At 44.9% G+C, this 70,396-nt stretch overlaps 5 protein-coding genes across 8 annotated transcripts in view; 3 read left to right on the forward strand and 2 right to left on the reverse strand.

Moving 5' to 3' along the window:
- Positions 1-21,205: 21,205 nt before the first annotated feature.
- Positions 21,206-29,216, forward strand: NRPB2 (DNA-directed RNA polymerase family protein). The gene is made up of 25 exons (XM_048675720.2): positions 21,206-21,672; positions 22,746-22,967; positions 23,050-23,340; positions 23,494-23,691; positions 23,907-23,971; positions 24,039-24,125; positions 24,233-24,353; positions 24,449-24,493; positions 24,575-24,712; positions 24,823-24,895; positions 24,985-25,061; positions 25,140-25,247; positions 25,373-25,489; positions 25,829-25,984; positions 26,090-26,191; positions 26,376-26,501; positions 26,578-26,655; positions 26,735-26,830; positions 26,938-27,053; positions 27,145-27,214; positions 27,293-27,346; positions 27,437-27,580; positions 27,675-27,974; positions 28,147-28,569; positions 28,809-29,216. Exons 1-25 carry the CDS (start codon positions 21,325-21,327, stop codon positions 28,917-28,919), a joined length of 3,666 nt encoding a protein of 1,221 aa, XP_048531677.2. The 5' UTR covers positions 21,206-21,324; the 3' UTR covers positions 28,920-29,216.
- Positions 29,217-33,192: 3,976 nt separating this feature from the next.
- Positions 33,193-40,378, forward strand: LOC125510513 (NagB/RpiA/CoA transferase-like superfamily protein). Its single transcript, XM_048675721.2, has 7 exons — positions 33,193-33,651; positions 35,092-35,232; positions 35,496-35,863; positions 36,941-37,685; positions 37,766-37,862; positions 37,946-38,000; positions 40,122-40,378. The coding sequence occupies exons 1-7, from the start codon at positions 33,279-33,281 to the stop codon at positions 40,182-40,184; spliced, it is 1,842 nt and encodes a 613-aa protein (XP_048531678.2). The 5' UTR covers positions 33,193-33,278; the 3' UTR covers positions 40,185-40,378.
- Positions 40,379-45,096: 4,718 nt separating this feature from the next.
- On the forward strand, positions 45,097-48,379 carry LOC125510514 (pyruvate dehydrogenase E1 component subunit beta-3, chloroplastic). Its single transcript, XM_048675723.2, has 4 exons — positions 45,097-45,374; positions 45,460-45,539; positions 45,631-45,677; positions 47,174-48,379. The coding sequence occupies exons 1-4, from the start codon at positions 45,293-45,295 to the stop codon at positions 48,144-48,146; spliced, it is 1,182 nt and encodes a 393-aa protein (XP_048531680.1). The 5' UTR covers positions 45,097-45,292; the 3' UTR covers positions 48,147-48,379.
- A 56-nt stretch (positions 48,380-48,435) lies between these two features.
- On the reverse strand, positions 48,436-52,062 carry LOC125510515 (expansin-B12-like). 4 transcript variants are annotated; one of them, XM_048675725.2, is made up of 5 exons: positions 51,768-52,062; positions 49,736-49,949; positions 49,519-49,631; positions 49,204-49,427; positions 48,436-49,107 (listed from the first exon to the last, which is right to left on the reverse strand). In XM_048675725.2, exons 2-5 carry the CDS (start codon positions 49,893-49,895, stop codon positions 48,663-48,665), a joined length of 942 nt encoding a protein of 313 aa, XP_048531682.2. In that variant the 5' UTR covers positions 49,896-49,949; positions 51,768-52,062; the 3' UTR covers positions 48,436-48,662. The 4 variants fall into 4 exon arrangements, with proteins under 4 accessions (XP_048531682.2, XP_048531681.2, XP_048531683.2 ...); XM_048675724.2 differs by having other exon boundaries at positions 49,736-49,905; positions 51,768-52,061; XM_048675726.2 differs by having other exon boundaries at positions 48,436-49,092; positions 49,736-49,905; positions 51,768-52,059.
- A 16,766-nt stretch (positions 52,063-68,828) lies between these two features.
- LOC125556641 (uncharacterized) overlaps positions 68,829-70,396 on the reverse strand; it is a 1,578-nt gene continuing 10 nt past the window's right edge. The window contains exons 1-2 of the mRNA XM_048719327.2: positions 69,704-70,396; positions 68,829-69,620 (exon numbers count right to left, since the gene is read on the reverse strand). The exon at positions 69,704-70,396 is cut by the window's right edge and continues 10 nt beyond it. Coding sequence (XP_048575284.1) covers positions 68,868-69,620; positions 69,704-70,333 — 1,383 coding nt within the window. The 5' untranslated portion in view covers positions 70,334-70,396 and the 3' untranslated portion in view covers positions 68,829-68,867. The remainder of the gene's footprint in view (positions 69,621-69,703) is intronic.

A 70,396-nucleotide genomic window follows, 5' to 3' on the forward strand; every position in this document is an offset into this window, starting at 1 on the left:
GCACCCCCCTTGGGCCTCCCCCTGCGCCTAGGGTTGAAAACCCTAGGGGTGGGGTGAAGGAAATATGCCCTAGAGGAAATAATAAAGTTATTATTTATTTCCTTATATCATGATAAATGTTTATTATTCATGCTAGAATTGTATTAACCGGAAACATAATACATGTGTGAATACATAGACAAACAGAGTGTCACTAGTATGCCTCTACTTGACTAGCTCGTTAATCAAAGATGGTTATGTTTCCTAACCATGAACAAGGAGTTGTTATTTGATTAACGGGATCACATCATTAGGTGAATGATCTGATTGACATGACCCATTCCATTAGCTTAGCACCCGATCGTTTAGTATGTTGCTATTGCTTTCTTCATGACTTATACATGTTCCTATGACTATGAGATTATGCAACTCCCGTTTGCCGGAGGAACACTTTGTGTGCTACCAAACGTCACAACGTAAATGGGTGATTATAAAGGTGCTCTACAGGTGTCTCCAAAGGTAGATGTTGGGTTGGCGTATTTCGAGATTAGGATTTGTCACTCCGATTGTCGGAGAGGTATCTCTAGGCCCTCTCGGTAATGCACATCACATAAGCCTTGCAAGCATTGCACTAATGAGTTAGTTGCGAGATGATGTATTATAGAACGAGTAAAGAGACTTGCCGGTAACGAGATTGAACTAGGTATTGGATACCGACGATCGAATCTCGGGCAAGTAACATACCGATGACAAAGGGAACAACGTATGTTGTTATGCGGTCTGACCATAAAGATCTTCGTAGAATATGTAGGAGCCAATATGGGCATCCAGGTCCCGCTATTGGTTATTGACCGGAGACGTGTCTCGGTCATGTCTACATTGTTCTCGAACCGTAGGGTCCGCACGCTTAAAGCTACGATGACAGTTATTATGAGTTTATGCATTTTGATGTACCGAAGTTAGTTCGGAGTCCCGGATGTGATCACGGACATGACGAGGAGTCTCGAAATGGTCGAGACATAAAGATTGATATATTGGGCAACTATATTCGGACACCGGAAGGGTTCCGGGGAAGTTTCGGATAAAACCGGAGCACCGGGGGGTTACCGGAACCCCCCGGGGGGTTAATGGGCCTCATGGGCCTAATGTGGAGAAGAGGAAGGGGCTGCCAGGGCAGGCCGCGCGCCCCCTCTCCCCCTAGTCCGAATTGGACAAGGAGGGAGGGGCGGCGCCCCCCCTTTCCTTCTCTCCCTCCACCTCTCCTAGTTGGACAAGGAACGGGAGGGGAGTCCTACTCCCGGTAGGAGTAGGACTCCTCCTGCGCGCCTCCTCTAGGCCGGCCGCACCCCCCCTTGGATCCTTTATATACGGAGGCAGGGGGCACCCTAGAACACACAAGTTGATCCTCGTGATCGTTCCTTAGCCGTGTGCAGTGCCCCCTCCACCATATTCCACCTCGGTCATATCGTTGCAGTGCTTAGGCGAAGCCCTGCGTCGGTAGAACATCATCATCGTCACCACGCCGTCGTGCTGACAAAACTCATCCCCGAAGCTTTGCTGGATCGGAGCCCGGGGAGCGTCATCGAGCTGTACGTGTGCTAAGAACTCGGAGGTGCCGGAGTAACGGTGCTTGGATCGGTCGGATCGTGAAGACGCACGACTACTTCCTCTACGTTGTGTCAACGCTTCTGTTGTCGATCTACAAGGGTACGTAGATCACACTCACCCCTCTCGTTGCTATGCATCACCATGATCTTGCGTGTGCGTAGGAAAAAATTTGAAATTACTACGAAACCCAACAGTGGCATCCGAGCCTAGGTTTTATGTGTTGATGTTATATGCACGAGTAGAACACAAGTGAGTTGTGGGCGATATAAGTCATACTGCTTACCAGCATGTCATACTTTGGTTCGGCGGTATTGTTGGACGAAGCGGCCCGGACCAACATTACGCGTACGCTTACGCGAGACCGGTTCTCCCGACGTGCTTTGCACAGAGGTGGCTTGCGGGTGACAGTTTCTCCAACTTTAGTTGAACCGAGTGTGGCTACGCCCGGTCCTTGCGAAGGTTAAAACAGCACCAACTTGACAAACTATCGTTGTGGTTTTGATGCGTAGGTAAGATTGGTTCTTGCTTAAGCCCGTAGCAGCCACGTAAAACTTGCAACAACAAAGTAGAGGACGTCTAACTTGTTTTTGCAGGGCATGTTGTGATGTGATATGGTCAAGACATGATGTTGAATTTTATTGTATGAGATGATCATGTTTTGTAACCGAGTTATCGGCAACTGGCAGGAGCCATATGGTTGTCGCTTTATTGTATGCAATGCAATTGCGCTGTAATGCTTTACTTTATCACTAAGCGGTAGCGATAGTCGTAGAAGCATAAGATTGGTGAGACGACAACGATGCTACAATGGAGATCAAGGTGTCGCACCGGTGACGATGGTGATCACGACGGTGCTTCGAAAATGGAGATCACAAGCACAAGATGATGATGGCCATATCATATCACTTATATTGATTGCATGTGATGTTTATCTTTTATGCATCTTATCTTGCTTTGTTTGACGGTAGCATTATAAGATGATCTCTCACTAAATTATCAAGAAGTGTTCTCCCTGAGTATGCACCATTGCGAAAGTTCTTCGTGCTGAGACACCACGTGATGATCGGGTGTGATAGGCTCTACGTTCAAATACAACGGGTGCAAAACAGTTGCACACGCGGAATACTTAGGTTATACTTGACGAGACAAGCATATACAGATATGGCCTCGGAACACGGAGACCGAAAGGTCGAGCGTGAATCATATAGTAGATATGATCAACACAATGATGTTCACCAATGAAACTGCTCCATCTCACGTGATGATCGGACATGGTTTAGTTAAGTTGGATCACGTAATCACTTAGAGTATTAGAGGGATGTCTATCTAAGTGGGAGTTCTTTTAGTAAATTAATTGAACCTAAATTTATCATGAAACTTAGTACCTGATAGTATCTTGCTTGTTTATGTTTGATTGTAGATAGATGGCTCATGCTGTTGTTCCGTTGAATTTTAATGCATTCCTTGAGAAAGCAAAGTTGAAAGATGATGGTAGCAATTACACGGACTGGGTCCGTAACTTGAGAATTATCCTCATTGCTGCACAGAAGAATTACGTTCTGGAAGCACCGCTGGGTGCCAGGCCTGCTGCTGGAGCAACACCAGATGTTATGAACGTCTGGCAGAGCAAAGCTGATGACTACTTGATAGTTCAGTGTGCCATGCTTTACGGCTTAGAATCGGGACTTCAACGACGTTTTGAACATCATGGAGCATATGAGATGTTCCAGGAGTTGAAGTTAATATTTCAAGCAAATGCCCGGATTGAGAGATATGAAGTCTCCAATTAGTTCTATAGCTGCAAGATGGAGGAGAACAGTTCTGTCAGTGAGCATATACTCAAAATGTCTGGGTATAATAATCACTTGATTCAATTGGGAGTTAATCTTCCAGATGATTGCGTCATTGACAGAATTCTCCAATCACTGCCACCAAGCTACAAGAGCTTCGTGATGAACTATAATATGCAAGGGATGAATAAGACTATTCCCGAGCTCTTCGCAATGCTAAAAGCTGCGGAGGTAGAAATCAAGAAGGAGCATCAAGTGTTGATGGTCAACAAGACCACTAGTTTCAAGAAAAAGGGCAAAGGGAAGAAGAAGGGAAACTTCAAAAAGAATGGCAAGCAAGTTGCTACTCAAGAGAAGAAACCCAAGTCTGGACCTAAGCCTGAAACTGAGTGCTTCTACTGCAAGCAGACTGGACACTGGAAGCGGAACTGCCCCAAGTATTTGGCGGATAAGAAGGACGGCAAGGTGAACAAAGGTATATGTGATATACATGTTATTGATGTGTACCTTACTAATGCTCGCAGTAGCACCTGGGTATTTGATACTGGTTCTGTTGCTAATATTTGCAACTCGAAACAGGGACTACGAATTAAGCGAAGATTGGCTAAGGACGAGGTGACGATGCGCGTGGGAAACGGTTCCAAAGTCGATGTGATCGTAGTCGGCATGCTACCTCTACATCTACCTTGGGGATTAGTATTAGACCTAAATAATTGTTATTTGGTGCCAGCGTTGAGCATGAACATTATATCTGGATCTTGTTTAATGCGAGACGGTTATTCATTTAAATCTGAGAATAATGGTTGTTCTATTTATATGAGTAATATCTTTTATGGTCATGCACCCTTGAAGAGTGGTCTATTCTTACTGAATCTCGATAGTAGTGATACACATATTCATAATGTTGAAACCAAAAGATGCAAAGTTGATAATGATGGTGCAACTTATTTATGGCACTGCCGTTTAGGTCATATCGGTGTAAAGCGCATGAAGAAACTCCATACTGATGGACTTTTGGAACCACTTGATTATGAATCACTTGGTACTTGCGAACCGTGCCTCATGGGCAAGATGACTAAAACACCGTTCTCCGGTACTATGGAGAGAGCAACAGATTTGTTGGAAATCATACATACAGATGTATGTGGTCCGATGAATATTGAAGCTCGTGGCGGATATCGTTATTTTCTCACCTTCACAGATGACTTAAGCAGATATGGGTATATCTACTTAATGAAACATAAGTCTGAAACGTTTGAAAAGTCCAAAGAATTTCAGAGTGAAGTTGAAAATCATCGTAACAAGAAAATAAAGTTTCTATGATCTGATCGTGGAGGAGAATATTTGAGTTACGAGTTTGGTGTACATTTGAAAAATTGTGGAATAGTTTCGCAACTCACGCCACCCGGAACACCACAGCGTAATGGTGTGTCCGAACGTCGTAATCTTACTTTACTAGATATGGTGCGATCTATGATGTCTCTTACTGATTTACCGCTATCATTTTGGGGACACGCTCTAGAGACAGCCGCATTCACGTTAAATAGGGCACCATCAAAATCCGTTGAGACGACGCCTTATGAACTATGGTTTGGCAAGAAACCAAAGTTGTCGTTTCTGAAAGTTTGGGGCTGCGATGCTTATGTGAAAAAGCTTCAACCTGATAAGCTCGAACCCAAATCGGAGAAATGTGTCTTCATAGGATATCCAAAGGAAACTATTGGATACACCTTCTATCACAGATCCGAAGGCAAGAATTTTGTTGCTAAATTCGGAAACTTTCTGGAGAAGGAGTTTCTCTCGAAAGAAGTGAGTGGGAGGAAAGTAGAACTTGACGAGGTAACTGTACCTGCTCCCTTATTGGAAAGTAGTGCATCACAGAAAACTGTTTCAGTGACACCTACACCAGTTAGTGAGGAAGCTAATGATGATGATCATGAAACTTCAGATCAAGATACTACTGAACCTCGTAGATCAACCAGAGTGAGATCCGCGCCAGAGTGGTACGGTAATCCTGTTCTGGAAGTCATGCTACTAGATCATGATGAACCTACGAACTATGAAGAAGCGATGGTGAGCCCAGATTCCGCAAAATGGCTTGAAGCCATGAAATCTGAGATGGGATCCATGTATGAGAACAAAGTATGGACTTTGGTTGACTTGCCCGATGATCGGCAAGCCATTGAGAATAAATGGATCTTCAAGAAGAAGACTGACGCTGACGGTAATATTACTGTCTATAAAGCTCGACTTGTTGCAAAAGGTTTTCGACAAGTTCAAGGGGTTGACTACGATGAGACCTTCTCACCCGTAGCGATGCTTAAGTCTGTCCGAATCATGTTAGCAATTGCCACATTTTATGATAATGAAATTTGGCAGATGGATGTCAAAACTGCATTCCTGAATGGATTTCTGGAAGAAGAGTTGTATATGATGCAACTGGAAGGTTTTGTCGATCCAAAGGGAGCTAACGAAGTGTGCAAGCTCCAGCGATCCATTTATGGACTGGTGCAAGCCTCTAGGGGTTGGAATAAACGCTTTGATAGTGTGATCAAAGCATTTGGTTTTATACAGACTTTTGGAGAAGCCTGTATTTACAAGAAAGTGAGTGGGAGCTCTGTAGCATTTCTGATATTAGATGTAGATGACATATTACTGATTGGAAATGATATAGAATTTCTGGATAGCATAAAGGGATACTTGAATAAGAGTTTTTCAATGAAAGACCTCGGTGTAGCTGCTTACATATTAGGAATAAAGATCTATAGAGATAGATCAAGACGCTTAATTGGACTTTCACAAAGCACATACCTTGACAAGATTTTGAAAACGTTCAAAATGGATCAAGCAAAGAAAGGGTTCTTGCCTGTGTTACAAGGTGTGAAGTTGAGTCAGACTCAATGCCCGACCACTGCAGAAGATAGAGAGAAAATGAAAGATGTTCCCTATGCTTCAGCCATAGGCTCTATCATGTATGCAATGCTGTGTACCAGACCTGATGTGTGCCTTGCTATAAGTTTAGCAGGGAGGTACCAAAGTAATCCAGGAGTGGATCACTGGACAGCGGTCAAGAACATCCTGAAGTACCTGAAAAGGACTAAGGATATGTTTCTCATATATGGAGGTGACAAAGAGCTCATCGTAAACGGTTACGTTGATGCAAGCTTTGACACTGATCCGGACGATTCTAAATCGTAAACCGGATACGTGTTCACATTAAACGGTGGAGCTGTCAGTTGGTGCAGTTCTAAACAAAGCGTTGTGGCGGGATCTACATGTGAAGCGGAGTACATAGCTGCTTCGGAAGCAGCAAATGAAGGAGTCTGGATGAAGGAGTTCATATCCGATCTAGGTGTCATACCTAGTGCATCGGGTCCAATGAAAATCTTTTGTGACAATACTGGTGCAATTGCCTTGGCAAAGGAATCCAGATTTCACAAGAGAACCAAGCACATCAAGAGACGCTTCAATTCCATCAGGGATCTAGTCCAGGTGGGAGACATAGAGATTTGCAAGATACATACGGATCTGAATGTAGCAGACCCATTGACTAAGCCTCTTCCACGAGCAAAACATGATCAGCACCAAGGCTCCATGGGTGTTAGAATCATTACTGTGTAATCTAGACTATTGACTCTAGTGCAAGTGGGAGACTGAAGGAAATATGCCCTAGAGGCAATAATAAAGTTATTATTTATTTCCTTATATCATGATAAATGTTTATTATTCATGCTAGAATTGTATTAACCGGAAACATAATACATGTGTGAATACATAGACAAACAGAGTGTCACTAGTATGCCTCTACTTGACTAGCTCGTTAATCAAAGATGGTTATGTTTCCTAACCATGAACAAGGAGTTGTTATTTGATTAACGGGATCACATCATTAGGTGAATGATCTGATTGACATGACCCATTCCATTAGCTTAGCACCCGATCGTTTAGTATGTTGCTATTGCTTTCTTCATGACTTATACATGTTCCTATGACTATGAGATTATGCAACTCCCGTTTGCCGGAGGAACACTTTGTGTGCTACCAAACGTCACAACGTAAATGGGTGATTATAAAGGTGCTCTACAGGTGTCTCCAAAGGTAGATGTTGGGTTGGCGTATTTCGATATTAGGATTTGTCACTCCGATTGTCGGAGAGGTATCTCTAGGCCCTCTCGGTAATGCACATCACATAAGCCTTGCAAGCATTGCAACTAATGAGTTAGTTGCGAGATGATGTATTACAGAACGAGTAAAGAGACTTGCCGGTAACGAGATTGAACTAGGTATTGGATACCGACGATCGAATCTCGGGCAAGTAACATACCGATGACAAAGGGAACAACGTATGTTGTTATGCGGTCTGACCGATAAAGATTTTCGTAGAATATGTAGGAGCCAATATGGGCATCCAGGTCCTGCTATTGGTTATTGACCGGAGACGTGTCTCAGTCATGTCTACATTGTTCTCGAACCGTAGGGTCCGCACGCTTAAAGCTACGATGACAGTTATTATGAGTTTATGCATTTTGATGTACCGAAGTTAGTTAGGAGTCCCGGATGTGATCACGGACATGACGAGGAGTCTCGAAATGGTCAAGACATAAAGATTGATATATTGGACGACTATATTCGGACACCGGAAGGGTTCCGGGGAAGTTTCGGATAAAACCGGAGCACCGGGGGGTTACCGGAACCCCCCGGGGGGTTAATGGGCCTCATGGGCCTAATGTGGAGAAGAGGAAGGGGCTGCCAGGGCAGGCCGCGCGCCCCCTCTCCCCCTAGTCCGAATTGGACAAGGAGGGAGGGGCGGCGCCCCCCCTTGCCTTCTCTTCCTCCACCTCTCCTAGTTGGACAAGGAACGGGAGGGGAGTCCTACTCCCGGTAGGAGTAGGACTCCTCCTGCGCGCCTCCTCTAGGCCGGCCGCACCCCCCCCCTTGGATCCTTTATATACGGAGGCAGGGGCACCCTAGAACACACAAGTTGATCCTCGTGATCGTTCCTTAGCCGTGTGCGGTGCCCCCCTCCACCATATTCCACCTCGGTCATACTGTTGCAGTGCTTAGGCGAAGCCCTACGTTGGTAGAACATCATCATTGTCACCACGCCGTCGTGCTGACAAAACTCATCCCCGAAGCTTTGCTGGATCAGAGCCCGGGGAGCGTCATCGAGCTGTACGTGCGCTAAGAACTCGGAGGTGCCGGAGTAACGGTGCTTGGATCGGTCGGATCGTGAAGACGTACGACTACTTCCTCTACGTTGTGTCAACGCTTCCGTTGTCGATCTACAAGGGTACGTAGATCACACTCTCCCCTCTCGTTGCTATGCATCACCATGATCTTGCGTGTGCGTAGGAAATTTTTTGAAATTACTACGAAACCCAACATGGGGGGCGCCCCACTTGGCTTGGGGGGCAAGCCACCCCCCTTGGCCGCCGCCCCCCTTGGAGATTGGATCTCCTAGGGCCGGCGCCCCCCAGGAGGCCTATATATAGTGGGGGGGAGGGAGGGCAGCCGCACCCTAGCCCCTGGCGCCTCCCTCTCCCTCCCGTAACACCTCTCCCTCTCGCTGAGCTTGGCGAAGCCCTGCCGAGATCCCCGCTGCATCCACCACCACACCGTCGTGCTGCCGGATCTCCATCAACCTCTCCTTCCCCCTTGCTGGATCAAGAAGGAGGAGACGCATCCCCAACCGTACGTGTGTTGAACGCGGAGGTGCCGTCCGTTCGACACTCGGTCATCGGTGATTTGGATCACGACGAGTACGACTCCATCAACCCCGTTCTCTTGAACGCTTCCGCTCGCGATCTACAAGGGTATGTAGATGCACTCCTGTCCCTCTCGTTGCTAGAATACTCCATAGATTGATCTTGGTGATGCATAGAAAATTTTAATTTCTGCTACAATCCCCAACAGTTTTTAACGATAAAAGTACTTCTCTTATGCAGGTTATCTACAGATGTACCATGACTTTTCAGTTATGGTCCTCTCTACAACGTGTGGAGAATCGAGACCTGTTTATGGAGGTGTATACACGATTGGAGGCTACGGCGAGGGATACTTTTACCCAACATGGGTGGCGGCATGATCTTATGATTGGCCCCCCTCCGCTTTAGGCGTTATACGGATACTGCATGTTTTCCTTGTATTTCGCCTTTTTATTATTTTTCATTTGAATGTGAGGATATTTTTTGGCTGTGTGCATCTTAGCTATGCAGAGGCCGGGTGTAATGCTTAAATTTTTTAAGTAATAAAGCGCCCCTTTTCGAAAAAATTAACTTAATACGCTAGGCATATCGCCAGCTACAACTTCTGTTACAAACTCCGAGAATTGGCCCAGCCAGGTTTCTAGGCAGCCATTCCCCATACACGCACCATGCGCAGCTCCCGTCAACTTAGTAGGCCCACAAGTCAGCCTCACACTATGGTGGGTCCCAGCTAGCAAGGGAGTATTCATTTTTTGTAATAAGGAGGCACTTCCTTGCGTGCGAAGATATAGCTGGTGGGTCCGAGCTGTCAGCGGGGGGAATATTTTTTTCGCGAAATACAGAGGCCCTTCCGGTGGGTCCCAGTTGTCAGGTGGAGAAATCATTATTTTGCGTGTAATAAGGAGGCATTTCTGAACTCTTTTAATCACGAAATTTCGAGTCACGTTAAAAATAATTTTTAAAAAATTATATCAAAATAAAATTCAAAAAAATTCTCTGCAAAAAGCAGACAAGAAGCAGAAGCTAGTTACTTGAGGTTCACGCTAGCGCAAGAAAGGACTCATAACCGCCGCCTCATGTACTGCATAGTTCCGCTATCACTCATAGTGATAGCTCTTCTCCCGTATACCATTGTTTAGATGGATGACGATGTAGTTGCAAGTATTCGAGACTTGTATCGCTATTTTCGAGATGATGACGAGAGACCACTTTGTGTTAGATGATGATTATGATGATGACATGATTTGATGAGACTATTTGTATGTATAGGCTATGATTACATTTGTATGTGTATAATATGCTAGAGATTATTGTATAAAGCCCTAAACAAAATTCAGCAGCACAAAATATGGAGCAGAAAAAAAATTCAGAAACTAATAACAATAGCGCGGGGTATGGCTTTAGCAACAGCGAGGTCTTATCAGTAGCACTCTTTGTACTAGGGCGCTACAGCTATTAGCAACAACGCGTGTTGGAGATGAACGCTACTGCTATCCCTAGATAGCAGTAGCGCGGGTCAAACCGCGCTACTGATAAGCGTTAGCTGTAGCGCCGTATCAGTAGTGTGGCCACCCGCGCTAGTGCTAAGCATTTGACCCGCGCTACTGCTAAGCTTTTCCCTAGTAGTGCATGGCCTCCATGGCGGCGGAGGGGCGGGAGCCCCTCCGAGATTGGATCTCCATCTCTGTTCTCTTCTGTTTCGCGTTCCCCAGATCTGGCCCTTCACCGTTTCTTAAATTCCCGAAGATCCGTAACTCCGATTGTGCTGAAATTTTTACATGATTTTTTCCCATAAATTATCTTTCTTGCACCAGAAGAATGGCCCCAACCGACGTTCGAGGAGGGCACAAGATACCTGGATGCGCCTGGAGGTGCCCGGCGCGCCCTGGTGGGTTGTGGTCACTGTGGGCCCCCGTTTGCATTGATTCCATCTCCCAAAAATCATAAATATTCCAAAATAATTCTCCGTAAATTTTTATCGTGTTTCGACTTTGTTTGATATGGATTTTCTGCGAAACAAAAAACATACAACAAACAAGAACTGGCACTGGGCACTGGATCAATAGGTTAGTCCAATAAATCATATAAAAAGTTGCCAAAATATGTGAAAGTTGTATAATATTGGCATCAAAAAATCGAAAATAATAGATACGATGGAGATGTATCACTCGCCGCGCCCTCGTCCCCAACCTCCATGGCTTCGGCGACTCCGACGTCCATCCGATCCCGCCGCCTACGTTGTCGTGCTCCTCGATCACCTCCGACTGCCCTTGACCGGTGACGAAGATGTTCGCGGCGCGCAGTGATGGGTTCTGGATCAAGCGATACCAATGGTGGCATGCCATCCCCTGTGTCTTCTGATTTCATTTGAGAATACCTTCTTCTTTTTGATAGGAGCATGCGCTCTTCTTGTTTTTCAGTTAAAGTGAATTGATTCTTATGAATGAGAGTTCACGCAACAAATCGAATCGAACTGTGCCGAGCAAAGAGTTTCGAGCAAATGGTTATTCGAGCGACTAGTTGAATGAGCCTTTCAACCTCGACGACATGGTGAACAATGTAGCACTGCAGCATGCCAGCACGGTTCTCACGTCAATGCGGCACATGACTCCAATTGATGCATGCTAGGACGTTGACAGTGGCCGCATCAAACTCGACATGGATGGCGGCAAACTACACCACCACATCCCACATAGCACCATCCCTCGACGACAGGGATGGTGGCAAACTACACATTAGCTACTTGTGTGACGTTGTCCACCACTGTCATGCGGATTTTCGTCACATATCTCAATTTTCTTGTAGTCATGATTCATGGGAATTGACATTTAATCCATAGTGAAGTACACACACTGTATTTGACACAATTGATCTCATGGTACTAAAAATTTATGCCTAGTATATGCCAAGGTATCCCACAAGGGCATGAGTAGCATTGTAAGTTTTGATCCACCACTTCCGTTGAGCAATCCCGGTGTGTTAAGAACAGTGATATAACTTTGTATTTGATGATTTATTGCTATGCTTTCCTTTGTCGTGGAATTATCATAAACACAAAAGGTAGGAGTCAAAGCTTGTGAAGAAATGGAGCACTTCCAATTTGTTGGCCGATGATGATGATGAGATTGACAACCACACAATGGGCTCACTGAGTGCATCCCCTAAAGGTAGGAACCGTTTTCGAAGGAAGATTGAAGACCAAGAGGATGGGAATGATGATGGTGTGAGGCAATGTAGCAGCCACCCATTATTAGTTTGTGCTGCTTTCACATGTTGGGATTGAAAATTGATAATTTTGTGTTGCAGGAAACAATAGCACACATTTCTGTGAGGAGTTCGAAGGAGAACAGAATAAATAGATGATGAAGACGGTGTCGACACTCTTGATGTATGCCCATTCTTTCTAGGATCTGATTTTTTTTGTACATAAAAAACACATAGTTATGGAATGGTCAAAAAAATACAACATTGCTTGTCCAAAATAAAGTTTTGATGTGTCTTATTTTAAGTCAACATGAAGTGTAGTTTTGTTATTTTGATTATGATGCTTGGATTGAGGAGATGGACAAACGGTGATAATCAGTGCAGGAAGAAGACTGATGTAATGGAAATGTTGACAATATCATCTTATGTACATGTGGATATGACCAATGTTAAACCACTAGGATTAGTCCCTCCTCCTCCGTTGCAACACACAGACAATTACCTAGTTAAGTTAATAAAAATAGAGTAATGCCTTAAGCAAGATGACATAATGTAGACAGAGTAAACCCCGAATAATCGCGAGTGGACATGCGGCCATGCGCGGTCGATATCCACACCACACTCTGCCGCGTGATTCGTGCAACTTGAATACCCGTCGGCCGTATAACGATTTCCGCCTCCCTGTATAGCATCTGGTATAACTGCGATTTGCATCCGACAGATGCAGTAGATGGCCCGCAAGTCAGGCATGCATTGAATGGAGGCGTGCCCACCAGACTGACAAGAGCAACTCATTTATGTTTAGCAAGTCACCAACAGCAACCTGCACCACCGGTTTAAAGGGAACATGCAGACCATATCTTATCCATCGCGCAGCTTCACTCATCCTGCTGCTCTAGTTCATATGCATGGCTAGCTAGAACTCATCCATGGTGATATGGAGCCCCTTTTGGAAAAAAATATCCCCGGCCCAGCTCATAGCTCCTCCCCTCTCATTCCTTCTCTTCCCCTTAGCCATTTTTCTTTTGTTCTTGTGACTGAACAACTTTGTGGCGATGTGCATAGTACAGGACATGGAAGATAGACTAGTTTGTTCTACATGAGGATCCAGCTCTTCTTGTTCAGCTAATCATCCAATTAGCATTTCCATTAAGGTCTGCCCTACTTGTGCTAAGTAATAATCACCACTTAGCTGCTGACTATGTCATCAGTTAGATATAACTCGCTATGAACAGAACACAACATTTTCTTCTAATCCTGGATTATGTTGTCCAATGTGCTCACTAACATCTGGAGTGCTAAATACAAAAAAAAAACAAATAACTCACATTGATTAAAATAGAATATTTGACTTAGGACCAGCTACTCTACAACATGAATCAATTAGCATGATGCGAGGAGGCAACAGTAGATTCAAGCTTCATTCATTCATATCTAATAGGGCGGTTGAAACGAGGTGGGAGTAGGAGTAGCTGCCCATAACAAAACATGGAGCTTGATTCATTCATACTAGGCGGTTGAAACCTGTTGGCGAATAACTCCACCTATTAAATGGTGAAGTGCATGTTGTTGCTGAATTGATATTTTTGCCGGTGCATGCCAGTGCATTGAAAATGCATGCAATCTCCTTGATACAGACCGTGGGTCAATATTATTAAGTAATAAACATTTCAAATGGAATAGTTAGTTTAGCATAAAAACCTGTATGAATTGGATTGCTTAAGCATTTTTCTTCAACATTGATGCACACGACAGTAATATATAATACTTAGATATAAATGATTCTTCTAGGAGATGATTAAGTAGAGTGCAACATGGAGCAGCTCATGAACTTAGAGCTCCGACCATGAGATGAACTAGCAGAGTCCCTCCGGAAGAGAATGAATGGAAGTGGTAGACGACATCAAGAGGAGCTTCTTCTTCAGCGGTAACATATCTCATTGGATCCATCTTGTGAGCACCAAGAACAACACCCAACTCCTCTCCTCACTATTGCAGTGCTCCTGCTCGCTGTTCCACTTGCGTGAGAGAGAGGTGGAGACGAGAGACACATATCCTATCACATCTCACCTGACGTTGGGCAGCATTTATTGCCCATTATGTGTGCTGGCCCACTCTATGTATTTACATTCTGTATTTGCAACTTTATGATTGTGTATCCCCTCGTATTCAATTAATCACTATATTAAGTATGCATCTCAAAGCTTCAGTTGACTGCCTGGATATCATCCTCGCGTGCCACCATGTCCCAAAAATCCGCGTCGGAGTAAACCCAAACAATATAAATAAATCTCATCTTTTTATCCTTAATGACGACAATACAAATACGTGTCATGTCCCTTTCTGTCACTCGGATTGAGCATCGCAAGATTGAACTCATCACAAAGCACCTCTCTCATTGCAAGAAAAATCAATCTAGTTGGCCAAACTAAGCGGATAGATCAGAGAGAAATACAATGGCATGATAATCATGCATAAAAGAATTCAGAGAAGACTCAATTAATATTCATAAATAGTCTAATCATAAACCCACAATTCATCAGATCCCAACAAACACACCGCAAAAGAAGATTACATCAAATAGAACTCCAAGAACATCGATGAGAACATTGTATTGAAGATCAAAGAAAGGGAAGAAGCCATCTAGCTACTAGCTATGGACCCGTAGGTCTGTAGTAAACTACTCACGCATCATCGGAAGGGCAACAAGGATGATGTAGAAGCCCTCTGTGATCAATTCCCCCTCCAGCAGAGTGCCGGAAAAGGCGTCCAGATGGGATCGCGGAAGAAGACAAACTTGCGGCGGCGGAAAAGTTGTTCGGGTGGCTCTCTGATGTTTTGGAAATATTTGGAAATTTATAGAGGTGAAATTAGGTCGGGAGGTGCCACAAGGGGCCCACAAGACTGGGGGCGCGTCCCTGAGCTTGTCGCTTCCTCGTGACTCCTCATGTCTTCTCCCAAACCTTTGTGGGTCTCTTCTGGTCTAGAAAAAATTAATCCAAAGTTTTTCTTCGTTTGGACTCTTTTGATATTGATTTTCTGAAAATCCAAAAACAATCACAAAACAACAACTGGCGCTGGGCTCTAGGTTAACTAGATAAATGCCCCGCTCATTGATGCGGGATGTTATTGTGTAAAACTTCAAAAATTCATGATGTGTATTCTAAAGGGTAAATAAAGAGATAAAAAGAAAATTAATTTTATCACTGGGATGGGATATTTTTTAGCTCATGTAAACGACTGTTACAAAATATATAAGAAGTTACTGTCATACTTAATGAAATTACAGGAAGCTTTACAAAGCAGTGAAACAACTATAGTAAGATATTCAATCTGCATAGCTTCATTACAATATTCCAACAATAATTAGATGTATGGTTATGGACAATAATTAACATTGAGGAGCATAACATCTTTGGCACGCAAACACACGTACAACATGACATGAGGTAATGAGGACAATTTGGCATACTTTGATTATACATTTATATAACTAACGAAATCAATTTAAGTAAATTTGTTATATTGTACGAAGATAGATGCATACCCAGAGGCAAATTAGCTTCTCCTGCAGTGACGTGAAGTTGATTCTAGTACAAACACGTACAAAAGGAAAAAATATGGAGAAATTTAAGTAAACTGAATGGATATCCATATTCATTATTTACAAACCAATTTACTATGCATAATTTGTTGCACAGAGGGATATCTGGATTTTGGCATATAGGTATATCTAGAACAGATGACCAGAACCATGAAAAAAATATTTTCCTGCGAAACAACTTGTACATAGCAAAAAATACGGCATGGTTGGCAACTCGGTATGCATGCTCAAATCTTTGTTCCGGCAGTTTGAGCATCACATGTATATGCTACTGTTTAGGAGATATAGGGTAGCTAGTATACAAAATAGAGATGACCATGGTAGATGAATGTAAGAAGAATAACCATATAGATTAAGAGGAATAAGACTGTGGGTATAAGACACTTGGTAGTGTGCCAACCAATTTAGTGCTGGTAAATAATAATGTCAGGTGACAACATATTATATAGAGAAAAGTATACTTTTCGTCCTTCAATTTTTGGTGGAGTCTAGATTTAGTCCCTCAACTTCAAAACCGGACAACTTGCACCACCAACTACCGAAACCGGACAAGGTTCATCCCTGCTCGCAGTTTTGACCGGTTTTGGTGCTGACTCATCCCGGTTTTGACCAGTGCTGACTCGAATTCACGTATTTTTCTCATATTCGTGAACTTTTTGAAATTCACATACTCTTTTCAAATCCGCATAGTTTTTGCAAGGTCGCATAATTTTTTCAAAAATAAACATGTTTTTTCAAGTCCGTGAACTATTTTGAAATATGCGTACTTTTAAAAAATCCGTTTAAAGAAACAAATTGCGTACATTTTTTAAATCCGCATATTTTTCCATGTTCGTGTAGTTTAATCAAATCTAAGTATTTTTTTAAATCCATGAACTATTTTTGAAGTTCACATACTTGTTTCAAATCTGCATACTTTTTAAAGTTCATGTATTTTTTTCAAATCCGTGTTCCTTTTTCAATTCATGAAGTTTGTCTGAAACTCACGTACTTGTCTCAAGTTGACATAATTATTTCAAATCCACATATTTTTTCTAATTAGCATGCAAAAATTCAAAATCCGTGTATTTTTTTGAAATTTTGCATAAATCTTTCAAATTCATGAACTCTTTCCAAAAATATGTACGTGAATATGTAAAAGTACGTCGATTTGAAAAAATTACATGAATTTGAAAAAACTACATGAACTTTTAAAAAGTATGTGGATTTGAAAAAATTGTGTGAACTGTGAAAAAGTACATGGATTTAAAATGAGTACACATTTTTTTTTAAGTTCACGTATTTGAAAAAATAGCAGGATCCGAAAACTTTACGCTGACTTGGGAAAAGTACATGAATTTCAGTCGGCATGGTCAAACCGGGGTGGGACAGCACCAAAACCGGTCAAAACCGTGAACAGGGATGAATCTTGTCCGGTTTCAGTAGTTAAGGGTGCAAGTTGTCCGGTTTTGAAGTTGAGGGACCAAATCTAAACTACACCAAGAATTGAGGGACGAAAAATATACTTTTCTCTATTATATACACTTATTGCTTCAGCAAGAACAGTCGCCTGTTTTGATTTTCAACAAACAACTTATTGCTAGACATTACAAAAGAATATGTAGAGAGGACATGTCACATGTAGCAATAATTGAAGCATAGATCAAAGCTTCTCTCAATACTTATCGTTTGATCCTAATCTATGATGGATATTGTTTCGAAATCAAGTAGAAATTCCATCGATGATCAAAATGACCTGCAGACACAATAAATAAAATAGATCAAGAAATCAGGAATTAATAGAAACCATGAATTTGGGATCTGTATTTACCTCCCAAGAAGAGTATGAATATATCATATATCATACCTATCAAGAAGAGACATCGGTAACTATTCATATGGTGCTAGGTAGATAACTGATATCCATAAGAAAAACTTATTGAACTCCTTCTGTTCCGAAATTACAAAACATGAGACTACTACATGAAAGAAACTTGTTATCACTAATTGCAGCAAAGATTAAGAGACATACATAGTAGATGGTGTATCATAAAGATTACCTAGATTTATTTTTAACCGCTGTCTGCTTCCAATTCATCAAAGGCTTTTGTTTAAAACAACTGCACAGGCAAACACGATAACGATTAGGGATTTAAATTGTCAAGCTATTGTAGCCCGAGATGTTGTCACATGTAGCTGCTATAGATTGAAAACGTTTTACAATGTAGAAATACCGTCGAGTTTTGTGGACGAATTTGATGACACCTGAATTATTTTCTAACTCATGATGTGTCATGATGTTCACCTGAGCCTATTTTGTCCATTTGGCGCTCAACCTGCTGTATGTTACTCAAGGGGGCGTTGTTTATCGTTCAGCTTCAGGCACTGGAGCTGGTGTTTGTTATAACCAAGGGGTCCAGATTTTGAACTTGCGACTTTCTGTTCTCTGAAATCAGAGGCTCGGGAATGAGAATTATGATAAAAAAATATCCCGACCTTTGCAAGCAAGTAGTTGAATAAAATAGGAGAGGAGAAAAATACAACAGAGTTACAAAGACGATGAGCTTCATGCCTACCGATTGGAATCTCTTGCCCGAAAATTGCAGCCACATAATGAACTATTGATGCAAAATCAAAGACGATGAAAAAACAGGATGCGTACGATGGCAAATATATGTTTAAATTGACCAAAATAATATGTGAATCCTGGAATGCAAATAAGATCGAAAATATGTAGGACTGAGATGGAAGATAAATCACGTTTTCGGCACCTGAGTTGTCACAAATGTCGCAATGTATAGCCAGCGTTCTAGCCGGTGCTTGTCGATGCTAGCAGCATGGTGGTAGAACTCACCCTACGTCTCACGTCCGTCACCATTGTGGTCCTCCGGTGGGTGCTATTTTCCAGGAAGATGGTGATTCTGTTGATTGTATCTTCCAAGAAAGATGACATGGAGGTATTGCGGAGCATGGTGAACCACAGGATCCTCTTGGTGGTGATCTACATGCCTGCTGAACAGGAAGATGGTGATTCTGTTGATTGTGTCTTCCAAGAAAGATGACATGGAGGTATTGCGCAGCATGGTGAACCACAAGATCCTCTTGTTGGTGATCTACATGCCCGCTGAACAGATCTCACGAGCGGCCATGAGGGCTGCCAGATGGTCCTCCAAGGCACAGAGTCATGGCATAGGAGAATAAGTAGGTAGCCGATCGTTTACCTCGGCAGCCCGATGGTCGGCTGCCTCACCTTCTCCTTAATTATGTGGTGCATGCACCTAGTGCTGAGAGGAGAGGAAGGGACAAAGCTGCATGTTGGAGGGTGGCCCTCTGCCCACTTGCCTTGGTAGCTGACTGCCGTCTGCTTCGCCGGTTTGTGTACATGCATCCAGTGATGTGAGAGAGGAAAGGTCAAATACAACCGTCTGAAGCTACAACAACAGTAACCACAACAACGAATGACGTGGCTTCACACCATATGCCAGAAAAATTCAGTAGTGGAACGCATGTTGCTGATGTGGCATGAATGCTGATGTGGATAGTTTGCATGTTAAGAGAAATATGTTAGTGGGGATGAACTATTTAGGTGTTAAGAGAAATAGGTTAGTGGGGGTGAACTATTAGGTATTAAAGATAGGTTAGTCCCAAAAAATAATATAAAATTATATATAAAATATCCAAGATTGATACTAGAATAGCATGAAACAATAAAAAACTATATATACGTTGAAGACGTATCATGGAACTATGTCATAATTGATGAGCCGCCACCTTGTGGTGTGAGTGAAACTACATTTAAGCCAATTTGGGGGTAGTATATACATGCGTGAACGTTGGCTGTCGAGACAAGTGTCTACGAGGGAGGTTATGAAGAAAACCAAAACTTTTGGATGACATTGACACAATGTGTATTTATATTGTCAAACAAATCCATATCTAAATTTGAGTTATGTAATAGAAAAATACAAAAATGCTCTAAGAGGGAAAGAGAGAAAATGTGAAGATACTATTTTCCATTGAATTTGTGCTTTTGGTTCTCTTAATATGTGTCGTGGTTTCAATGGATTTTTTGTGGTATGCAAGATTGTATTATCATCTACGACATCTACGACATCTATTCTGAATTATAAGATGTTTTGAATATTTCAATATGAACTTCATACAAACTAAAATGGGTGAACAAATACACTAAAACGCTCTATATACATCCAATTCGGAAAAAAAGTTAGAACATCTTATAGTTTGGAACAAAGGGAGTAGTATCTTGTATATGGAGTTTTTGAACCTGAGCTCACGTCCTTTCTGATGAACACTAAATCCAGAATAGTAAAAACACAAAATATTCTTTTTTTATAACATTGATGAATGTTTTAACTGCCTGTAAACTTTTGTGGCAAAATAACATTCGTGGATGTCTGGGCAAAAGAAAAATGATGCTTTGACAAGAGTATTATTGGAAGCATCGATTTTCTTCACCAGACCTCCACGAATGTCATTTCGTCACAAAAAAATATAAGAAGTTAAACCATTCATCTTTTTACTATTTTTTGAATTTCACTGTTCATCAGAGAGCATGTGATCTCAGGATCAAAAGAGCACTTTCACGGTATCTTAATCTTCACAAATATTCATATTTTCTTTTTCAACTTTCTGATAGTGCTACCATAGCACCATAACATCACAAAGACTTGTAGCACTGTAACTTCTCTAGGTGTCCACATCAAATAGGATATAGTGCATCCAAGTTAAGTAGCAAGTGTATTTGCAAAAAAAAAAGTTAAGTAGCAAGTTTAATTAGTACACATCTTTTACATGGAAAGCTCATATACGATTACAGTTGTAGCATGCGAGTATTCATTTTGGGAACATGAAATTATGCTTTTCCTTTTAGTAAACAAATTGACTTCATTGACTAACATAGTAACAATTGACTGAAACTAAGAACGAAGTATATATTGTCAGCATATGCTTTTTACTCACTCCGTAAACTAGAAGTATAATGTAGAACTGCAAAAACGCCTTATATAAGTTTACAGAAGAGGTAGTGCCATTTTATATAATTTTATTAGTTTCTTATATATATAATATTATTTTTATTGTCTCCGGCCCTTTAACATTTTTTAGGGTATATCCGGCCCTTTTACATTTTTTTTGAGACAATCCGGCCCTTTTACATGGTACCGGTCTGTTACTAATACGCATCAGGCCCACTTTCCATCGTCACCAAACGAGGCCTAAAAACAGGCCCAGCGCAACAAACACCCCGCACTGGAAAGTGGAAACCGACCTCCCCTGCGCCCACAATATAGACTGAACCAGATCGGCGGAGCGCCCCCAATTCCTCACTTCCTGCTTCCGCCCCTCCCCCCCATCTCCCCTCTCCCCCTCGCGAGGCCGAGAGCCGACACACCCACCCCATCCCCGAGCGCCGCTAGGGTTGCGGCTCGCTCCGGCGATGGAGGACGACGAGTATGAGGAGGGGATGGAGATGGATATGGGAGGGCACCAGCACCTCCAGCACCGGGGGTACGGAGCTGAGGAGGAGGTCGAGGGGGGATACGCCGGCGGCGGGGACGGGGAGGACGAGGAGGAGGAGGCGCGGGACGAGGAGGAGATTACCCAGGAGGACGCCTGGGCCGTCATCTCCGCCTACTTCGAGGAGAAGGGCCTCGTGCGCCAGCAGCTCGACTCCTTCGACGAGTTCATCCAGAACACCATGCAGGAGATCGTCGATGAGTCGGCCGACATCGAGATCCGCCCCGAGTCGCAGCACAACCCCGGCCGCCAGGCCGAGTTCGCCGAGGTTGCCCTCCCGACCATACCAAATATGGCTTAATTTTTGCTCTTAGCTTGGTCGGTTAGGGTTTGGCGACCTTGGTACGACTAGCTGGTGACGGGCGGGTCTCAGATTAGATGGGGCGCTGCTCAAATAGATGACCAGTTAGGGTTTTGCGGGAGTATTCAGCTGCTTGCTGGTGTTTATGGTGGGGGTCTGAGAATTTTGACAATGATTAAGCAACAACAAAAAAAACCGTGATGGTGGTGGTTGGATTGAATTTTGATTCTGAAGAGTGGAATTGCTTGGCTGTGTTCAGATGAGAGCTCCCTTGCAAGCTCCCTTTCGGATAGCCGCTAAAGCTTGGATTTCAGAGGGTGGCACTAGGAATGCTTAGAATGAGTTTTGCAGACATGCTTGTTGGCTAGTTTCAGTTATTTCTCATGGGTATTTGTCTCAGGGTCTTGACTATCAAGATGGTTTCTGTTATTTTGCCTGTTTTCATCAGTTTAAACTGATGAATTGTACTGGGAAATCCAGAAATATGTAACTATTGTGTTGTTATAATAGAGTTGAAAAATGTGAAGAACTGGCTGGTCATTGTTGTTCTAGTCATTGTGTTGCCAGACTATGCCTTGGTGTCTCACTGGCTGTTATTTTAACAAAATGGCCTGCCTATGCGAACAAGAACTACAACGTTGATGTGGGTGCTGTTAAGCTTTAAGCAGTATAAGTCATATCCACTATGGTAATAGGGAATGAGCTGCCCCACAAGTTCTGAAGATGAATGCTGTTTTCTGGCTGGCATGATCAGAGTCCAACTTTTTTGTTTTGTTTTCATGAGCTATAAGCCTTACATGAGCACAGTTCACATCTCTAGGATAGAAGTGCATGCCAACAATGGTGTAGACGTATTTCTGTTACTTAACAAAGAAAATGCACACATAGACCCTCTGTGAGTTCATGGCAAATTTGAATGTTGCTAATGCTACCATGTGCACACTTGCTAAATGCCCTTTCAGTTTAAACCATGCTTGCTTATTATTATTTTCACCATTTTCCTTGAGCTATCACTTACGATGGTATTGATTCTTCTCTAGACACTCCACAAGATCAGCTTTGGTCAAATCTATCTGAGCAAACCAATGATGACTGAAGCTGATGGAGAGACTGCTACCTTATTCCCCAAATCAGCAAGGCTCAGGAATCTGACATACTCAGCACCACTTTATGTAGATGTATCATACAGAGTTGTAAAGAAAGGACATGACTGTGAAGAAGTTACAGAAACTGCGGAGTATCCGAAAGTCTTCATTGGAAAGGTGTTGTGGCTAACAACTTGACACATGCTTGTAGTATGCACTGTTTGTATTCTTTGATTTTTAACTGTTTTGCCTGCTGCAGGTCCCAATCATGCTGCGTTCTAGTTACTGCACACTGTTTCAACAATCGGAAAAGGATCTCACAGAACTTGGAGAGTGCCCTTATGACCAAGGAGGATATTTTGTAATCAACGGTAGTGAAAAGGTTCTCATTGCCCAGGAGAAGATGAGCACCAACCATGTCTATGTGTTTAAGAAGAGGCAACCAAATAAGTTTGCATATGTGGGTGAAGTCCGTTCAATGGCAGAGAACCAGAACAGACCTGCTAGTAGCATGTTTGTTCGGATGCTTTCCCGAGCAGGCGCGAAAGGGGTCAGTAATTTACTGAAGCCTTGCAAATAGTTCTTCACAGATGCATGTGTATCAGTCTAGGGCCACCTTCTTACATGGCATATATATGTGGGAATGCAGTGAGTTGAACTAATGTTAGGATCTTAACGCTATTAAGTGTTTCCTATGTTGCAGGGTTCATCTGGTCAATATATCCGTGCTACTCTGCCCTACATTCGTGCAGATATTCCCATCATCATTGTGTTTAGAGCACTAGGATTTGTCGCTGACAAAGATATACTGGAGCACATATGCTACGATTTCTCCGATACACAAATGATGGAATTGCTGCGCCCATCTTTGGAGGAAGCTTTTGTCATTCAAAATCAGCAGGTATTCCTTGGGCTACTGATAAGTGAAACTAAATTGTTCTTTATCACTTGCAATCTTGCATTGATATCACATCTGCTTGAATTTATGTCATCAAACTAAATTGTTCTTTCTTGTTGGGGCACATCTTAAGTTGAGCTTCGGTTGGAACTTTAGTTATATAAGTTGCTACATTGATATTATTTCATGTGTAAAGCTTTGACAAGCCTTATCTGTAGGTTGCTCTTGACTACATTGGAAAACGAGGTGCTACAGTTGGTGTAACTCGAGAAAAAAGAATAAAGTATGTCTCTACATTTTTTGCTAGAAGAGTAAAAACAAATTTAGTACTCACCTCTTTAACTTCTTAGGTATGCGAAAGAGATACTTCAAAAGGAAATGCTGCCCCATGTTGGTGTAGGTGAATTCTGTGAAACTAAAAAGGCATACTACTTCGGGTATGTGATCCATACTGCACATTAGTCTGTTGTCAATCAAAAAGTTTGCATTCTATCATGCAGCTTGTTAAGAAGCAGATAAGCTAATTTCCTACCTCATTATGCAGGTATATTATTCACCGACTATTGATGTGTGCTCTTGGTCGAAGAGCTGAAGATGACAGAGATCATTACGGCAACAAAAGGCTTGACCTTGCAGGTCCATTGCTTGGAGGACTGTTCAGAATGGTTTGTTACAATATGCTAGCAAATTTGAGTGTGTTTGTATCTTCTTTTTTCTTCAGCTGTGAGCTTAATTATGTTGTTCTTTCTTACAAAATCAGCTTTTCAGGAAATTGACGAGGGATGTGAGGTCATATGTTCAGAAGGTTTCTCCCTTGTTTCAGTGACCATGCTCTGTCTTTTTCTCAGTCCTGATAATTGCTAACTGCTGTTTCTGTTGAACCCAGTGTGTTGATAATGGGAAGGAAGTTAATTTGCAATTTGCTATTAAAGCTAAAACCATTACTAGTGGATTGAAGTATTCCCTTGCTACTGGAAACTGGGGACAGGCTAACCAAGCTGGTACAAGAGCCGGTGTGTCTCAGGTGTGTACATTTTCATGATCACATTCACGTGTATGCTTTACTACAATTTGGTTTAGCAAACGAATGTTCCAATATGTGCTCTTAATATTTCTTCTTCTTTTGACACCAAGGTGCTTAATCGCCTTACGTATGCTTCTACATTATCACATCTTCGGAGGTTGAACTCTCCCATTGGGCGTGAAGGTTGATATTGCTCAAATTGTTTTCATACATTACTTCCCCATTGAAACCTGATCGCCTTAGGGTTAGTGATCTTAATATCTTATTAACAGGGAAACTGGCAAAACCTCGCCAATTGCATAATTCTCATTGGGGAATGATGTGCCCTGCTGAAACTCCTGAAGGACAGGTAAGTTATTCGCATTCTAAAATTCTCTTTCGTCAAAGGAGTTGGTCAATGGTTTATATTTTATACACCTTTATTCAGGCTTGTGGCTTGGTTAAAAATCTTGCCTTGATGGTTTATATCACTGTTGGTTCTGCTGCAAATCCTATTTTGGAATTTTTGGAAGAATGGGGCACAGAAAATTTTGAGGTTTGTTTCCCCTTCTCAATGTGTGCGCATGCATTTTCATTTGCTTATCTTGCCCAAGGTTAAAGTTTCGTGTCATTTACCAGTTACAACAGTCACTGATTTCGTTCTTGATTCGTTTTTAACAGGAGATATCACCGGCAGTCATTCCTCAAGCTGCTAAAATATTTGTGAATGGTTGTTGGGTTGGAATTCATAGGAATCCTGACCTATTGGTGAAGACCCTTCGTCGTTTAAGAAGACAGGTTTGTACCCTGCTTCTCCTGTTTCATGCTAAAAGCTGCTGGCATTGTAGCAGAATGGATATAGTATTGAAAAACATATATTATCTGGATAATTTGTATACTTAACAGATTGGAACACTCCATTAATATGTGATTTTGTTGCCCTTCCATATGCAACCCTAACTTTCTTTGATATCTGGTACTATCCAAAGTAAAGATTATTTTCAAGATGTATGGCAAACATGTACATCTTGAATTTCTTTAGCATAGAACATGTTAAGAAAGTCATTAATTTCTGGTATGTGATTTTTTATGAGATTCAGGTCTCAAAATTACATGCTGAATGTTGTTAATTTTCAGATTGATGTCAACACTGAAGTTGGTGTCGTTCGTGATATCCGTCTTAAAGAACTTCGACTCTATACTGATTACGGGCGTTGCAGTCGCCCGCTGTTTATCGTTGAAAACCAGAGGCTTCTAATTAAGAAGAAACATATCCGAGCATTGCAGCAAAGGGTCTGATATTCTTTATTTTATGCTAGTTTTTATTCAAATTTGAATTGGTATGCATGTATTTTTTTCTCATATGCTCGTATATTATCCTACTGTATGGTCATCCAGGAGACTCCTGATGAAGGTTGGCATGACTTGGTTGCCAAAGGATTTATAGAGTACATAGATACTGAAGAGGAAGAAACTACTATGATCTCTATGACTATACGTGTAAGTTCTGTTTGCATTTGAAGTATACCTGATTGAACAGTTGTGGGCTGACCAAGTTCTCCATTCTATTGGCATTCCTTTACATACTTTGTTTCTTCGTTCTATTTGCATTTCTTTATGCTGAGGCTTTTCCTTCATCCTAGATTCATGCTCTGCTAGTAATGCCAACAAATTAAAATTTCAGGACCTTGAAACTTCGAGGCATAATCCAGGGGAGGCATATTCTGAGACTTATACGCACTGTGAGATTCACCCTTCATTGATACTTGGTGTGTGTGCGTCAATTATTCCTTTTCCTGATCACAACCAGGTGACTCATCCCCTTACACAATGCTAATCCACTGCATATGTTTTTAAACATGTCTAATTCATTTCTTTGATTACAGTCACCTCGTAATACATATCAGTCTGCTATGGGAAAGCAAGCCATGGGAATCTATGTTACCAACTATCAGTTAAGAATGGTGAGTGCCATTTGTCTTGGTATCTTGGTTTGATGGTCGGTCTTGGTTTGAACCTTCATCACCCACCATTTGGATTCAGGACACATTGGCCTACGTTCTGTACTACCCACAAAAGCCTCTTGTTACTACTCGTGCTATGGAGCATTTGCACTTCAGGCAGTTACCAGCTGGCATTGTAAGTAAACAATCTTAACTCGGGGCACTCTGTTTGCTTTTTTAATCATATTCTGGATCTTTGCATTTTATGTAATTATTAATATCTTGCTTTGGTGTTCTGTGAAGAATGCAATTGTTGCCATTGCATGCTACTCTGGATATAACCAAGAAGATTCGGTTATTATGAACCAATCTTCAATAGATCGTGGGTTCTTCAGATCACTTTTTTTCCGCTCTTACAGGTACAGCTAGCATTTCAGCATATTCTAGTGTAAGCATGCCACCACTCATTTACCCAAATGCCCAATCTAATAATTCAAACTCCGTATGCAGAGATGAGGAAAAGAAGATGGGGACTCTTGTCAAAGAGGAATTTGGTCGTCCAAATAGGGAGAACACTATGGTGATTTTTTGTATAATTCATCATGCATTTTCTCTAAGCAGATCTGATGAACTAACATTCCTGTATTTTTCCTTGTAGGGAATGCGCCATGGGTCTTATGATAAATTAGATGATGATGGCCTTGCACCACCGGTAAGTAGAGGCATTTATTACTCTAGGCTTATCTTTATCACTCAACTGTGCTGCTGATTGCCTATAATGTATAAATAATTCATGTATCAGGGAACAAGGGTCTCTGGGGAAGATGTCATTATTGGGAAGACGTCTCCAATTCCACAAGATGATGCTCAAGGGCAAGCTACTAGATACTCAAAGCGTGATCATAGTACTTCTCTGCGTCACAGTGAAAGTGGGATGGTGGATCAGGTTTGTTTGTTTCTGGCTTTCTGCCACCACTTTTATGTGTCTATGTGGTGTTTTCAGTTTCAAACAAACAGCTCCTAAGTAAGTTTGTTTGCAGGTTCTGTTGACAACGAATGCTGATGGTTTAAGATTTGTCAAGGTTAGAATGCGATCAGTGCGCATACCACAAATAGGAGATAAGTTCAGCAGTAGGCATGGTCAGAAGGGAACTGTTGGAATGACTTACACACAAGAGGACATGCCATGGACAATCGAAGGCATCACACCGGATATCATTGTGAATCCACATGCTATTCCATCCCGTATGACTATTGGCCAGCTGATTGAGTGTATTATGGGTAAAGTCGCGGCTCACATGGGAAAGGAAGGAGATGCAACTCCTTTCACTGATGTTACTGTGAGTAATCTTTTGGGGACTCATTGATCTTCTACTCTAATTGTTCTCAAGAAAAATATATCAATCTCCTCATGTGATCTTTTAATAGCGTCTGTAACCTCTTGTCTAATTTGCATTTAAACTTAACTTGCAATGTATGTGTGTGCTCATTAATTTTTAACTTACATTTCAGGTGGATAATATCAGTAAAGCACTGCACAAGTGTGGCTATCAGATGCGTGGATTTGAGACCATGTACAATGGTCATACTGGGAGAAAATTGACTGCAATGATTTTCTTAGGTCCAACTTACTACCAGAGACTTAAGCATATGGTGGATGACAAAATTCACTCTAGAGGTCGTGGTCCTGTCCAGATACTGACCAGACAGCCAGCAGAGGGGCGCTCACGTGATGGTGGTCTCCGTTTTGGAGAAATGGAGAGGGATTGCATGATTGCTCATGGAGCTGCATTTTTCTTGAAGGAAAGGTTATTTGACCAGAGCGATGCTTACAGAGTGCATGTTTGTGAGAAGTGTGGACTCATTGCCATTGCCAATCTCAAGAAGAATTCCTTCGAATGCAGAGGCTGCAAGAACAAAACGGACATTGTCCAGGTAAGTAGGAACTTTATTTTGCTCTTATCCCCTCTTTAGTTCATAGTACTTGAATGCGAAAACCTTATCTAGAAATACTACCTCTACCAAAATATAAGATGTTTTTGTCGTCTAAACTAGTCTTAAAAAACGTTTTACGGAGGGAGTACTATACTTCCGAATAGCCAGCCCCTTGAGCCATCTTCCTTGGATAGCTTTGCCAGAGTTAGTAATCATACTGTCTATGTTCTCTTGCACAGGTCCATATACCGTACGCATGTAAGCTCCTCTTCCAGGAGCTCATGGCGATGGCGATTGCTCCCAGGATGCTCACCCATGAGGTCAAGGGTGCGAGGGATAAGCACCGTTGAATGAGGTCAAGGGTGCGAGGGATAAGCACCGTTGTGCTTCGAGTGTTGTATTCGGGTGCCTGACTGGAACTGTTTTCCGGGGTGCCTTGTTGCGGAACTTAAGAACTATCATCCTTCTGATTGTGTTCTGGATACGTCAGATACCAGGCCCAGACATGAAGTTACTTAGGTTCTTTATGAGTACATCAGTATTCATTTACTAACAGGACTAATAATGTGTGGTAACATCATCTTTTGACAGTCTTGGCTTTTAAGAGCTCAACTCGAACGATGCTTGTATGAAGACAGTTGCATGAATTTCTGGGTTGAGGCATGAGTAGCCTTTGGATTTTTTTTTGAAACTATGATGATTTTTATAGCAAATTCAGAAACTATACACCCTAATAGAGAAAAATCAAAAGTATCACCCCGTCGGCCTCCTGTTGGCCGAAAAGGGACTTTTCGGCCTCCTGTTGGCCGAAGAGGGACTTTTCGGCCAACCGTTGGCCGAAGAGGGACTTTTCGGCCAACCGTTGGCCAAAGAGTCCCTTTTCGGCCAACACCTGCTCTATTGTTTAAAAAAATTCATATCAAATAGGATTTTTAGTATTTTAATTTGATTCTTTTTGCATTAGATTAGAAATTTTATGAAGTTTCTGTAGATATCAAGTTTGACTAGATTTGAAAGTTTGAATTTAATTTTTTCATGAATTTGCTCAAATAACTAGATTGCCTATAATTTGAGTTAGGAGTATTTTTTAAGATGATTCTTTTTGCTACTGGTTCTTTATGAATTTGTTTATCAGTAGTAATTAATTAGCGAATTTTATAATTATTTAAAATTAGATTTTTATGAAAACAGTTCTGTTTTAGTGTTTGTTAGGTTTTATGCTATTTCTTTTAATTTTAATTGCTTTAAAAAATTTTCTTTAGTTTTTTGACATATTCTTTTTGTTTTTGTTTAGTTATCAGTAGCTATTTTATTTGTAGTATTTTTTTGTATTTTATTTCTTTTATCCTACTAGAAAACTTGTTTTGAGCTTCATAGGAATTTATATTTAAAAGTGCCTTGTAAATCCTGTACAATCATTGTCGTTTTATACATGAAAAAAATACTTTCCTGCAATCTTTTTCCCTTCATTTTCTTTGCTGCCATTTTATTTCCCACCATTCTCTCCCACCACACTAAGGAGTGCTGCATCGACGGAGGATGACGATGATGCTTTCATGTGGAGTGTGAAACACTGTGAAAGAAGTCATAAGTGCGAAACACTCTCCGATGATGATGACGAAGCTGCAAACACTTATGACTTCTCTCAGACAGTGTTTCACACTCCACTAGCAGCACCGACGCAGGAGACACAGACCATGTCAGACGATGTTATCTACGATCGTGTACACCATGAGGCTTGTTTTATAAGTTGAGAAGTGAAGATGGCGAGAAAGAAGATGGCGGGAAAGAAGATGGCGGGAGAGAATGGCGGGAAATAAAATGGCGGAAGAAAATGAAGGGAGAGAATGATGTAAAAACCTAATTTTAAATAATCCTAAAATTCATCAATTAATTATTACTGATAAACAAAGTCACAAAGAACCAGTAGCAAAAAGAATCATCTAAAAAGAATACTCCTAGCTCAAATTATAGGCAATCTAGTGATTTGAGAAAATTTATGAAAATTCAAATTCAAACTTCTAAATCTAGTCAAATTTGATATCTACAAAAATTTCATAAAATTAATTGGTGAATTTGAGGCATGAGTAGACTTTTCGGCCAACAAGAGGCCGACGAGGTGATACTTTTGATTTTTCTTTATTAGGGTGTATAGTTTCCGAATTTGCTATAAAAATCATCATAGTTTAAAAAAAACCGTAGCCTTTGGTGTTGGGTCATATTAGTAGAAACTGATGGCCGTATTGTCGACTTAATAGCCAATGTTAAGAGAGATCGAGTTTGAATCCACCGATCAGTTCGAACAATCTGCATTCTGTTGTTTGTAAGTAGTATAAAACGAGTTGACTAAATCCCCTAAAAAAACGAGTTAACTGAAGCTGAGCACTCGTCAATTTTGTGCTGCAAAGGACATTTTGTTGCGAGGGTGGATGGGTGCACCATATTTGAGAGCAAAATTGTTTGTAAGAGACTGTATGGAGAGTATGGCGTTTTGGATCTTGACCTCAATTTTTGAAAAAAATCAAAATTAGAAAAAATTGTTTTATAAAAAACTGATTTTTTTTTACAAGTAAACAAGGATGTGAAGTACATATGTGTAAAATTTCAGGATGAAGTATGTCGAAATGCGACTTGTACAAAAAAGACATTTGACTTGTAAAAGAAGACAAATTCATGATCTATGAGGATGAATAGAATAATGTGTTAAAAAGTTCTGACATTTTTTTACACAGCACTCATTTCAACATATTTTGAAAATTTACCCATTTGTGCATTATACCTTCATCTATCTTTGTATTTTTTCATCTATCTTTGTATTTTTAAAAATATGAAAATATGAACTTTCATGAATTTTGAATTTTACATTTGAAACCGCATAAATATGAGAAGATAGCTTGCACAGTGGAAAAGCAAATTGGCCGATTACTAACATAGACTCCACACCATTGTGAACAAAACATGGGCCGTGATTACGTGATTACGAGCAGACTCTACACTTTTGTGCACACCACCAACGCTAAAACGATCACCCCACATACACGTACTCCTGACAATGAAATAGGTACGACTCTACGCTTGCATAGAATGTATGCGAATTGATTGCTACAACAGTCTGGTATTTATGGTGGGATAGATGTACGCTAGTTCATTAGGAAAAGTCTCAAGATTCATACCAAATTTTGATGGGGCCCGTGATATAACGGCGAATTATGTTAATGCTCGCTCCTCAAGGGCAACAAATAGAAGCTATTTTTTTTAAAAAAAAATAATACACCTTTTTAAATAAATTTGAGAAATATTACACCATTTTGATTTTTTTTTTCAAATATAATACAGCTTCGGCATCGATGAAGCCGATTCGCTTCTGTCGGCCACGACAAAGACGATACAGCCCAGTCAGCATGGGCGAAGCCAAGTAGGGCCCAAACGGCCATAGCTAAGCCGATTAGTGGCTGGGCCACCCGATGCACGGCCAGTCGGCCTGGCCCGCATGCAGTCTACCAGGGCGACGCTAACAGGCCAACCTATCGACTTCGGCGAAGCCGATAAGTGGCTAATTGGCTTCGCCGATGCCAATTAGTGCTAAATAGTCACACTAAATCCCATTGGAGCTGCCACCCGTGGCCGACTGGCAGTCGGCTTGGCCGAAGTTGACTGGGTTCTAATCAGCTTCACCGAAGCCGATAGGATTCCAATTGGCCATAGCAAAACCGACTCAACCCAATCGGCTTCGCCGACGTCAGAGCTGTATTATTTTTGAAAAAAATATCAAAACGGTGTAATATTCCTCAAATTAATTAAAAAAGCTTATTGTGTTCAACACTCTATTTATAAAAATATTTAGAATTGACTCTCTACACTTGTGAGTTATCACCATCCTCCTCTAACCACTGGATCCGGACCATGTGATGCTGTCAGATGGAGCAATGACAGCAGCCAGGGGTGGCCAAGATCCCTCACCTCCTCCTCGCGTGGCAGCGCCTCTGCCTCAGCACCACAGGTGCGTCGTTGATGACCACTAGAGTTGCAATGGTGGTTGTGCTCTTCCACGGTTGATCGTGGTCTCCGAAGGAGCGCGTCGTGCTCCCAACAGTTATGTGCCCCCCTCCGCCCCTCTCTTCCTAAAGATAACTTGTGGTGCAAATCTTGTGTTGCTTTCCTTGATGAAACTTGGACAGATTTTATTCAGAACTTTCCATACATATATGGACATGCAAGAACTTTTACGGGAAAGCAAAAGTGCACACCATGATAAGTAGAATTTCTCTCTTTTCTCATTCAAATTAATTTTTTGAGACATTCATTTGAATTAAATGGATATGATTTTTTAGGGAAAATTAAAAAAAATAGCAAAAGGGAAAAAATTGAGGCAAGAAAAGGGAAAATTAATGTTTTTTGAGACAAAGGGAATTTTTTTTTGAGTTGCCAAAGGGAAAATTAAATGGATATGATGACACAGATCAATTTGTTGAAGAGCCCATGGGCCTCTTTTGACGAGATTCACAAATCGGGCGTTCAATGAAACATAGATGGGCTTGTCTAAAAAAAACTGAAACATACTACATGGGCCTGAGCTCGGTAGGCTCCTCGCACCCTGGGTTCACCACCACCGCTGCTTAGCCCGGAAGATTCCTCCTACCCTCCCTCGTCTCGTGCGTCGTGTCCAAACCCCAAACCCTCACGCGAAGTCACCCACCCCGGCGACGGCGATGGATCTCCGCCGCCCGCCGCGCTCGACGTCTGGCGGCGTCGAGCCCAAGATCCGCCAGGTCGGCTTCGTCACCCCTGGCGTTTCGGCCCCGTCCGAGCCGCCCGCCGTCGCCGCCGCGGCGGTATCGCTGCCTGGCGCGGCTGCCGGGTCGCCTCCGGCGTCGGACCTCTCCCCGGGCTCGCTCTCCCCCGTCATGATCCCTCCTCCGCGGCACGTGGACCACCTCTCCCCCGACTCCCCCTCCCCCCCGGCGTCCGACGTCCTCCTCCTCGCGTCCTCGGCGCCTCAGCCTTCCTCCATCCGCTTCGCCGCTGCATCCGAGTTCGGAGAGGAGGATTCGAGGTCCCTGGCCCCTTCCGCGGGGGAGCTAGGTACGCGGCCCCTGTCCGATTGGAGTAATATCACCTCGCATCCTCATCAGTTAGCTAATTCGGTTGCCATCGCTATGAAGTAGGGGAATGGTTCTGACTTATAGCCTTTTGGGGGATTGTGGCCTTGTGAGTGAGAAATTCTCTGGACGATAATTTCATTTGGCTAAGCGTATATAAGGGGCCCTAGGTGGGCAAACTACCTCATTTCAGCTAAGCTGCACTTGCCCCAGCCCCGTACTTGGTTTCGTTACAAGACTTTGCTGTCACCTGTTGACAGAACCAAACACTAGTTAAGTTGGCAGTTGTCATGTGCATCACGAGTAGGGATGCATGCGGGCGTGTCCACAGAGCTCTCATCCGTCCGTGTTGATTGTTTCTGTATTGGCACGGTTATTATAGCAGCAGCGATTAGTGTATTTCCATCCACTTAGACACACGTGGACTTGGCGGACACATCACGAGAGTCCCGCTGATTAGAGCGGGCCAAATTGGCTCTCCTTGGCTCCATGCAGTATTTTCTAGCCCTGCCTTGCCATGAAATGCTACGATTTTTTAGCACTTCTAAATGTATAGCCTGGAAAAAGGAGGCTAGAAGAATTCTAGCCTGTGATCCAAACGTCCCATGGTTTTAAAACCTTAACACTTTGATTTTAAAATAAACAAAGATGACTTAGAATAAAAGTACCGAACTCAATTCACGCTTCATCACTAAGACATTGAAATTAGATGATTTCATGGAGAAAAGAGGCCCACGTGAGCCCGCTTAGTAAGGTATTATCATCCCATCCCCAAATCCTAGAAACGACAGAAACACTTTACAGCAGCTGTGAGTTTATGCTTGTGCTTGAGCTGTAAAGTTCATGCCGTTGAGGTCGATGGTGAATTACGTTTGATGATTATGGGACACTTCATAGCCGCAACCACAAGCAGTGAAGCTGTGAAGCCTTTCTTTTGGTGTAGACTAATAAGGTTGGGTATTAGCTTGTTGTGATCCTGCCTGGTGGGGTTAAGATGTCATGTTGCAGGTGTAAGTAAATTGTGTCCAGTTGTGAGCTGCTTGTAGAAGTAGCAAAGTTGAGTTTACTTCATTCCTGAGTCATGGCATCAGGTTGTCACTTCTTAATGGTGCACTAAGTGGTCAAAATCTTTGTCGTTTCTCAATCTTGTTTTTAGCATTTTGCGTGGCCTCTAGTGTCATTGAGTAATTTTAATAAACTGCATTTTTTCTTCATCTTCCTAGTTTTACTGAGCTTTTAGTCTGGAAGAATTAAGGCCACTTTGTTTACCTTGCACTTGCTAAAAGAAGATCGGGTGGATATAGTATGTACATACTGTGTCTTTTTTTATACACCTGTTTTGCCTTAACATTTGTGGAAGTTCTTGAAAAAAACATTTTGATTTTCTTTAATTTCCACATGATTTGTTGTTTATTTCTTTCAGAAACAAACAAGGGAGATTTGGCTGAAATAAGGAATGAAGATGCTCCAGTGTCCATTCCGCAAAAGCAGAAACCTTCTAAAGCAGAGAGGCGTGCTATTCAGGAGGCTCAGCGTGCTGCGAAAGCTGCTGCGAAGGAGGCAGGTAATACCTTATTTTCAGCCTTATATATAGTATTGTCATAATAAAACCTTCTCATCCACCCCGACTGTTTTTGGGCGTATTTTGGCTCGGGGACAGATGTGCTGCTTTGCAAAATGGAAATTTTAACTTCCAAATAGGTTTAGGCAATTAATTGTAAATAGAGCTCACTTTCTTATGGATTCACATTTATTTACAATGATCTGAAACATCTATATTGTAGCCACAACTTCCTAGCATGATGGTCACATTAATTTGGACTGTAGGTTTATCAGGAAAGTCTACAGGCGCTGCTTCTGGGGCTAATCCTGCAACATCCAAGCAAGCTAAGCCAGCTAAAATTTCTCAGAAGAAAGATGTGCCCCATGCTCCAAGTACAGTCGCTTCTGAGAAGAAGGTTACTGAACGCCAACCAGAGAGAGATAGAAAAAAAGATGTTCCTCATCCGAGAATGCAGTTTGATGACGTGCATCGGGTGGAGAAAGCAAAGAAACGTGCAATTGTCAACCAATCAGAGGCTCGAAACAGAGTTGAATTGTTTAGGCATCTGCCACAGTACGTCCATGGCACTCAACTTCCTGACCTCGAGTCAAAATTCTTTCAACTGGAACCAATTCATCCTTCTGTATACAAGGTAATTGCTATTCATCTACTCTACCCAAAATGTTATCTATGTGCGACATAAATACTTTTGTTATTCAGTCTCAAGTATGGTCATGTGACAATGATTTCTTGTTCATCACACATTAACTCTTCATGCATTTAGGCGGATTGCGGTATAGGAAACTAAGTATGCAACATTCCATTTATCAAGAATTAATAAATACTAGTGACAGTTTCGTGACATAGATAAAAACAATAAGCTGCAGCTATCTTTGATTCCTCTGTCTCCATCGTGGTCTGAAACTACATGCTTCTGTCCTTGTGTTACCCTTAGTTTAATTTCAAGCACATAATGTTTTATGTATGGGAGAATGTGTGATGCTAGAGCGTTTATGAAACAATCATTTTCCTTTTCTGCCCCTTTTATTACAAATGTCAAGTATCATGCTCCTCTAGGAACAACTTGAGGGCTTTGGAGATATTTTTTGTAAACAACCATTTTGGCCAAGAACAAAACAACTCATGTTTACCTTTTGTGTATAATGCCTAATTATTATAAATTTGTTTGTGAGTTCACTGAAGCACTTTACAGTCACCAACTACAACATCAAATGGATAATATGATGTGAATGGTGTTATCTTAGAAGTGTCACATAGGCTATATATGCTGTGGTGGAGAAGAGAGAAATCAGAAGAAGAAAAAACTTGCCTTCTTTTAATTAAAAGATGATGTCCCATCAACAATATCTCTCACCACATGTGTTGTTAATAGGTTTGCTGATTTGGTAATCACTTACTGACTCAACAATATCTGCCTGGGCCAGTTCTTTTGCTGGCTTCTAGAATAAGCTGGAATAAGCTGCCCCCTACCCAGCTTATTCTAGAAGCCCAATCAAATCTAGTTTATTAGAAGCCTACTAATTAAGACTTGACTAGTAGGCTTCTAAAAATATATTTTTGGTTGGGTTCTAGAATAAGCTGGTTAGGGGGCAGCTTATTCTTCTAGCTCAAAAAAGCCAGCAAAAGAACTGGTAAGGTATGGGTTTGCTCGACTGAATGTTAATTTCAGCTAAGTTAAATGATCCGTCTCTTCTTCGCTATCTTTCAGGTCGGGCTCCAATATTTGTCTGGTGAGGTATCTGGTGGCAATGGTCGTTGCATAGCAATGCTTCTTGCGTTCAGGGAGGCAATAAAAGATTACTCCACACCGCCAAATAAAACTCTCAGCAGAGACCTTACTGCAAAAGTTGGTAGCTATGTGTCATTTTTTATCGAGTGCCGTCCACTCTCAATTAGCATGGGCAATGCTATCAGGTTCCTGAAAAACAGGATTGCCAAGCTACCAATTACATTGTCAGAGTCAGAAGCCAAGGCCAGTCTTCAGTCTGATATTGATCGTTTTATTAATGAGAAGATAGTTGTTGCAGATCAGGTTATTGTCAGTCATGCTATCACAAAAGTCAGAGACGATGATGTCTTGCTAACATATGGGTCATCATCAGTTGTTGAAATGATTTTGGAGCATGCTCATGAACTTGGTAGGAAGTTCCGTGTTATAGTGGTGGATTCTCGTCCCAAGCTCGAGGGGCAAGGATTACTGTGTAGATTAGTGGCAAAGGGCATTAACTGCACATATACTCATATAAATGCAGTTTCATACATAATGCATGAAGTTACAAGAGTCTTCTTGGGTGCATCCTCAATATTATCAAATGGAACAGTTTATTCCCGAGTTGGCACAGCATCCGTGGCTATGGTGGCACATGCATTTGGAATTCCTGTTTTGGTTTGCTGCGAGGCATACAAATTTTATGAGAGGGTGCAACTTGATTCTATATGCGCTAATGAGCTTGGTACGCATATGTTCTTGTATGCATTGTAAGTATACATCCGGGTCATGCATAACAAGTTTCTTACACAATTTTTTGCTCAGGTGATCCAGATGTGATTTCGAAAATTCCTGGGAGGGCAGATTTGGGCGATCTTAAGAACTGGGCTGACAACGAGAATCTCCAACTGTTAAATCTCACGTATGTACCTGAATACCATCTATGGATAGTTTCTTAGATCCATTAATTTACTTTGCATGAAAATAATTTTGCACATCTGATAGGTATGATGCAACCCCTTCTGATTATGTGTCGATGATCATAACGGATTATGGAATGGTAAGATACTCTTAAGCTTCTGGTCGTAGTCCATGCCGTTGTATATCTACAAAAACTATTCATATATGGTATCTTTTCAATTTGTTGTCCTCACACAAACACAGTTATTGAATTTGGCTATTAGCAGAATGGCAAATGTTCATTCTATTACCAAATTTTACTAGCTCTAGGATACAGTTTATTTCGTCTTGATGCTTTTACTATGGATGCACTCCATTGTGCTGTTAAGTGATCATTATTATAAGCTGTCTAACAGCTGTCTGCTTAGGATTCTGTTAAGAAACAGAAACAGTATCAGTGTTGTAAACTCGATGTACTTGTGTTACAGATTTAATAGAACCAACTGGAACCTTTGCAGTTAACATTTGAGCTTTGACCCAAGTCAACTGAATTCCTTTCTATAACATCCAATTAATCTTACGAAAAGTTATTTAGGCATGCCACGGTTCAGCTCTGAACATCCACACCTGTTGTTTCATTTTATGGTTGGATTAAAAAATATACATTATTGGCATCTGTTTTTGGTAGTTTTTACTAGCAAACAAGCCCATGCGTTGCAACGGGAGAAAAAAAAATCACACACTTCTAGTGTGGTAAGCATGGCTTAAGACTTGCCTCCGTCCACTGTTTCAATACGGCGTCCCACCAGTTTATGTTTATCCTCTTTCCTGTCCTCGTCGGTGGTGTCCGCTTATCCTCCTTCCCGCGCTTGCCTATGGTGGCCATGATTGTTCACCTAATCACAACGCCCCGGACATGCACAATCCCAAGGCGATGAGCTCGATCACCGCACGACACCTGTCATTGTGCTTCACTACTGAGTAAATGCCAGACTCTGAGATACTTTCACCGTGTTATTTCATAAGCAAATTCAACGGTGTTTCTTGATTCTTTTATATAAAAAAAGTAGGACAAGGGTCCTTTTCCCCTGATCTCATTTTTCCTAGGGAACTTCCGAAATTTGGATCCTCCGTCTCAGTTGCACCACAGAACTACAAGGTTTGAGAAGAGTAATGTCCAAATCTCTCTCATCCTCCCATGTAATCGCGAAGCATTCTCAGCGTACAATGCCTTGCCACATCCTAATACGCTAGTGGGGGTCACACATGCACATGCATTCTCTTTCAGGGGGCTACAGATACCATCACCAGCCATACTCCTGGAGTCAACCAACCAGCAGTGATGCATCACAATATCCCACGAGCCAACAAGCCAGGCAGAGTCAACCTGCGTGCAGTGCATGTCTTTCATTTATTATTGGGCCTCAATCTTTCCTATTGGCAGGTGCAGTAATCGGGCACAATTCACGGCGTTAAATTCCTTCCTTCCCATAGGAGCATGGTCTGCACCTCGCCCTTGTGTGTTAATTCTTGAGGCGGTTCATTGATTCTCCAGACAACTCATGGCGTATATAAACTGATGAAATTTGTTATAAAGGAGCGAGGTGGGACTATTTAATTGTTAAACGAAACGTTTATAATAGCACAAGCATAAGCTAGGTCAGTTGGTTGTAGTTTTATTGAGGGGAGGGGAGGACATGAGTTCGATCTCCAACCAAAGCAATTATTTTTCTTTGATCCTTGGAAGCCCACGAGTAGGCCCAGTGACGTACCTAGCTAAAGGAGGCAACGGCCCAAAGTCATGCTTGCTAAACCATACAAACTGTTTTTTGGCTTTTATTAGGACTATTGATTGACTGTCAATTGCTAAGACTGCGGGTTGATTTGTAGATTTTGTGGTGCTTGCTAAACCATACAAACTGTTTTTGGCTTTTATTAGGACTATGGATTGACTCTCAATTGCTAAGACTGCGTGTTGATTTGTAGATTTTTGTGGGGCTAAAACACAAAACAGCACAACGTACCAAGAATATCAATTCAATTCTCTTTATTAGTAGTAGTAGGTATAGATACTAATATTGTACTTACGTGAAACCAATTCTTGCAAATCACATTGATTTAGTTGCAGGTCTTTAATATGCTTCCAATATCTTGAACTAACTATTTTCTCTGCAGACAGACATATGCATGCCTTATGCTTGTGTTTGTTTAGGTCTCCATGATATGTGTTAATGTGGTAACTATTGTCCATTTAATTGATGTGGTTGTCTCGTTGTTGCAGCTTCCACCTACAAGTGTGCCGGTCATCGTGAGAGAGTACCGCAAGGAGCAGCTGTGGGTATAGATCTACTTGCAGTATGATCGCAGTTTTGGCAACTGTTGCTGCCTAGGTGCAGCATGAGTGGACATATACAACTTGTATGTTTTTGAGATGTGGGCTGTTAAACCTGTTTGCCGACTTACCGTTTTGTCTACTCAAAATGGTCGTCTAGTTTTGTCACCTGTGATTTCATTGAAATGCATTTGACTTGAAGTTTCTTTTGAGCCCTGTGTTTACACAGAGCAGTTGCTTTACCCAACAAGGGGATGCCAACTTTCATGGTAGGAATACTTTGCCAACTCCATTCCCAGTGTCGTCGGGAGGCTGACCTTTGCAAAGCCAAATATGTTTCCTGTGAAGGGAAATCCAAGCAAAGAGCTTGTGGTTTGGCTCTGCTGTAGCCTTCCAAATCTTTGTTTGCCTTGTTACCAAAGTAAAGAGCTCTCATTTTGTCTCAGCTAGAACCCATGATTTGGTTCAGCCTTGGCCTTTCAAAATATTTGTGATTTCAGTCTCATGTGTTCCTCGTCGGGAAGGAATCACCTAGCAAAGAGATATTGTCTCAACTAATGCCTTCCAAATCTGTTAAGGTTGAACCCAAGAAATCAACCTGTAGATATCAGATCAGCTGGAAAAATTTCTTCTTGCAAAAAGAGTAGATACAACTTGTGACCAACTACCGAGTGTTTGAGGGTTTTTTTTTTTTTTGGACAGCAAGAGGGTCTGAGACTCGTTCACGATGGGAAGTGCTTGTTTACTCTCGTGAGTAATAAAATTCTCATCCCCTTCCCCCCTTTATATAGCTAATTTTAATACTTTCAAGCTTTTTACCTAATTGGAGTTACCCACACAAAATTGCATCAAGAATTGTCCACCTTCCCAACACTAATCTAATGTGTACTCTCTTTTTGTTTGCAAATAAATCTAATGTGTACTCTACATTTATCTTCTTTCATAAGAATTGAAAACAAATGTAATACACGAGTTGTCCATTAGGAGTCTCTAATTCGCAGGTAAAATCCATGATTCTTACACGAACTGAACTATTTGTGTGTGAACATTTATAAATTTATGTGAATCATAGCAGGTTCAGATCCAAAGCGAAAGTGAGCATCGATAGGCCCGTGATCTAGTAGACCCTCCCAAAGAAGGAAAGAGGTCCAAAATATCACTTGTTTTTGTTCTCCACACCTCCTCCCGGCGATCATGGGTTCCATTCCCCTCCTCCGGCAGTGCTAGGGTGGGAAAAACCCGGATCTCTGTTTTGACGTGGGTGTAGTTAGGTTTCTGGTCGGTGGCAATGTGGAGGCGGAGATGATGTCGAGGAAAATAAGTGTGCCACCTTGCTATCCACTCCGCGACGGCGTCTTCTGGGGCTTCATCACCAATCTAGCAGCGATGTGGAGGCGGAGATGCTGTTAGGGAGAATAAGTGTGCCGCTTCGCCATCCCCTCGGCGGCAGCGTCTTCTAGGGTTTCGTCTGCTCGCGGGTCCACATATCTTGTGAGTCTTTCATTCCTTCACCTGGTCGACGATGCGACAACGACGACCATGCTATGTGGGGATTTTGTCCTTTGGTGAGTCGTCAATGCATTGACGCTTCCTCTAGCCGAGGTGTGGATGTGGTAAGATGGGGTGTTGGACGGGGTCGTCTGATGCCCTGTGGTTTGGTTGCAACAATGTTTCTGATGACATTGGCTAGCAGTCGACCTTAGCTTTGCCATTCAATCCAGGACGGTTTTTCTGGACGAGCAGGGTGACTTCCTGACTGTGAGAGGCCGGTTTGGAAATAGGTCGAGGAGCGGCAACGGCGGTGCGCCACCGGCACGTCTTGGACGTGGAGGTCGTGATGCTCCCAAAGGACGGGCTTGCAGTTTCTTATTCTGTTTGGGCTGCCTTATAATGCTGAGGTTCTTACTAAAAGACATATTTACCTTTGCAAGAAAAAAACCTGCAATTTCAAGTTAAGAATCTCCATGTAGGTAGATTATTATTAGGGCAATGCTACGCGTCCCTCGGGTGATAAACCGATAAGATCAGTCCCCTCGGCAACCGTCAGATGCCGTCCGAAACAGCCGTCCGATCTACCGTCACAGCCAACTGGGCACCTCGGCAACAGCTAGCTTGTTGTACTCATGGCTTTGCAACAAGGACCTTGTTGCAAAGGTCCACTGAGACAGTACCACTGCCCCGTCATGGCCTGAGTGCCTCGGCTATGGAGCGTCGCCGCTCGCCGGAGTCGTCGCGCCTCCTCTGAACCAGCACCCCGAGCAGCTGCCTCTACTCCAGCACGACAACGATGAACTCTCACGCCAGGCACTCCTCTAGCGATTTCTGCAACCAAAGCTATGTTTCTGAAACGTGCGTCATGTTGCAATGCTTGTCCTCGTACGCTCTAACGCAGGGCGCTCATTCTGGGCTCTCTACAACCGAGGCTATGTTTATGAAACAATACCCTTGTTATAGGAGAGAAAATATTTATGGTCAAACCATTTTTCTTCTTTCTGAAACAAGATGTTTGTTGCAGAAACTTTCTGAAACTAGACCCTGTTACCGAAAGAAAAACTTCACCACCAAACACTTTTTTTCTTTCTAAAACAAGATCTCTGTTGCAGAAAGCTTCTGAAACAAGACGCTTGTTGCAAAAAAAAACTAGCCGCACGTGACTTATTGCCAGTGCGAGTGCCTGATCAAAATCAATCCGACGGCTACACAGGATACGGATGTTGTGTGTGCATCAGCCGGATGAAGGTTAGCGTTTTCCTTAGAGCATCTCCAGCCGTTGCGCCCCCAAGACGCATCGAAAACCGCCGCTTGGGGGCGAGCTGGCGCTATTTTAGGCTTGGGTGCCAGTGCGTTCCCAGCCGCCCCCCAGGTCGCCCCCAGGCGCCGATATCGGCCCAGTATCGGCGCTTTCAGCCCATTTTCGACGCTGGATTGGCCCAATTTCCGGCGCTCATTCAAATAAGATCATCAATAAAATCATCACAAATAATAAAAACACTCATATTTCATTGCACGTCCAGCTAGGCGTTGCCCTTGAGCCTTCATAGGTGCTCCACTAGATCCTGCTGCAGCTGATGATGCACCTGTGGGTCTCGGATCTCCTGGCGCATGTTGAGGAAGGCCGTCCATTTTGCAGGGAGCTGGTGATCCACTTGGGCAAGAGGACCCTGCCTGTAATATGGTTCAGTGTCAAACACTGGCTCTTTCTGCTCGCTCTCAATGATCATGTTGTGCAAAATGACACAACAAGTCATGATCTCCCACATTTGATCTTTCGACCAAGTCTTAGCGGGGTACCGGATAGCAGCAAATCGAGATTGGAGCACGCCAAATGCTCGCTCGACATCCTTCCTGCAAGCCTCCTGAACCTTCGAAAAGTGGGAGTTCTTGCCTCCTGACACAGGGCTTGAGATAGTCTTCACAAATGTTGACCATCTCGGATAGATGCCATCTGCTAGGTAGTACCCCTTGTTGTATTGGTGCCCATTGATCTCGAAGTTCACCGAAGGAGAATGGCCCTCAACGAGCTTGGCAAAAACAGGAGAGCACTGCAGCACGTTGATGTCATTGTGAGTTCCTGGCATACCAAAGAAAGCGTGCCAAATCCAGAGGTCCTGTGTGGCCACTGCCTCAAGTATCACACTGCAAGCTCCTTTGGCACCTTTGTACATCCCCTGCCAAGCAAACGGGCAGTTCTTCCATGCCCAATGCATGCAGTCGATGCTTCCAAGCATACCAGGAAATCCTCTTGCTTCATTCTGTGCCAGGATCCGAGCAGTGTCTTCAGCATTGGGTGATCGCAAGTACCTCGGTCCAAACACTGCCACCACAGCCCTGCAGAAACTTGTAGGTGCACTCAATGATCTAGGACTCGGCCATGCGCCCATAGTCGTCGAGTGAATCACCTGGAGCCCCGTATGCAAGCATTCTCATAGCTGTCGTGCACTTCTGGATTGAGGTGAATCCAAGTGTGCCGGTGCAATCCTTCTTGCACCTGAAGTAGTTGTCGTACTCCCTGAGTTCATTGACTATCCTGAGGAAAAGCTTTCGGCCCATCCGATAACGGCGCCGGAAAACTTTGTCGCCGTGCAGTGGAGCGTCGGCGAAGTAGTCGGAGTAGAGCATGCAATAGCCTTCGAGCCGATGACGGTTCTTTGCTTTCCGTCGCCCCGGCGCCGAGCCGCCTCGCCTCGGCTTTGCATCGCCGGCAAGCAAGCCGGCCAGGGCGGCGAGGACCATGAGGTGTTCTTCGTCCTGGGCGGCGGCGGCGGCTTCCTCCTCGAGCAACGCCGCGAGCACCTCCTCGTCGTCGGAGTCCATCGCGGCCGGGGCAGGCAAAGCACCGAACACGTAGCGGGCGTCGTGCGCAGACTCGTCGGCGGGCGCCGGAGCGGCGAGGGAAACTCGGGGAAAGTGGGGGGAGAGGGCATCGGGGGGATTTCTTTGTTTCACGGCGAGGAATGGCGAGATAGCGGCGGCGGCGGTGGAGAGGTGGCTGGCGACGCCGGGATCGGCAAGGTGTCGGGGAAGGAGAGGAAAAAACGGGGCGAATCAGTGTGACTTTTCACCTGACAGTGGAGACCCGGACGATTTTCCCTTCCACCGGTGCCCCCAAGCGCCCCCAATGCGCTGGGTTCGGCCTGGGCGCGCCGGGTTAGGAAACGGGCTGATCCGGCGGATTTCGGCGTCTTGAGGGCGTAACTGGGCCGTTTTTTCGGCGCCGACATTAAAAAAAGCGGTCTAGGGGGCGCGGCTGGAGATGCTCTTATTATTACGCAGAAGACGCTAAATAATTCCAAGCATTGGACTCTCTTTCAAAGAGTCAGAAACGAAATCAAGCGGCTGAGATCAAATCCGTCCATCCTCCAGCCATCTCCATCGGCCCATAGGGCCTAGACCCCATCATCAACCTCTCTCGGTGTCTCCTCTCCCTGCCTCCCTAGTCCACCCCGCGCCTCGTTCACTCCGCCGCCGTCTCCCTCCATTCCTCCGCCACCGCCAGCCCACCTGCATTCCACCAATACCCACCCCCGCCCTCTATAAATAAACACGCGCACGCATACACGCCACTATCACCGCCGCCGCCTCCCCAGCCCCCAGATCTCGACCCGACCCTCCCGTCTGCAATGGCGGCCGCATCGTCGCTCCACGTCGCCGCCCCGGCCGCCACCCCGCGGGTGGGATCTGCCGGCCCCAAATCCGCGTCAGGTAGTCACCGTCGCCCCGCGCGTGGCTCTTCGCCCGTGGCTCGCCGGATCTTCGCTGATTTTGCGTGTGTTTTTCTCTGCTGTAGCGGCGAGGAGCGTGCGCGTGGCCAGATCGGGCGCGGCGGCGCGTCATGGAGGCAGGCTGGTGGCGTGTGCCGCCGTTGCAGTTGCGTGCTCTGTTCTGCTCTGAGAATCTTTTCCTTCTTCTCTGGTGCACTGGACTGTTCGCTTAATCTTGTTTGTGATTTCGTGTGCAGACCAAGGCTGATGCGCCGGCGAGCGAGGCGGCATCCAAGTCTGAAGGGTAAGACTGTAACAGCACACTTCCTCGCCTGCCTGATATATGCACAACTGTGTTCTGAGTGCTCATGATGAATCAGGATCCATGCAAAACTACCTTGGGGAAAACGGATTCGTGCAAAACCAACGATTCAATTGATTGTTCATCTCTCAGGAGCTAACAGTTCGAGTATTGAACTCAATTTAGCTTAGATTTGATTGGATTCGCTGTCTTAGGCTGTATTTGGCTACACTCCAGTTCAGAGTTCCAAGTTTGTTACGACTTGTAGTTTTTAGTGTTATGTGTCACTATAGTTGTCTGCTAAGTTGCAAACTTCCCTCGGTTGCCGAAGTGGTGGGCTGTTTAAACTTTTAATATGACCCCTGTCAAAAACACATGGGGTTTTGGAAAGCGTGTGGTGAAGCTTCTCTACCTTTGACTAGGATCGTATCAGAAATAATTTTCTTTATAAAATCAGGAGAAAAGGGTATCGTAAGGTTCTTAATAATATTTCATAAACAGAGGAAGGACATAGTCAAAGTTGAAAGTTCGTATACAGTAAGGACCAAAGTTATACCGTTTTAGGACAGAAAGCCAGTTCTGTTTGTGCTTGAGGGCTTGAGTGGATATGGCTTGAAGCCACATGATTCCGCAGTCAGTTAAGTTTCTTTTTACTGATGGAAAAGATCGTAGGACCAACTGCCTAATACAGTAGATGATATGCACCTGTTCTTCTGGTAGACAGCATACTTTAATAACCCTAATAGCAAACCAATAAGTAGTTGGCAAGTGGCTAGGAACACAGATTGCAGTATATCTAGGGAGTAAGCAAGCTGCTTCAGTGAATTGCAAGCTGAGATTTGGGACTACTTAATATTGTTTTGGTTATTTTGACAAAGACAATGCGCGTTGACTTGTTGCTTCTTTGCCTACTTAGTAAAAAAAATTGAAGCTGTATTTACTCTATTTCCATATTTCAGTAAAAACTGACATCATTGTGATTTGTTAAGCGCTTAACCTTTGCTTAGTAGATTTTTTAAATCCTGGGTTTGGCACAATATTTTACTATTTGTTGATAGGCAGAGTATTAAGTCAACACAAACCCGTAGCTTGGGAATATCATGCAAACTCTCGTATGAACTTCAGTTGGTGGGATCTGTCATATGTACATCCACCCAAGTAAACTGGATTTATTTTCCAAAATTCAGTAGAATGCTTACTACCGGAAGGGAATATGATGCCTCTTTGACCTACCTGAGTTACCCCTGTGTAAGATATAGATGGGTTGGGTGGAACCAGCTGACTATTGGCCACATTTACTGGCTTTGGCCTTTCTACTCTCCCCTCTGTAGGAAGCTTTAAACTGGGTTTGGTCTTTAAAATGTAACTATGCTACTCTCTCCATTCTTCTATTTTATATTACCCAATAAACGAAGATTTTACTGCATTTGATCTTTCATGAATATGACTTCTTGTATGCTCAAGTGCAAGTCCCTGATTATGTAATAACTTCTATGTAGTCATGAGGTCTTGCTGTTCGAGGCTCTTCGCGAGGGTTTGATGGAAGAGATGCAAGCGGATCCAACAGTGTGTGTCTTTGGTGAAGATGTTGGTCACTATGGTGGTTCTTACAAGGTGACCAAGGGTTTGGCTGACATGTTTGGAGACCTTCGGGTTCTTGATACACCGATTGCGGAGAACTCATTCACCGGCATGGGAGTTGGGGCAGGCATGAAGGGGCTGAGGCCTGTTGTTGAAGGCATGAACATGGGCTTCCTTCTCCTTGCTTACAACCAAATCTCAAACAACTGCGGCATGCTTCATTACACCTCTGGTGGCCAGTTCAAGATACCACTTGTGATCAGAGGTCCTGGTGGTGTTGGTCGCCAGCTTGGTGCAGAGCATTCACAGCGTCTTGAGTCATACTTCCAGTCAATCCCTGGTCTCCAGATGGTTGCTTGTTCCACTCCTTACAATGCCAAGGGTTTAATGAAGGCTGCCATAAGGAGCGAGAACCCTGTCGTGCTATTTGAGCACGTCCTTCTGTACAACCTGAAGGAGAAAATTCCGGATGAGGAGTACACTCTATGCCTGGAGGAGGCTGAGATGGTACGGCCTGGTGAGCATGTGACTATCCTCACATATTCGCGTATGAGGTACCACGTGATGCAGGCTGCAAAGACGCTGGTGAACAAAGGGTACGATCCTGAGGTGATTGACATAAGGTCGTTGAAGCCATTCGATCTGCACACAATAGGCAACTCCATCAAGAAGACCCACCGCGTGCTGATTGTGGAGGAGTGCATGCGCACTGGCGGGATCGGCGCCAGTCTGAGATCGGCCATCATCGACAACTTCTGGGACTACCTTGACGCCCCCATCATGTGCCTGTCGTCTCAGGACGTGCCAACACCCTACGCCGCAACTTTGGAGGATGCGACCGTCGTGCAGCCTGCCCAGATTGTTGCCGCCGTCGAGCAAATATGCCAATAGGGCATCATCTGTTTCAGCATCGTTGATTTGTATCTGCCCTGGCTTGGAAGAACCTTTAATTTGTCATTTTTGCCTTGTAGCGAGGTGTTCATTGTGGTATAGGCTTGTATCCATTTTTTATTCCTGCTACATAACTGTACTGTATTATGCTGAATGCTACTAGGGTCTGGACTCGGGTCTATTGGAAGAAATCTTTGATTATCCTGGGCAAGGTATAGCCATTTGTTTGATTATCTTTGTTTTGCCTTCTAAAGAAAGATTGTCTCGGGCCACATGGTTGAGGTCTCAAGAAAGCTTAGATCATGACATCCAGAACATGTCAGCAGCCATGGCCTCACCACCAATTGCAACATTGAAAAGAAGATCACAACACCCCTTCTCCAGGGGACGAGTCGCTTGCTTGATCAGCCAAGCAACTTAGTCCAGGCTAAGCTACACTAGCTAGATGATCGCATCAGTCTAAGCTACACTAGCTAGATGATCGCGGCTTACATTCTCACAGAACCACACATGACATCACAGCTGGAACAATACCATCAGCAACAGCAGGAGGTGACACAGCCAGCCCAACCTCCCTTCAAACCCATAGCGCCGGCGACCGTCGCTCGCCCTTTCCCTCACCGCCACGCCGCCCGGCTGGTATGCCACGCCGGGGTTCCACCCGGTGGGTATGGCGTTGCCGGCGACGAGCATCTTGCCGGACCTGAAAGTCAGCCGGATGGAGAAGGGCCCCTGGAGGGTGGAGCCGGAAAGCTTCCACACCGCGCCCCAGGACTGCTGCATCGGGATCCACACTCCGGTTGCCCCGGCACCGCTCTGCATGATGTCGACGGCGTAGAGGTCGCTGTCGCCGTCCTCGTACTCGACCAGGATGGCGAGGTAGTTCGGGTTCGAGCCGCTGTCCACTTTGAAGGTCAGGCCTACTCCAGTCCAGTCACAGGTCACGCTGCAGACACAAATGCTAACACGACGGATTAATGGCGGCCATAGAAGAGCCATTGCAAGAGGCCATGAAGAGTAACCATGACCTATATGTGTTCCATCGACTTGTGCGTACCGGGTGTACTGGATTTGGATGAGGCCAGCGCCGCGGAGCTGGTCAGCTTGGCCAGGTTTCGCCATGGCGCCGAATGCTGTCCCGCTCATGTCGAAGTGCGCTGCCTCATTCTGGCACTGTCCATCGACTAACCCGCTCAGGCATGGGCCGCCACCAGGGCCCTGGTCTGTGATGACGACGGTCACCGGAATACCAGAGCAAGCTTGATTGCCACCGCAGACCACCTGATGAAATCAAGGTTACTGAATGTCAAATGACAGACAAGTTGCAGTCATGCTCATGGCCTCAGCTGCATACGTAGAGCTACAGACGCACCCGGTAGCACGCGCCACAGCCATCGCCAGAGTCGTATATGACAGGGCCGCCAGCGGCAATCATGGATGAGAACGGCGGCTGGTCGACAGCATACTGGTACCCGCAAGCGCCACCTACAACAGCACATGTGATTCAGGCATGCAGGCATCAGACGTTAACTTCAAGTTCAAACGCTAGTTTGGGCAGGGCTAGTGCCATTAAATCATATATCTATTACCTTCACTTCCCGCGCCATTGGCGTCACCATACCAAGTAGCGATGCCATCGGACCAGCCGGAGAGCTCATGGTGGATCTCAATGGGTGCACAAGGGTGGAAGAGTGAAGCAATAACAACTCTGGTGGCAATGAAGGACAGGAGCTGAAGCTTGGAAGCCATTCGCAGCACTCTGTCACAATTAGCTATCGCTGGTAAGGTTTGAGAAAGTGTTGGCTTGCAAGGAGGGAAGACAAATAGAGGAATAGTGTTAGTCTTGCAATGTGCACATTCAATAGACAATTTGTTTGATAAAGGACAGGCCATAGTACACAGGTTTTCTTTGGAGAGAGGACACACTGAAGCAAGAGTAGCAGGATTTTGCAGTGCAATTTTGTCATTTTCTTGTACTCCCTCCGCTCCGATCCATATCAATTGTCGCTGATTTAGTACAAAGTTGTACTAAATCAGCGACAATGAATATGGATCAGAGGGAGTAACAAAAATGGCATCAATCACTAATTCGCTACCACACAGGGAACTGATGATCAGTTGACAAGTGACTCAGAGAGAGGAGAATAAATCTTGGAGAGATCCTCTCCTTGGGACAGATGCAGACATTCCGACAAAAAATGGATGTGTGCATCGCAATGATGCAGAGGCCGGGGCTTTCACCCTCCTTTTAGAAGAAAAAAAACTGAAAAAATTGGCATGAGGCGAAAATTCTATAATTGTCAAATCAATGTACAAATGCTCCTGAATTTTCTTAGACTAATATTCAAGGATATCTTATGAGTATGATACTGAGATATATGGAAAGGCATCATGAACTCATTTGATCCTGTCTAACAATCCCAAAGATCTTAATATGAATATCTGATACACTTAAAATGAAACGAGAGCAGATTTTAATGTGATAGGTAAAGACTACAAGCGATTGTTATTTAAGCACATCATGCTAGTTACAAGCATTATCACCATACATCTATTATAGTTGGTTAAGAGCTCAGTGTTATCACTGCATCTAGGATAGCCCTTATGTCTAAACGGTTCTGGGGTGTAACATGTAGTGCTAGCAGGGGTACATATAACAAAAATGGTCTTAGACATTGTGAGTGTCATGTTTTTTTTCTTAATAATGGAAGTTTTATCACCCCGGCCTCTGCATCCTAAGATGCATATCGCTGTTTATAAGCATTTGACACCTCGAATAATAATAAGGGTGAGTTACAGATTTGAAGAAAAATGCAAAATCTGAATAATGGAAGAATGTTGGGGCTCGTAGAAAACCATTGCCTGATCACCGGTTTCTAGTATGTAAACAGAATTATTCCACAGCTTGTGCTACCATACTCTTTTGGAGAGAAAAATATAAACTACTTTACTTCAAGATTAGTAAACTTTTCTAGAAGAAGAGCACCACAGCAAATCCTGAATCCCACTAATCTGACATACAAAATGATTAAAGATGTCACTACGCACATTTCATTTTGTATTTCAAGATTACTTATCATCATTGCTACATAGGGAGTAGAACATTGTGCAGTGTAAGTAGGTACCTACAGATCACGCAGCCAACACACAAATTAGAAGTCTCAGTATTGGCTGATGACAGTTCTACTTCCTACATATACTCCCATATTTGCTCCTGGACGCATCGCGAGCCAATGAAGGGAAGGGAGAGTTCGCAAACAAGCGAGCCTCGAGCCCCTAAGCTTGTTCCAATTCAAAGCAATCAGCAGAATCGAGCAATTTCCTACCTCTGGTATTGCTTGCAATCTGCTCATATCTGGGGCAAATGTGTACCAAGGGACAGAAACGCGCAGCCTCCTAAACAAATTCAAACTGAAGTGCACCATACATATATATACACGCACTAGAAAAGCGCCAACACGAATCAATCCTAGGTCGATTTGACCCGCTGCCTGGAAACGATAACCAACCAAATTTGCACGAACCCTGAAGGCCTGAAGAAGCGCCATGCCAACAAGCAGGCGCAGTCACCAGTCGCGTCAGAACGGCACAGTGCGTAAGAAGTATAGCGAGGAGTCTTACCCGTCGAGCCCGGCGACCACCGTGCTCCTCGAGTCCGGCCACCTTCCCCCCGCACGCACGGGGAAGACGAGCAGCAAATGCGGCGGCGCAGATTCGGAAGAGGAGCCAAGCGAAGGCGGGTCGAGGCGTCCGGCCAGTTGCTGCTGTATTTGCAAGGAGAAGGCGGGGTTTGTTGAAATGTGGGCGGCGGCGGCGGTGGAGGAAGGGAGGTGGCGGCGGGGGAAGAGAGATGGTCGGGGGAGTGGAGTGTCTCACACCTCACGGTCAGAAGGAGCGAGATGGAGAGAGGGGAAAGTTAGAGAAGCTACAGTACCCTAACTTCCCTTCTTTCTATCCACATGATTAAGGTTAAAATGATTTAAATTAATTTTTAAATTAATGATCTACTGTGTATATTTATAGTAATTACATACAAACAAATTGATGGTGAAATAAAATTATTTTAAAATATTTATATCTACAGTAAATATCAACACTAAACAACCTTCTAGCTATCTACTAACCGTCCCTAATTTTCCTTCTTCATTTTACACTAGGCTAGCACTATAGCACGGTGACTTTCCTTCGCTATGTTAGAGCATCCGGTTCCGGCGAGTGGGTGACATGCCTGTTTTGGTTGCACGCCCGGCCGGCCGGGGCACTGTCCATCGCGTCTCCCTGGCCCATGACAAGCTGGTAAGCTTTGTCATTTTCAAATAATGACATTTCACAACCTCGAAAACCCCACTATATATGTACTGTATAATCAAACAAATCCTGCACTATGGTCAGTCCAAATTAGAAGGTTTCTTTTTTTTAAAAGAAAAATGACCGACATGGGAGGAACTGAAAGGATGCAGGGGAATTTATTGGGGAGAAAATAAATATGGTGAGGGGAGAGGGTCCGATAAGATATTGGAGAAAGGTTGTTAACAACATCACCAACCGCAGTCAAACTGGACAAAATTTATATAAACGGACGCCTTTCATAGAAATTGGAGCACACTCATTACATTCTTTTTAAATATTTTTCATTAAAAAGGCGATTGGACCTAAACTTAGCACACGGCGATGTCCGTCCTCCACATCCTTGTTCCCTTTCGGCGTTTGCCGGATCCATCTTGCCGTCTCCATGAGCGGCGGAAATGAGACACGTCAAGTGAAGGTGCGGTTGCTGGCAAGGAAGAGTGGGACATGGGAGACGGACCGATCCACTTGGGACTCGAGGCCCCGCCGCCTTCCATGCACTACTCCTCATCGGAGTCTGTGACCTGTCTATCGCCGGTGGACGTAAGGTCAATGATGGACGTGGACGAGATAGCACGCTCCTCATGCTACCGGCGCGCTCGAAAGTTTGTTGGCGGCGCGTAGGACGCGTAGCTGCCAGCGTTCTCATCCATGATCGCCTGCGCCACCTCCTCATCAGACTGCACCGTGCCCGCATCTGATTGCGCCGGGACAACGTTGCAAGCGACGGCTTGAGCGCGCGCGACCTTGTAGAAAGACCGCTGCTCGGCGACGAAGTTGGGGTTAGCCGCGACCATGGCCGCCACGGCTTCCTCACTCATGCCATCGCTGTAGAACTGCCTCTCGCCAACCGGTGCTGCTCGAGAAGGAAGAGGTTGTACCGCTACTCCTCCCACGCCTGTCGTAAAACTGGCATTGGCACTTGCATCGACTGCTCCTTCGCCATGGCGGATTGAAGTGCGTCTCCGCTTGCTCCATGGTGAAGCCAGCATGGACAGGCACAAGCGCTGTGTGACGCCCGAATATTTAAGCTACAGTGAACCTCTGCTAATGATGCCACATCACCCCGATTACTGTTACTAATCTCATGTTAGTTTGAAACCGGTTCGGATTCAAATTAAAAAATCAAGCAAACAACAAATGTTTTCAAATATTAAAATTAAAATGTTTGGAATGAGCCAAATAATGCATATGTAATTATGGTGGAGAAACCAACCTCTTTGGAAGTGTATGATTGTCCCAAAGTAAATAAAACAGTAGCAAAACAATTAGTTAAGTGCCTTTTATGATTAATAAAATATTAAACTATTTTATCTAGTTGCCCAAGTTTTTGTGGCATTGGAATATGTAGTAACACTATTTTAGGAACTAATTATATATTTTACTAAAACTAAAGTATGTTGGAAATAATAGAAAACAGTAAAGAAAAAATAAGTAAAAAGAAAAGAACAAAACAGAAAGAAAAAAAATAAAATAAAAGGACCCCCTGGCCAACTGGGCCAGACGGCTCAGCTGGCCGGCCCACCAACCGGTCCAACCCCCTCCATATCCCCATCACGGGGAAACCCTAACCCCCCGACCGCACACTCCCCCTACTCCCCACGTCTCCCCTCTCCCCCTCCTGATCCGATCTGGATCGGGGACGAACCCGCTCCTCCCTCTCACGACGCCAGCGTCCTGACCCCGTCGCCGGACTCTCCCATCGCCTCGATGCCCGCGTCGTCCCCCTCCACTGCGCCCCGTTGTCGGTGTCAAAACCGGCGGATCTCAGGTAGGGGGTCTCGAACTGTGCGTCTAAGGTCGATCGTAGCAGGAGACAGGGGACACGATGTTTACCCAGGTTCGGGCCCTCTCTATGGAGGTAATACCCTACTTCCTGCTTGATTGATCTTGATGAATATGAGTATTACAAGAGTTGATCTACCACTAGATCGAGATGGCTAAACCCTAAAGGCCTAGCCTGTATGACTATGGTAATGATTGTCTCCCCTCCGGACTAAGTCCTTCGGTTTATATAGACACCGGGAGGATTTAGGGTTACACAAGGTCAGTTACAAAGAAAGGAATCTACTTATTTGATCGCCAAGCTTGCCTTCCACGCCAAGGAGAGTCCCATCCGGACACGGGTGCAGTCTTCGGTCTTCGTATCTTCACAGCCCATCAGTTCGGCCCATGGCTAACAGGCCGGACGCCCGAGGACCCCTTAATCCAGGACTCCCTCAGTAGCCCCCGAATCAGTCTTCAATGACGAAGTATTCGGCGCATAGATTGTCTTCGGCATTGCAAGGCGGGTTCCTCCACCGATGACTTCCAAGTAGTGTGTTCGACCTTTCATTTAATGTTGTACCCCTCGGCTTCTGTACATTAACAACTTTGGTTTCCACGTGTCGAGCGAATGCGAGAGGTCAGGGCATTTTTGCACTTAACACCCCAGCCACGCGAGGGACAACGTCTATTTAACAAGATTGGATCCCAGATCCATTCAACATCTCGCGGAGAAAATCCTCAAAGGTTGCCAGGAAGGAACACTCCAACATGTCTAGCGTCCCCAGCCCCTCCTCCCGTCCCTGCGGCCCAGAAAGAGGCGAATGGGAGAAGTGCTCCGTATCCCACCGTCAGATGGTGGAGCTGCAAACGCAGGGGTTTCTCCCCCCTGTGGATCTAGTTCCTGTTCGAGCAGGGTTGGCCTCTTTCAATAGCAAAACCCAGGCGAAGGATTTCCCCAATCCATGTGTGGGGAACGAGTGTGTTTCGTCCCCTATCTGCTAAGGGGCGTGGGATTTTCAATTCATCCTTTCATCCGAGGGCTTCTGGAATATTATGGCCTCCAGCTACACAACTTTACTCCGGCCTCCATCCTGCACATTGCGGGTTACGTCGCTTTATGCGAACTATTCCTGGGATGTGAGGCCCATTTTAAACTGTGGAGAAGGTTATTCCGCCTTGTCCCGCGCACGCGCACGCGCGCCCGAGCCCCGCCTCGCTCTGCCGTTGTAGCTGCTGCTCCATCACGCTGCCGATCGCACCCGCACCGTCCACACCTTGGCGCCCTAACGTCGCGCTTCGCCCCGTCCGGCTCATCCGTTGCCGCCCCTGGCCGTTCTGTTCCCCGCGTCGTCTATTCGCTGTTGCTCTGACCCCACGGCTGCGTGATGCCGCTGTTGCCTCCGCCGCCTGACGCAGCTGCCGCTGCCATGCTGCCCCCCGGCTCGCCGGTCGCCCTCGCTCCGCCCGCGCCCCGCTCGCTCCTCGAGTTGCGGTCGTGCCGCTCGCCGTCCCGCCATTTGCCCGCGCCGCCTCGCGCTCGCCTTCGTGCCCTTCCCCGCTTGCCTCATGTCGCCGCCTGCAGCTGCGCGTCGGCCCGCGCCCGCCGCTGCCCTCCCGTCGGCGACCCCCCCTCCGGCGACCGCCCGCGCCTCGCCGCCGTCCACTGCCCCGCGGCCCCCTCCGCTCGTGCTTGGGGCCGCGTCATGGCGCCCCCGCGCGCTGGCCGTCGCTCGGGCTGCGGTTGCGCCCGCAGCAACCGTTCGGGCTATACCCGATAACCATGCCTGATAGGCCCCCAGGGCCTATGACAAAGGGGCCCACCCCACTGGAACATTTATATAATAATCAATTAATGAACTAATCTAATTTAATTAATCTTTCTTAATTAAACCCTAATTAACATGTTAGTCTATGATAGGTGGGTCTCAATGGACCCACATGTCAGGTTTGACTCTAGTCAACCACACTTTTGACTGCTGATGTCACACCTACGTCATGATGATGTCATCACATACTGTTCTGGATAATATTGGTTTAAATTTATGAAATAAATTTCAGAAAATGTTTAAAACTTTAGAAAATCATAGATAATAATCCGTAATTCGGATGGAAAAACTTTGTACATGAAAGTTGCTCAGAATGACGAAACGAATCCAGATATGTAGCACGTTCATCCGCCACAATCCATAGCATAGAGAACACGCAACTTTCCCCCTTCGGTTCAACTATCCGAAAACGCGAAACACCGGGGATACTTTCCCGGAAGTTTCCCCCCTTCACCGGTATCACCTCCTACCGCGTTAAGCACACATGGCACCATTACTTTTCATGTCATGCTCAATATGCATCTATTTGCATTATATTCATTGTTTCTTCCCCCTCTTCTCTCTGGTAGACTATGAGACTGACGCCGCTACTGGTGCCCCGATCAACTACATTGTTGACGACCCCTCCTTGCTAGAGCAACCAGGCAAGCCCCCCTTGATCAACCCGATGTCGCCTATACCTTCTCTCTACTGTTTGCATTAGAGTAATGTAGCATGTTACTGCCTTCGGTTAATCCTATTCTGCTGCATGGCCTATCTTTGCTACTATTGTTGTTACCTTTACCTACAATCCTAAATGCTTAGTATAGGATGCTAGTATTCCATCAGTGGCCCTACATTCTTGTCCGTCTGCCATGCTATACTATCAGGTCGTGATCACTCGGGAGGTGATCATGGGTTTATGCTTATATACATAATATATGATACCTGTGATGACTAAAGTCGGGTCGGCTCGTAGAGTACCCGTGAGTGATTCATAGATTGGGGGCAGAAAGGACATTTGTCCCGACTACCCTCTAGGTGGATCTTTGTGGCGGAGCGACAGGGCAGGATGAGACCACCTAGGTGAGAGGTGGGCCTGGCCCTGGTCGGCGTCCATGGTTACTTCAGAATAACACGCTTAACGAGATCTTGGTATTTGATCTGAGTCTGGTCAATGGCCTATACACACTAACCAACTACGCGGGAATAGTTATGGGCACTCGACGTCGTGGTATCAGCCGAAGCCTTCTTGACGTCAACGACTGAGCGCACGCCGGATTGGACTGGAATGTCTGCTCTTGTATTAGGGAGGCTAGGTCTGCTTCCGGTCGCCCACGCAACGTGCAGGTGTGCAATGGGAGATGGGCCCAGACCCCTGCACTCTTAGGATTGAGACCGGCGTGCTGACCTCTCTATTGTGCCTAGGTGGGGCTGTGATGTGTTGATCTTCCGAGGCCGGGCATGACTCAGGAAAGTGTGTCCGGCCAGAGGGATCGAGCGTGTTGGGTAATGTGGTGCACACCTGCAGGGAAGTTTATCTATTCGAATAGTCGTGTCCCTCGGTAAAAGGACGACCCAGAGTTGTACCTTGACCTTATGACAACTAGAACCGGATACTTAATAAAATACACCCTTTCAAGTGCCAGATACAACCAGGTGATCGCTCTCTCACATGGCGACGAGGGGAGGATCGCCGGGTAGGATTATGCTGTGCGATGATACTTGGTTAACTTACCATCTACTCTCTTCTACTGCTTCAAGATGGAGGCTCCTAGAAGCGTAGTCTTCGATGGGACTAGCTATCCTCCTCTTATTCTGGCATTCTGCAGTTCGGTCCACATATACTACCCCTTCCATTGATACCAACGCATATGTAGTGTAGTTCCTTGCTTGCGAGTACTTTGGATGAGTACTCACGGTTGCTTTTCTCCCCTTTTCCCCCTTTTCTATACCTGGTTGTCGCAACCAGATGATGGAGCCCAGCAGCCAGACGCCTCCGTTGACGATGACTCCTACTACACCGGAGGTGCCTACTACTATGTGCAGGCCGCCGCCGACGACCAGGAGTAGTTTAGGAGGATCCCAGGCAGGAGGCCTGCCCCTCTTTCGATCTGTATCCCAGTTTGTGCTAGCCATCTTATGGCAACTTGTTTAACTTATGTCTGTACTCAGATATTGTTGCTTCCGCTGACTCGTCTATGATTGAGCTCTTGTATTCGAGCCCTCGAGGTCCCTGGCTTGTAATATGATGCTTGTATGACTTATTTTATTTTTAGAGTTGTGTTGTGATATCTTCCCGTGAGTCCTTGATCTTGATCGTACACATTTGCGTGTATGATTAGTGTACGGTCAAATCGGGGGCGTCACACGCTGGCACCGATTCATCATTGGAGCCCATCTCCATCGTGGGGTCATCGTCATAGACCTCCGGGGAGCTGGCCAGCACGTCGACCTCTATTCGCTTGCCACGAAGGCTTTGTCGGGTGGCCACCTGGTGCTTATGCTTCATCGAGAGGCTCTACCACAACGCGCTCCGGCTCACGGTCATGGCAGATGTGGTGCACGGGAGGAGGATGTGGAGTGGACTTGGTGTGGTGTGGTTTGAGCCAGGAATGACCACCTTTAAATAGCAGATATTAGTGAGGCCAAGCGTCCGTGTGTGTGAATGTGCAAGCGCCGGAGTTGGTTTCAAGGTGCCTATTTAATGGTGGCAGATGAACTGACGGGCATTGAACGTGTGCGACAGATATCCATCCCGCCCCGTCCAGGAATGTCTCTCCGACATCGAACATGCGCGGACACCAGAGACACAGTGCGGGCGGCGCCCTCGTCCAGCGAGCCGCTTCAATGCTGGCGCCAATGAGAGGTCACATCCGCTCTAGGCCGTTCTCTAGATTGGCATGAACATGGGCAACTGCTTCAGACGGGAAAGCGCGCGGGCGAGCGATGGGGTTTTGCGTGGGCCAGGGGTGTTGAACGCATGCGCGATAGCTGTCTGGACACCCGCAAAGCCCCCTAATTTGCTCCCGGTTTGCGGAAAAAAGGACATCTGAACCATGTGACGGACGAATGAAGGACCATGTTGGATGGTAAAACACGTTCGGACTGCGCGATCGAAACATGTTTGAACGGTTTAAGGATCGGCATTGGAGATGCTCTAAGAGTTCAACCGAGGATAAACAACCGGAGGATAAACAAGAGAGACACTACACTCAGGGAGCAATACACATATGCTTTTTTGCATTTCGATCGAAAGTATGTATCCTCTTATAGAAGTGTAACCCTCCCGTTGTCTTTACTTAAGGAAGCACAAAGTCAGCTACTATGAAGTCCCGATGTCTTCAGTTAAAATCTCAAGCTCCGATGGCTCTACTAGATTAGATTCCTCAACCAGATCGTAACGAGCCCCAGTATGAAATATCCTAGATCTTGAGCATACGTGGGCGCCAAACTCGTACCATGTGAGTAGCTACAAATGGTTGTTTATGAGCTCATGACCTTATTATCCTAGGTCGTAACAAATGAGTAACTGATAGTGATAGGATTCAATTTTTATTGTCCTCATCCCCCTATGGTGTGGCGGCATGGGGGTGTCAATAGGGGTGCTGGTTCAACAACATCGTCTCACCAGTGGTACGTAGATTGCCAACATGTCGAAGAGGCGAGAATGGAAGCTTTTCCCATAGCTAAATGGCGCGTGGTTCGGCTTTCCCATGAAGGTGCCATGTCACCCCTGTTGGGGAACGTAGTAATTTCAAAAAAATTCCTACGCACACGCAAGATCATGGTGATGCATAGCAACGAGAGGGGAGAGTGTGATCTACGTACCCTTGTAGATCGACAACGGAAGCGTTAACTTGGTTGATGTAGTCGTACGTCTTCACGGCCCGACCGATCAAGCACCGAAACTACGGCACCTCCGAGTTCTAGCACACGTTCAGCTCGATGACGATCCCCGGACTCCGATCCAGCAAAGTGTCGGGGAAGAGTTCCATCAGCACGACGGCGTGGTGACGATCTTGATGTACTAATGTCGCAGGGCTTCGCCTAAGCACCGCTACAATATTATCGAGGACTATGGTGGAAGGGGGCACCGCACACGGCTAAGAATATGATCACGTGGATCAACTTGTGTCTCTAGGGGGTGCCCCTGCCTCCGTATATAAAGGCTCAAAGGGGGGGGGTGCGGCCGGCCAGGAGAGGCGCGTCAGGAGGAGTCCTACTCCCTCCGGGAGTAGGACTCCCCCCCTTTCCTAGTTGGAATAGGATTCGCGGAGGAGAGAGAGGAGGAAGGGGGGCCGGCCCCCTCTCCTTGTCCTATTCGGACCAAGGGAGGGGAAGGGCGCGCGGCCCATCTCTGGCTACCTCTTCTCTCTTCCACTAAGGCCCACTAAGGCCCATATATCTCCCGGGGGGGTCCGGTAACCTCCCGGTACTCCGGTAAAATCCCGATTTCACCCGGAACACTTTCGACATCCAAACATAGGCTTCCAATATACCAATCTTTATGTCTTGACCATTTCGAGACTCCTCGTCATGTCCGTGATCACATCCGGGACTCCGAACAACCTTCGGTACATCAAAACGCATAAACTCATAATATAATTGTCATCGAAACCTTAAGCGTGCGGACCCTACGGGTTCGAGAACATTGTAGACATGATCGAGACACGTCTCCGGTCAATAACCAATAGCGGGACCTGGATGCCCATATTGGTTCCTACATATTCTACGAAGATCTTTTATCGGTCAGACCGCATAACAACATACGTTGTTCCCTTTGTCATCGGTATGTTACTTGCCCGAGATTCGATCGTCGGTATCCAATACCTAGTTCAATCTCGTTACGGCAAGTCTCTTTACTCGTTCTGTAATACATCATCCCGTAACTAACTCATTAGTTGCAATGCTTGCAAGGCTTAAGTGATGTGCATTACCGAGAGGGCCCAGAGATACCTCTCCGACGATCGGAGTGCCAAATCCTAATCTCGAAATACGTCAACCCAACATGTACCTTTGGAGACACCTGTAGAGCACCTTTATAATCACCCAGTTACGTTGTGACGTTTGGGAGCACACAAAGTGTTCCTCCGGCACACGGGAGTTACATAATCTCATAGTCATAGGAACATGTATAAGTCATGAAGAAAGCAATAGCAACATACTAAACGATCGGGTGCTAAGCTAATGGAATGGGTCATGTCAATCAGATCATTCAACTAATGATGTGATCCCGTTAATCAAATAACAACTCTTTGTCCATGGTTAGAAAACATAACCATCTTTGATTAACGAGCTAGTCAAGTAGAGGCATACTAGTGACACTCTGTTTGTCTATGTATTCACACATGTATTATGTTTCCGGTTAATACAATTCTAGCATGAATAATAAACTTTTATCATGATATAAGGAAATAAATAATAACTTTATTATTGCCTCTAGGGCATATTTCCTTCAGTCTCCCACTTGCACTAGAGTCAATAATCTAGATTACACAGTAATGATTCTAACACCCATGGAGCCTTGGTGCTGATCATGTTTTGCTCGTGGAAGAGGCTTAGTCAACGGGTCTGCTACATTCAGATCCGTATGTATCTTGCAAATCTCTATGTCTCCCACCTGGACCAGATCCCGGATGGAATTGAAGCGTCTTTTGATGTGCTTGGTTCTTTTGTGAAATCTGGATTCCTTCGCCAAGGCAATTGCACCAGTATTGTCATAAAAGATTTTCATTGGACCCGATGCACTAGGTATGACACCTAGATCGGATATGAACTCCTTCATCCATACTCCTTCGTTTACTGCTTCCGAAGCAGCTATGTACTCTGCTTCACATGTAGATCCCGCCACGACGCTTTGTTTAGAACTGCACCAACTGACAGCTCCACCGTTTAATGTAAACACGTATCCGGTTTGCGATTTAGAATCGTCTGCATCAGTGTCAAAGCTTGCATCAACGTAACCGTTTACGATGAGCTCTTTGTCACCTCCATATACGAGAAACATATCCTTAGTCCTTTTCAGGTACTTCAGGATGTTCTTGACCGCTGTCCAGTGATCCACTCCTGGATTACTTTGGTACCTCCCTGCTAGACTTATAGCAAGGCACACATCAGGTCTGGTACACAGCATTGCATACATGATAGATCCTATGGCTGAAGCATAGGGAACATCTTTCATTTTCTCTCTATCTTCTGCAGTGGTCGGGCATTGAGTCTGACTCAACTTCACACCTTGTAATACAGGCAAGAACCCTTTCTTTGCTTGATCCATTTTGAACTTCTTCAAAATCTTGTCAAGGTATGTGCTTTGTGAAAGTCCAATTAAGCGTCTTGATCTATCTCTATAGATCTTTATGCCTAATATGTAAGCAGCTTCACCGAGGTCTTTCATTGAAAAACTCTTATTCAAGTATCCCTTTATGCTATCCAGAAATTCTATATCATTTCCAATCAGTAATATGTCATCCACATACAATATCAGAAATGCTACAGAGCTCCCACTCACTTTCTTGTAAATACAAGCTTCTTCGAAAGTCTGTATAAAACCAAATGCTTTGATCACACTATCAAAACGTTTATTCCAACTCCGAGAGGCTTGCACCAGTCCATAAATGGATCCCTGGAGCTTGCACACTTTATTAGCTCCCTTTGGATCGACAAAACCTTCCGGTTGCATCATATACAACTCTTCTTTCCGAAATCCATTCAGGAATGCAGTTTTGACATCCATCTGCCAAATTTCATAATCATAAAATGCGGCAATTGCTAACATGATTCGGACAGACTTAAGCATCGCTACGGGTGAGAAGGTCTCATCGTAGTCAACCCCTTGAACTTGCCGAAACCCTTTTGCGACAAGTCGAGCTTTGTAGACAGTAATATTACCGTCTGCGTCAGTATTCTTCTTGAAGATCCATTTATTCTCAATTGCTTGCCGATCATCGGGCAAGTCAACCAAAGTCCACACTTTGTTCTCATACATGGATCCCATCTCAGATTTCATGGCTTCAAGCCATTTTGCGGAATCTGGGCTCACCATCGCTTCTTCATAGTTCGTAGGTTCATCATGATCTAGCAGCATGACTTCCAGAACAGGATTACCGTACCACTCTGGCGCGGATCTTAATCTGCTTGATCTACGAGGTTCAGTAGTATCTTGTCCTGAAGTTTCATGATCATTATCATTAGCTTCCTCACTAATTGGTGTTGGTGTCGCAGAAACAGGTTTCTGTGATGTACTACTTTCCAATAAGGGAGCAGGTACAGTTACCTCGTCAAGTTCTACTTTCCTCCCACTCACATCTTTCGAGAGAAACTCCTTCTCCAGAAAGTTTCCGAACTTAGCAACAAAAGTCTTGCCTTCGGATCTGTGATAAAAGGTGTATCCAATAGTCTCCTTTGGATATCCTATGAAGACACATTTCTCCGATTTGGGTTCAAGCTTATCAGGTTGAAGCTTTTTCACATAAGCATCGCAGCCCCAAACTTTCAGAAACGACAACTTTGGTTTCTTGCCAAACCATAGTTCATAAGGCGTCGTCTCAACGGATTTTGATGGTGCCCTATTTAACGTGAATGCGGCCGTCTCTAAAGCATAACCCCAAAATGATAGCGGTAAATCAGTAAGAGACATCATAGATCGCACCATATCTAGTAAAGTACGATTACGACGTTCGGACACACCATTACGCTGTGGTGTTCCGGGTGGCGTGAGTTGCGAAACTATTCCGCATTGTTTTAAATGTACACCAAACTCGTAACTCAAATATTCTTCCTCCACGATCAGATCGTAGAAACTTTATTTTCTTGTTACGATGATTTTCAACTTCACTCTGAAATTCTTTGAACTTTTCAAATGTTTCAGAATTATGTTTCATTAAGTAGATATACCCATATCTGCTTAAGTCATCTATGAAGGTGAGAAAATAACGATATCCGCCACGAGCCTCAATATTCATCGGACCACATACATCTGTATGTATGATTTCCAACAAATCTGTTGCTCTCTCCATAGTACCGGAGAACGGTGTTTTAGTCATCTTGCCCATAAGGCACGGTTCGCAAGTACCAAGTGATTCATAATCAAGTGGTTCCAAAAGTCCATCAGTATGGAGTTTCTTCATGCGCTTTACACCGATATGACCTAAACGGCAGTGCCATAAATAAGTTGCACCATCATTATCAACTCTGCATCTTTTGGCTTCAACATTATGAATATGTGTGTCACTACTATCGAGATTTAATAAGAATAGACCACTCTTCAAGGGTGCATGACCATAAAAGATATTACTCATATAAATAGAACAACTATTATTCTCTGATTTAAATGAATAACCGTCTCGCATCAAACAAGATCCAGATATAATGTTCATGCTTAACGCTGGCACCAAATAACAATTATTTAGGTCTAATATTAATCCCGAAGGTAGATGTAGAAGTAGCGTGCCGACCGCGATCACATCGACTTTGGAACCGTTTCCCACGCGCATCGTCACCTCGTCCTTAGCCAATCTTCGCTTAATCCGTAGTCCCTGTTTCGAGTTGCAAATATTAGCAACAGAACCAGTATCAAATACCCAGGTACTACTGCGAGCATTAGTAAGGTACACATCAATAACATGTATATCACATATACCTTTGTTCACCTTGTCATCCTTCTTATCCGCCAAATACTTGGGGCAGTTCCGCTTCCAGTGACCAGTCTGCTTGCAGTAGAAGCACTCAGTTTCAGGCTTAGGTCCAGACTTGGGTTTCTTCTCTTGAGCAGCAATTTGCTTGCTGTTCTTCTTGAAGTTCCCCTTCTTCTTCCCTTTGCCCTTTTTTTTGAAACTAGTGGTCTTGTTGACCATCAACACTTGATGCTCCTTCTTGATTTCTACCTCCGCAGCTTTCAGCATTGCGAAGAGCTCGGGAATAGTCTTATTCATCCCTTGCATATTATAGTTCATCACGAAGCTCTTGTAGCTTGGTGGCAGTGATTGGAGAATTCTGTCAATGGCGCAATTATCTGGAAGATTAACTCCCATTTGAATCAAGTGATTATTATACCCAGAAATTTTGAGTATATGCTCACTGACAGAACTGTTCTCCTCCATCTTGCAGCTATAGAACTTATTGGAGACTTCATATCTCTCAATCCGGGCATTTGCTTGAAATATTAACTTCAACTCCTGGAACATCTCATATGCCCCATGACGTTCAAAACGTCGTTGAAGTCCCGGTTCTAAGCCGTAAAGCATGGCACATTGAACTATCGAGTAGTCATCAGCTTTGCTCTGCCAGACGTTCATAACATCTGGTGTTGCTCCAGCAGCAGGCCTGGCACCCAGCGGTGCTTCCAGGACATAATTCTTCTGTGCAGCAATGAGGATAATTCTCAAGTTACGGACCCAGTCCGTGTAATTGCTACCATCATCTTTCAACTTTGCTTTCTCAAGGAACGTATTAAAATTCAACGGAACAACAGCACGGGCCATCTATCTACAATCAAACATACATAAGCAAGATACTATTAGGTACTAAGTTCATGATAAATTTAGGTTCAATTAATCATATTACTTAAGAACTCCCACTTAGATAGACATCCCTCTAATCCTCTAAGTGATTACGTGATCCAAATCAACTAAACCATGTCCGATCATCACGTGATATGGAGTAGTTTCATTGGTGAACATCACTATGTTGATCATATCTACTATATGATTCACGCTCGACCTTTCGGTCTCTGTGTTCCGAGGCCATATCTGTATATGCTTGGCTCGTCAAGTATAACCTGAGTATTCCGCGTGTGCAACTATTTTGCACCCGTTGTATTTGAACGTAGAGCCTATCACACCCGATCATCACGTGGTGTCTCAGCACGAAGAACTTTCGCAACGGTGCATACTCAGGGAGAACACTTCTTGATAATTTAGTGAGAGATCATCTTATAATGCTACCGTCAATCAAAGCAAGATAAGATGCATAAAGATAAACATCACATGCAATCAATATAAGTGATATGATATGGCCATCATCATCTTGTGCCTGTGATGTCCATCTCCGAAGCACCGTCATGATCACCATCGTCACCGGCACGACACCTTGATCTCCATCGTAGTATCGTTGTCGTCTCGCCAATCTTATGCTTCCACGACTATCGCTACCGCTTAGTGATAAAGTAAAGCATTACAGCGCGATTGCATTGCATACAATAAAGCGACAACCATATGGCTCCTGCCAGTTGCCGATAACTCGGTTACAAAACATGATCATCTCATACAATAAAATTTAGCATCATGTCTTGACCATATCACATCACAACATGCCCTGCAAAAACAAGTTAGACGTCCTGTACTTTGTTGTTGCAAGTTTTACGTGGCTGCTACGGGCTTAAGCAAGAACCAATCTTACCTACGCATCAAAACCACAACGATAGTTTGTCAAGTTGGTGCTGTTTTAACCTTCGCAAGGACCGGGCGTAGCCACACTCGGTTCAACTAAAGTTGGAGAAACTGTCACCCGCAAGCCACCTATGTGGAAAGCACGTCGGGAGAACCGGTCTCGCGTAAGCGTACGCGTAATGTCGGTCCGGGCCGCTTCGTCCAACAATACCGCCGAACCAAAGTATGACATGCTGGTAAGCAGTATGACTTATATCGCCCACAACTCACTTGTGTTCTACTCGTGCATATAACATCAACACATAAAACCTAGGCTCGGATGCCACTGTTGGGGAACGTAGTAATTTCAAAAAAATTCCTACGCACATGCAAGATCATGGTGATGCATAGCAACGAGAGGGGAGAGTGTGATCTACATACCCTTGTAGATCGACAACGGAAGCGTTAACTTGGTTGATGTAGTCGTACGTCTTCACGGCCCGACCGATCAAGCACCGAAACTACGGCACCTCCGAGTTCTAGCACACGTTCAGCTCGATGACGATCCCCAGACTCCGATACAGCAAAGTGTCGGGGAAGAGTTCCGTCAGCACGACGGCGTGGTGATGATCTTGATGTACTAATATCGCAGGGCTTCGCCTAAGCACCGCTACAATATTATCGAGGACTATGGTGGAAGGGGGCACCGCACACGGCTAAGAATATGATCACGTGGATCAACTTGTGTCTCTAGGGGGTGCCCCTGCCTCCGTATATAAAGGCTCAAGGGGGGGGGGTGCGGCCGGCCAGGAGAGGCGCTCCAGGAGGAGTCCTACTCCCTCCAGGAGTAGGACTCCCCCCTTTCCTAGTTGGAATAGGATTCGCGGAGGAGAGAGGGGAGGAAGGGGGCCCGGCCCCCTCTCTTGTCCTATTCGGACCAAGGGAGGGGAGGGGCGCGTGGCCCATCTCTGGCTACCTCTTCTCTCTTCCACTAAGGCCCACTAAGGCCCATATAACTCCCGGGGGGTTCCGGTAACCTCCCGGTACTCCGGTAAAATCCCGATTTCACCCGGAACACTTCCGATATCCAAACATAGGCTTCCAATATACCAATCTTTATGTCTCGACCATTTCGAGACTCCTCGTCATGTCCGTGATCACATCCGGGACTCGGAACAACCTTCGGTACATCAAAACGCATAAACTCATAATATAACTGTCATCGAAACCTTAAGCGTGCGGACCCTACGGGTTCGAGAACAATGTAGACATGACCGAGACACGTCTCCGGTCAATAACCAATAGCGGGACCTGGATGCCCATATTGGTTCCTACATATTCTACGAAGATCTTTTATCGGTCAGACCGCATAACAACATACGTTGTTCCCTTTGTCATCGGTATGTTACTTGCCCGAGATTCGATCGTCGGTATCCAATACCTAGTTCAATCTCGTTACCGGCAAGTCTCTTTACTCGTTCTGTAATACATCATCCCGTAACTAACTCATTAGTTGCAATGCTTGCAAGGCTTAAGTGATGTGCATTACCGAGAGGGCCCAGAGATACCTCTCCGACGATCGGAGTGACAAATCCTAATCTCGAAATATGTCAACCCAACATGTACCTTTGGAGACACCTGTAGAGCACCTTTATAATCACCCAGTTACGTTGTGACGTTTGGTAGCACACAAAGTGTTCCTCCGGCACACGGGAGTTACATAATCTCATAGTCATAGGAACATGTATAAGTCATGAAGAAAGCAATAGCAACATACTAAACGATCGGGTGCTAAGCTAATGGAATGGGTCATGTCAATCAGATCATTCAACTAATGATGTGATCCCGTTAATCAAATAACAACTCTTTGTCCACGGTTAGGAAACATAACCATCTTTGATTAACGAGCTAGTCAAGTAGAGGCATACTAGTGACACTCTGTTTGTCTATGTATTCACACATGTATTATGTTTCCGGTTAATACAATTCTAGCATGAATAATAAACTTTTATCATGATATAAGAAAATAAATAATAACTTTATTATTGCCTCTAGGGCATATTTCCTTCAACCCCTCATAGGAAGATGCAAATTTTATTTTACTATATACTCCTTCATTTCAAGTTACTTGTCACCCTCATCTTTAGATACATCCATTTTTATCCATTTCACAAGTAATTCAGGCGAGTTATTTGTCACCCCATTCCTAGATACAACCATTTCACAAGTAATTTGGAACGGAGGGTGTTAAAAGGTGCTAAAATGTAGTAAAATTTAAAAGTGCTCAAATATTGGCACCCTGCTGTAGGATGTGCCTATAACGCGATCGAACCAGGTGCAGGCATTTTGGAACGTTCATCCAATCGGGTAAAACTGCAAGAGAACACGTAATCTCGTGAAGAATGATCGCCCGCTCAAATATTTCATCAGAGACGTCACAGCTCGAGTACCAACAGCACAAGAAGGTGGCACACCAACCCAACGACTGGTCCGTAAACCCCCGCGGTGCCCTCGTCCAGCGCGGCCGTCCCGTTGGTGCTCCCCCGTCCCACGCACGGCGGCGCCCTGAGGTAGCTCGCCTGCAGCCCGCCGTACCTGCCCTGGCCGACGCACAGCTCCTCGTTGCCGCGCACGTCGAGCCGCCTGCCGAGCCGCGCCACGAACTCGACCGGCAGGGCGATCTCCCCGGCGAGCCGGTTCTGGCTCAGGTTGAGCTGCCCCAGGTGCGGCAGCGCGCCGAGGCTCGCCGGGATCGGCCCGTCCAGCCGGTTCCGGTCCAGCGACAGCGCCATCAGGCTCCCCAGCGCCGCGAACGCGCCCCGCGGGATCGGCCCCGTCAGGTTGCACCCCGACAGGCCCAGCACCTGGAGCCGACGCAACGACCCGACCACCGCCGGCACCGCCGTGCCGATGGGGTTGTCCTGCAGGAGCAGGTACTGCAGCTTCGCCAGCCCGGCAAGCGAGGCTGGCAGCGGGCCCGCCAGCCCGTTGTGGCTCATGTCCAGGAACACCAGCTCCTTCAGAGAGCCGATCTCCGGTGGCACCACGCCGGCCAGCCGGTTGTAGCTCAGGTCCGCCTTCTGCAGCATCTTCAGGCCACCCAACGCCGCCGGCACGCCGCCGCCGATGCTGTTCCAGCTCAGGTCCAGGATGGACAGGCTTGCCATCCCTCCAATCTCCTCCGGTATCTGCTAGTACGTGTCAGTGTCACGAATCACGGCATGCACATTCATAACGAAGTTAAGGGCGCACGTGAGGTCGACGCACGTACCTCGCCGGTGATGTTGTTGTAGCTGAGGTCGAGCTGCTGCAACGCGGCGAGGCCGCCGAGCTCCCTGGGGATCTCGCCGTGGAAGCCGTTCTGGGACAGGCTAAGCACTTGCAGGCTCTTCAGGTTGGTCAAGGTTGCTGGTATCCGGCCGGTGAGGCCCGGGTTGGACTTGAGGACGAGCTGCTCGAGGGAGGAGGCGTTGGTGAAGAGCGCCGGCGGCAGCTCGACGGGGCCGGCGTCAACGAAGCAGCCGAAGAGGGAAAGGGTCCTGAGGTGGGGCAGGCCAAGGATCGCGGGGGCGGCGAGCCTGGCGCCGGGCCTGCACGGCGGGGTGGAGACGTCGGGGCCGAAGTGGAGGCGGGTGGAGCGGAGGCGGGTGCTGTCGTCGGGGGCGAGCTCGCACTGGAGGCCCGGCCAGGGCGTGTCCGTGCAGGGCCGCGGGTGGAGCTGCGGCCACGTCGGGTCGCCGAGGAGGTCGGCCATCACCCTGAAGATGGCCGCCAGCTCCGACCGCGGCAGCTGCGCCGGCGCGTCTCCCGCTGTGGCCACGCCGACGCTCACCGCCACGGCTTGGATCAGGAGGATGGAGACGCCGGCCGAGAGGAGGGAAGAAGGAGAAGAAGAAGCCATTTTCGAAGTACGCAGTGGGGTATAGTGCAAAGGAGATAGACTGATAGAATAGAATAGGTCTCC

This window comes from Triticum urartu, chromosome 5A, assembly GCF_056163025.1.
Source record: "Triticum urartu cultivar PI428250 chromosome 5A, HENAU_Tu73, whole genome shotgun sequence".
In the NCBI taxonomy this organism is placed as follows: domain Eukaryota; kingdom Viridiplantae; phylum Streptophyta; class Magnoliopsida; order Poales; family Poaceae; genus Triticum; species Triticum urartu.

What these genes read in the sequence shown, in the direction of transcription:
- NRPB2 (XM_048675720.2), top strand. Translation starts at nt 21,325, where the DNA reads ATGGAGGACGACGAGTATGAGGAGGGGATGGAGATGGATATGGGAGGG. An exon ending in AAAAAGGCATACTACTTCGG is followed by an intron (nt 24,126 to 24,232) that starts GTATGTGATCCA and finishes CTCATTATGCAG; the next exon opens with GTATATTATTCACCGACTAT. An exon ending in CTCTCCCATTGGGCGTGAAG is followed by an intron (nt 24,896 to 24,984) that starts GTTGATATTGCT and finishes TCTTATTAACAG; the next exon opens with GGAAACTGGCAAAACCTCGC.
- LOC125510513 (XM_048675721.2), top strand. Translation starts at nt 33,279, where the DNA reads ATGGATCTCCGCCGCCCGCCGCGCTCGACGTCTGGCGGCGTCGAGCCC. An exon ending in CCCTTCCGCGGGGGAGCTAG is followed by an intron (nt 33,652 to 35,091) that starts GTACGCGGCCCC and finishes TATTTCTTTCAG; the next exon opens with AAACAAACAAGGGAGATTTG. An exon ending in TATATGCGCTAATGAGCTTG is followed by an intron (nt 37,686 to 37,765) that starts GTACGCATATGT and finishes TTTTTTGCTCAG; the next exon opens with GTGATCCAGATGTGATTTCG.
- LOC125510514 (XM_048675723.2), top strand. Translation starts at nt 45,293, where the DNA reads ATGGCGGCCGCATCGTCGCTCCACGTCGCCGCCCCGGCCGCCACCCCG. An exon ending in CGGCCCCAAATCCGCGTCAG is followed by an intron (nt 45,375 to 45,459) that starts GTAGTCACCGTC and finishes TCTCTGCTGTAG; the next exon opens with CGGCGAGGAGCGTGCGCGTG. An exon ending in GCGGCATCCAAGTCTGAAGG is followed by an intron (nt 45,678 to 47,173) that starts GTAAGACTGTAA and finishes ACTTCTATGTAG; the next exon opens with TCATGAGGTCTTGCTGTTCG.
- LOC125510515 (XM_048675725.2), bottom strand. Translation starts at nt 49,895, where the DNA reads ATGGCTTCCAAGCTTCAGCTCCTGTCCTTCATTGCCACCAGAGTTGTT. An exon ending in CAATGGCGCGGGAAGTGAAG is followed by an intron (nt 49,632 to 49,735) that starts GTAATAGATATA and finishes GTGCTGTTGTAG; the next exon opens with GTGGCGCTTGCGGGTACCAG. An exon ending in GCTGTGGCGCGTGCTACCGG is followed by an intron (nt 49,428 to 49,518) that starts GTGCGTCTGTAG and finishes TGATTTCATCAG; the next exon opens with GTGGTCTGCGGTGGCAATCA.